The 72,089-nt window shown below is 35.7% G+C and overlaps 2 protein-coding genes and 1 long non-coding RNA gene across 10 annotated transcripts; 2 read left to right on the forward strand and 1 right to left on the reverse strand.

Moving 5' to 3' along the window:
• Window positions 1-20,292: 20,292 nt before the first annotated feature.
• LOC133791250 (uncharacterized) lies at window positions 20,293-22,844 on the forward strand. The gene is made up of 3 exons (XM_062229182.1): window positions 20,293-20,530; window positions 21,150-21,578; window positions 21,795-22,844. Exons 2-3 carry the CDS (start codon window positions 21,174-21,176, stop codon window positions 22,521-22,523), a joined length of 1,134 nt encoding a protein of 377 aa, XP_062085166.1. The 5' UTR covers window positions 20,293-20,530; window positions 21,150-21,173; the 3' UTR covers window positions 22,524-22,844.
• Window positions 22,845-49,798: 26,954 nt separating this feature from the next.
• Window positions 49,799-58,723, forward strand: LOC133791260 (uncharacterized). 8 transcript variants are annotated; one of them, XR_009874162.1, is made up of 14 exons: window positions 49,801-50,520; window positions 50,669-50,718; window positions 50,882-50,997; window positions 51,425-51,601; window positions 51,835-51,920; window positions 52,425-52,568; window positions 52,746-52,829; window positions 53,376-54,113; window positions 54,436-54,527; window positions 54,880-54,956; window positions 55,581-55,667; window positions 58,070-58,146; window positions 58,246-58,337; window positions 58,462-58,723. It is a non-coding gene; the product is annotated as an uncharacterized LOC133791260 (long non-coding RNA). The 8 variants fall into 8 exon arrangements; XR_009874158.1 differs by having other exon boundaries at window positions 49,802-50,520; window positions 54,436-54,537; XR_009874161.1 differs by having other exon boundaries at window positions 49,799-50,520; window positions 53,376-54,527.
• Window positions 58,724-68,072: 9,349 nt separating this feature from the next.
• LOC133791282 (guanine nucleotide-binding protein subunit gamma 1) lies at window positions 68,073-70,330 on the reverse strand. Its single transcript, XM_062229212.1, has 4 exons — window positions 69,828-70,330; window positions 68,732-68,784; window positions 68,500-68,544; window positions 68,073-68,410 (listed from the first exon to the last, which is right to left on the reverse strand). The coding sequence occupies exons 1-4, from the start codon at window positions 69,963-69,965 to the stop codon at window positions 68,326-68,328; spliced, it is 321 nt and encodes a 106-aa protein (XP_062085196.1). The 5' UTR covers window positions 69,966-70,330; the 3' UTR covers window positions 68,073-68,325.
• Window positions 70,331-72,089: the final 1,759 nt, after the last annotated feature.

The raw sequence follows: 72,089 nt of genomic DNA on the forward strand, positions 1-72,089 counted from the left end.
CTTTTTATCAAAGAACATACTGTAAGTGCCTCATCTTTTGGTTTTGAAGAAAATTTTCTTTTACTGTTCTTCTTTTTGTTATTCACCATGCTCACTCGTACTTCACCGTAGTCAGTATTAGGTTATTCCCCAACTGTTTTTAGCAAATAGGCTTCAATTTAGCTTTAATGAGTAGGTCCTAAAATATCCTTGGAACTACAACATTCATAAAACTGGGTCACTTCTGGGTAAAGTTGGGTAATCCATGGAGAATTTAGAGAATACCCATTTGGGATATAGAAGATGAAAAAATTTTAAGGTCCAAACCAGGTTGCTTAGGGGTCACGCTTCTTGGGTGGTTTTGCACTAAACCACCTCCCAAGGAAAATAGTGGCCTGATATTCTGACACACGGATCTCTAAATATCAGGGGTCTATTAGGAAACCAAGGTGTGTAACTTGTTATATTATTTCATATAATATAATATTAGATTAAATAATGTGACAAAATGTGATTTGTCACACAAATGTGATTTGTCACACATTGTAACATATTATTGAGAGTCACAAAATTGGACACATGTGTGTGCCCAAATGTGACATATTTTGGAGTTACAAAAACTATTACAAATTTGTAACTCCCAAATATTACCCAATAATGTGTATATTATATGTTACACATTTGAGATTGGATTTCACAAAGTCATGATGATATATGACTGCTGGAGACATGTTTTTAACTCCCAATACGTGTTTGGAGGTTACAAAATCATGTGGGAAAGGATTTGGGACGTTTTGGAACGTTTTGGAAAAATCACATTTTTGGCTGAAAAAAGGCTGTGGCCGCGGCCACTGTCTTTCCTTGGTCGCGGCCGACAGTGGCCGCGGCCACTGATGATTCTGGCCGCGGCCAGTGAGGCTGACAGTCTATGTGGTTTTTCAGTTTTTTCCAAATTGAACGGTTCTAACATCCCAAATAACTCCCAAATCTCCATTTTAATTCCATAAACATCCAATTAAACATTGGTAACGGCCATGGGGGTTGGTGGAATTTGAAATTCAAAGGGGTATCTCAAACTCTATAAATAGGAGCCTAATGCTCACTTGTAAGATACACCATTTTCCATCCACAAAGCACTTGGCTGGAAAATACACCATAGAGGCTTGATAATTCCAGAGAGTTATTTCCTAGAGAGATCCCTTAGTGCTTAGAGAATAGGGGGAAATAAGCTTTTGGACAAAGGTTTTGAACCTTGTTCAAGTTGGTGATCCCCACTGCTCTACACTTTGGTTGTGTGAGAGTTTGTTTTTTCCATTGGTCTTTTCCTTCTGTTGTTCTTCTTGTATTATTAGTGTATTGAGTTTGAAATCCTCTTCTCTATTTCTATTTACATATTCATTGGTATCTTTTGTTTTAGGGTTTTAGATCTTATAATTCTCTTCCTTCTCTTATTTCTATTTACTTGTTTTTTGAGCAATTGAGTTGTAATATTTATTTAATCAATTACCTTGTCTATTGTATTTTTTGCATAGAGTTGTATATTGGTTTTTCCATATTTCCATTGAGCAATAATATATATTATTTAACATAACATAGGGTAGCGTGTGACATCACGCGATGGGGCTGAGGCTAACTCATCTCGTACATCAAAAGTAAAACATCCCCCTCCGTACTTCCCCGTTATAACCTTTGAAAGCTCTTAGGTCGCCCACTAATTAGGTCGTTATGTTCGTTAGGCGATCTGATGGCTCCCGAGAAGAACGCACCCAAAAAGAACGCTCCCAGCTCGTCTGCTCAGCAGAAGAACAAAGGGAAGAAGGTCACCCCTAAGTCTCCTATTCCCCACTTCGGTCCAGTGGTGGAGAAAGAGGTGGTGGTAGACCCCAACACCTTCTTTGAGGCAAAAATAATCGTATCCAAGATCACCACTCAAGGGAGGGTGAACAAGATTATGTTGAGCCACAATATCGAGGTTGGGGCCAGAGTTTTCATCGCTCGATCTGCTTTCGAAGGGGAAAGGAGCTACTCCCCACTCCAGGACAATTTTGTGGCTTGGAGTAATGAACACTTGAAGGCAGGTGCCTTTCTTCCCTTTGACCAATACTTCGTGGATTTTCTTAATTTCGTGAAGTTGGCTCCATTTTAGCTCCCCCTAAATTCTTATAGGCTTTTGGCAGGGATGAAGTACCTATTTTTGAAGCATGAGTGGGAGGTCCCCACTCTGGCAGATATTTTATATTTCTTCAGCCTCAAAGCCAGCCCGGAACAAAAAGGTCGAGGTGACGGGTTCTACTACCTCCCCATGTTCCCCAATTTTGCTACGTTCATCGAGCTCCCAAGCCACTCCGACGACTATAAAGACTTGTTCTTTATGTCGAACAGGTTCCAAAACTGTGAACACAGATACTTCAATTGTCCTCGTAAGTTCTTTATTCTCCGACCTCAGCTCGTGAAATTTTATTATTTCCATTATACATGTATTAACTGAGTTTATTATTCGTGCAGCCATATTTGCGAGGACGGTGAACTCCATGACCCTTAGGGGTCAGTACAAGAAATTATCTGGGCTGCCCCCCAGTGAGAAGGACTACCGCCAGATCGTGAATGACGTCACGATGTTGGCATGCAAGTTGATTGGCGAAGGCCAGACGTTGGCCTTAAGGACCCAAGTCACTCTCCCGGTAATCCACAAGCTCCCACCCTCTCAATAAGAGGCCTTGCCGGCCATCAAAGGAGAGGAAGAGGAAGAGGACAAAGTGCCTCTTCTGCAAAAGAGGCGGGTTCCCGAGACTGTTCAGGAATCTGATTTAGAGCGAGCTACATCAGGGGCAACAGTCGGCCCCTCCGGCCAAGGCAACCCATATCCTTATAGGGAACTAGATAACGTTGTTGCCAATTTTAAGTTAGTTATATTTAACCCAAATCAGCTCGTCTATCGTCATCCTAACAACCCAAACCGTAGTATCGCCCTGCTCCAGTGTGTAGACCACTTGGTGGTGCGTCATGATAGTAGTTATCCTAAGGGTACCATTGTTGTTGATAATACCTTAAATTTTAGGCCCGCCATCTTTGAGGAGTATGGAACCAACCGTTGGAACTAGCCTTCTCTGCTCTAGGGCGCCTTTGCCCCTGGATTTAGGCAGTATGTAGATGAGTCCAGCCCCGAGGTAGAACCGGAGCCTGAACCTCCTAGGATCCAAGAAATATTAGTCGTAGAATCTCCTTCTCCTCCAGTAGCCCCAAGGCCAGAGGTCGTGATAATAGACTCGTCCCCCAGCCCGGAGGGTAGGATCTTTATTTATTTTCTTTCTGTATGTTTGACTTTATTTGAGAACTAATCCTCTTTTGTTTTTTTTCATGCGAAGAGATGGAACAAACCGGAGCTCCTGACCTCTGTACCACTTTCTAGGCTGGGAAAACCGGCACAGGCCCTATCGTGAAGAGGCCCAGACTTACGAAGAAAGCCCCTGGCAGCGGGAAACGTCTCAAAATCCCCTGCTAAGGGGAAAGGCACGAGCTCGACAGCTCTGGTGTCTTCCATTACTCAAAGGAGGATTCCTCCTCCTCTTCCTCCACCTCGGTTCATGCATCGGGATCAAGTAATACAAGCTGATCCTCCAGCTCCTCCTGCCCTAACTGCGACCGACCGAATACCAGTGGATCCCCAGGATCTAGAGAAGATCCCTGAAGCCTTTCGTGGGATCCTTTACGAGACGGCGAGCCACATGGTGGGGCACGCCTATAAGGCCACCTCGAGGGACTTGAGGACTATCGAAGATTGGAGCCAGGAGAACGTCATGGAGTCAGCCTTGGGGATGAACCTCACAGTAAGTTATCCTTCCTTGGTGACATCTTTCTTTTTATCACGTCAAAGGATGTATCTTATTTGCCTTGTTATTTTTCAGTCTGCCCTAGCTTAATATTGCAGAATAGCCCGGGCTAGGGATAGAAATAATGAGCTCCATGCCAAAATCAATGCCGCCAAGACTTCCCTGACCGTTGCTCAAGAAGACAAGCAGCCCGCCAAAGCTGCCATTGTGGCTGCTCAAAAGAGCGAGTATGATGCCAAGTTTGCTCTCGCTTCGTCCCAGGAAAATGAGCAAGCTGCAAAGATTGCCTTGGCTGCTCTCCAGGCTCAAACTGCACAACTCCAGGCCGAGGTTGATGAAGCCAAAGCAAAATAGCTCGAGGCCGAGGGTGCAGTCAAAGAAGAAAAGGCGGCCTCATTTTCGTCCATGGAAGATATGTTGTACCATTGCTAGGCCTTTAACCAGGATGGCAACTTTTCTTTCATGGCTCCCGCACTGTGGGATCCGTACCTTGAAAAATTCAAGGCTCGGATCTTGCAAGAACCGTCGAAAATTGGGGATGCTTCTACGGCGGGCGAGCAGGAAGGCGAGGAGGTTACATCCTTAGAGCGACCTGGAGGAGCCCAGTGACAATTTTTTTTTCTTTTTGTTTGTTTTATTATTTGTTTGTAAACAATTTCCCTTGGGTTCTATTCGAGATTTTTCTCCTCGAGACAATTTTATTTTCAATTTATATATCTAATCTCTTTTATCTATTAACCTTTCCTTTATTATCTCTCATGTTTATGACTCCTTAGACTTGTACACGAGATTTTAGGAATCGATTTTCAGATTGAGATAGATATTTTAAGCTCAATTATATCAAAATTTTATGTGTTGATTTATATCATACCTGTTAAGAATTAGACCTTGGACCCGGTTATATCCGAGATTTTAAATATTTTAAACTTAGTTCGTGTTAGGTTTATTGATTACTCGAGCTTTAAAAATCCCTTGATTTTAAACAATTTTCCCAACTTCCCAAGTTTTGTACCTGGTTGTATCCAGGGTTTTAAATGATTAAAACTGAGTTTATGCTAGGTTTATTGACATCTCAATCTCTTAAAAGGCTGTCGAATATTCAATTTTCCAAGCTTCTAAGTTTTGGACCTGGTTGTATCTAGGGTAGTTTTATACCTAGTTGTATCCAAGGTTTTAAATAATTTAAACTTATCCAGCGATCTTACTCTAATCCACCTTGGGTTAAATGCCCCCCAAGTAACCAGAATGTAGAGACTTTCTTGGTTGCTTTTACAAACATCAATACACGAGGCTAAGATAACCTTAACAAGAATTTTTTTTAATAATCCATTTGTTATTTAATTAAATGGCTTTTATAATTAAGTCTTACATGGATGACTGTACTATTAATAATACTTTTTTAAATGCATGGAGTTCCAGGTCCGTGGGACCATCTCCCCATTTAGCTTAATTATCTTGAAGGTTCCTTCATGCAAAACTTCCACGATCTGATATGGTCATTCCCAGTTTGGGCCTAAAACACCGTCCTTAGGATCCTTATTCGCCAAAAAGACCCTTCGGAGAACCAGGTCACCTAATCCAAAACTACGTCTCTTGACGTTAGAATTAAATTAACAAGTGATTTTTTGTTGATAATGGGCAAGTTGTAGCTGCGAATCCTCTCGTTTCTCATCAATCAGGTCGAGAGATGTGTTAAGTAATTCATCATTCTGTTCCTGGCTAAATGTCTTTTGTCTATGAGTGGTTACCACAGCATCGACTGGAAGGACGACCTCGCTTCCAAAAGCTAAGGAGAAAGGAGTGTGTCCCGTGGAGGTTCTGTGAGTAGTTCAGTATGCCCAAAGTACTTGTGGGAGCTATTTGGGCCATACTCCTTTGGCCTCGTCTAACCTTTTCTTAAGGCTCGCCTTTAGGGTTTTGTTCACAGCCTTGACCTGCCCATTGGCCTGTGGATATGCTATTGAGGAGAAACTCTTAATAACGCTGTATTTTCACAGAAGTTAGTGAAGAGATCACTATCGAACTGGGTCCCATTGTCTGACACGATCTTTTTAGGAAGCCCAAACCGACATACAATATTCTTCACCACAATGTCCAGGACTCTCTTTGAAGTGATGGTTTCCAAAGGCTCGGCCTCTACCCACTTCGTGAAATAGTCGATTGCCACCACTGCATACCGAACTCCTCCCTTTCCCATTGGTAGGGACCCTATTAGGTCGATTCCCCACACCGCAAATGGCCACGGGGATGAGATCATTGTTAGCTCGACTAGAGCAACTCAGGCAACTATGGTGAAATGCTGGCATTTGTCGCATTTCTGAACATACGAGATCGAGTCTTTTGTTAAAGTGGGCCGAAAATAGCCCTGCCTCAGTACTTTTAGTGCTAGGTTTTTCCCGCCAACATGATCTCCACAAAAGCCTTCATGCACTTCTTACAGTATGTTTTTAGCTTCCTCGGGCAAAACACACCATAGGAGAGGCGATGAATGACCACATCGGTATAATGTACCATCCACTATCACATACCTCAGATCTTGATAGAGTATTTTTCTTGGATCCTTTCTTTCCTCAGGTAGCCTTCCCGTTGTGAGGTATTCCATTATGGGGGTCATCCAGGTCGATCTTGTGTCTATCATCTCAACCTATATCACGCTCGGATTCTCCAAGAACTCCACTAGCACGACATTCAAAGTCTCAGCTTCCTTGGTGGTGGCAAGCCTTTCCAAAGCGTCAGCATTAGAGTTTTTCTCGCGAGGTATCTATTCAACAGTACCGTACTCAAATTCGGATAGCTCCCCATTCACCTTAGCTAGGTAAGCCACCATCTTGGTGCCTCGAGCTTGATACTCCCCAACACTTGGTTAACCACGAGCTGAGAATCGCTATAACACTAGACGACCTTTGCTTTGAGCTCCTTCGCCACTCTCAGTCCAGCCAGTAAGGCCTCATATTCGACTTTGTTGTTAGATGCTTCGAATCCAAATCTCAGAACTCTATGGAATCGATGCCCTTCTGTGGAGATTAATATGATCCCAGCTCCTGATCCATTCTTGTTTGATGATCCATCTACGAATATTTTTTACAACTCTTACACCGATTCCTTCAAAAACTCCTCTTGAAATCTGATGCATTCAGCCACAAAATCAGCAAGGGTCTGACTTTTGATTGAGGTCCGTGACACGTACAATATCTCGAACTAGCTGAGTTCAACTGCCCATTTTAAAAGACGTCCTGACGTTTCAGGTTTTTGCAATACCTGCCCTAAAGGTTGGTCGGTCATGACGTTGATTGAATGGGACTAGAAATATGGTTCGAGTTTCCTGGAAGCCATCAGACAGAATGCCAGCTTTTCTATGAATGGATTTCATGATTCAGCTCCGAGAAGTCTCTTGCTTATATAATACACCGATTTTTTAGCACGCCCTTCTTCTCAAACTAACACGACACTGACTGCATTTTCTGTTACGATCAAATAAAGGAATAGAGGCTCTCCAGACAGAGGCTTAGACAATACTGGGGGCTCGGCCAAGTGTGTTTTTAGGTCAAGGAATGTTTGCTCACACTCCTCAGTCCATTCAAACTTCTTGTTTCCCCTTAGCAAGTTGTAGAATGGCAAGCATTTGTCAGTGGATTTTGAAATAAAATGATTCAAAGCTGCTACCCTTCTAGTCGGGGTTTGAACTTCTTTGCACGACCTGGGCGAGGGCATTTCTAACAGTGATCTGATTTTATCAGGATTCGCCTTTATCCCCCTCGTATTGACTATGAACCCCATAAATTTTCCCGATGCTACTCTGAAAGTATACTTCTAGGGATTCAGCCTCATACCATACCTCCTTAAGATCTCAAAACATTCTTTTAGATCAGATACATGGCTACCGACAGTCTTGTATTTAACAAGCATATCGTCGACATATACTTCCATATTCCTCCCGATCTGATCAACAAACATTTTGTTGACTAATTTCTGATAGGTAGCTCCGGTATTCTTCAGCTTGAAGAGCATGACTTTGTAACAATATACATTAGTTGGGGTCATAAAGCTAGTATGTTCTTGGTCCACAGGATTCATCGCGATCTGGTTATATCCAGAATACACGTCCATAAAGGACATGAGCTCGTGACCTGCTGTGACATCTACCAACTGATCAATCCTTGGTAGTGGGAAGCAATCCTTGGGGCAAGCTTTGCTCAGGTAGGAGAAATCAAGCAGGTCCTCCATTTTCCGTTTGGCTTTTGGACCAGCACGGGATTGGCAACCCAGAACGGGTATTTTTCTTCACGAATAAACCCGTACTTTAACAGTCGAGCTACTTCTTCCTCTAGTGCTTCAGTTCGAATTGTTCCCAAACGTCTCTGTTTTTGGGATTTTGCAGGCACGTTCTTTTCCAAGTTTAGAGTGTGCATGATTACACTCAGGCTTATTCCCACCATGTCTTCATGTGACCAGGCGAAGACGTCCAGATTCTTTTGTAAGAAATTGACCAGTTCCTTCTTCCTTTCATCATCAAGATTTTTTCCAATCTTAACAACTCTTGAAGCCTCTTTGGGATCTATACTTACTTCCTTGAGCTCCTTAATGGCCTGGAGCTTTGACCTATCCTCGCCCATTCGTGGGTCAATGTCATCATGTGGGACGACGTCGCTATCCTTTTCTTCTTGAGGTTCTTTCGTCCCACAAATGTCTTCCACTTCCTGGGACTCCTGTAGAGTCCAAGAACTTTACTTAGCTAGTTAGATAGTAGTATTATAGTATTTATAGTATTATCTTTGTAACTGTGGATTTTTGGTTCAGACCGGGAATTATTTGGACACTCATAGTAGTACTTATAGATTTTCTAAGTTTAATCTATAGTTTAAGAATATTAATTTTAACTTAAGGTTTGATTAATATGACTAATATTAAGGATAATATTTATTATACTATAAGGTTTAGATAAGGACCAATAGGATTTTAAGCACATGTTATGAATGGGTGATTAAGGATTAAGTATTTTAAGGATTAAATTTAATAAGGGTAAAAGTTTGAATGCTATAAGGTCAGTCAGCAGCTTTGAATACGTTGAGGGCTTAGTCAAGGTTGTTTACCCCATTCAAACTTAGCTAAAAATGTGTAATTTCGTGTTTAATTAATTAGCGTGTGCCGATATATCGCAGCTATAGGGGGCGATATATCGCAGCACGTAGATACGGAAAACACGAGACGATGCACGACAGCCTCGGGCATACTGACCCAGGCAATATACCGCCTACAGGGGGCGATATATCGCCCCCTTCAGTATATTTCAAAAGTTTTTGAATTCTTTTTCCTTTCAGCCATTCAATGTCTTGATAAGTCCAGCACCTTTTTGAACGAGTCTTCAGCCTCTGCTGAACGATTATTCAAATTATTTTCACCTAAAAAGCTATTATTTGTATTCAAGTAAAATTTAGATCCTTTCATTCCTAAACTCTATAAATAGGACCTAGTACCCAACCATTATTCATCTTTTGCTCTAAGTTCAGAGGCTGCAAGTGCTAAGTGAGTGTGAGAGTGTAAACACCTGGGTTGGGGAATCATAAGCTTGATCATTATAAGCTTATCAAACACTTGGGGAAGTAAGGTTTCATAGTATTTTGGTTCGAGGTCTAGATTGGTCTACAAGTCTTCAAGGTATTTCTATACCCTAGTTCATTGGTATTATGTTATTTTCTTTCTCATAGTCTTCTACTCAGTCTTCTAACCTCATTCTTATTTTGGTTAGGAAATCTAAGAACTTGCTCATAAGTTTTTGGTAAGTATGTTTCTCAAAGGTTTAGTCATTCCATTCCTTCCATTCTTTTCATTGCTTTTTCTTCAATCTACTCACCCTGTTATATATGGTTTTAGGAGTGTTCCAAAAGTCCCAACGCTGTCCTCTTATCCCGGTAACTTTGGTAAGGAAAATATGATAGAATCTATATGTTTTATGCTTATGTTATCTTATGTTTTATGTTATGAATATGTATGTTTGTAGGCTTGGGCATATGACCCATATGACTAACAAGACCCCAAATAGATTATGGGCATATGACCTACTTAGCTAGTAGGACCCCACTAATCTCATGGGCATATGACTTGTTTAGTCTATGGGACCCCAAGTAATAATGGCCATTATAGTATGTGTATGTAATAAGTGTTATGTTATGTCTTTATGTTTTTTATGAAATTTATGTATATGAAGTATGTATTAGATTTTCCTTGCTGGGCATTAGGCTCATTCCTTTTTGTTTAAATGTGCAGGAAAATAGCTATTAGTGGCGGTAAGGTTCGTGGACGCTTGGAGATTGTGTATCGATGGTGAATGGATTCAAGGAGTTGAGAGTTCGATTTCGAGGATGTAGTCTTTTATTTATGGGTTTATGTGTAATTTTTCCGCACTTTCTATGTAACTCCTTTATTTTAAATTATGTTTTGTTTTTAAGACAATGGGATCCCATATCCTACTTATTTTGTGAAAGTAACTCTTATTTCTACAAGTTTCCAATAAAGTTATGGTATTTTCGCAAATGTAAGTTTTATTAAGGATTTGTATGTATATTTTGTTAATGGTCCAAAAGTCTAGAGTAGTGGGTCATTACAACTCCTCACCTCCATCACTTATTGCCATAGCTTGCAGCCTGGGTTGTAATTTTCCCTTCATAGAGATGTTATAGCATTCCCTGGTAGCGAGTTAATCGCCTCTGACAGTGCATATCCCCATAGCTGAGGGAAACTTGATGGCTAGGTGGCGGATAGAGGTTATGGCTTCAAATGCCATCAACGCAGGTCGGACCAAAATTGCATTGTATGCAGTTGGACAGTCGATCACAACGAACTCAAGTAACTTGGAAACAGTTCGTGAGCCTTCTCCCAATGTTACCACTAACTCGATCTTCCTGATGGCTGCTGATCCTTCACTAGAAAATCCGTACATAATCATTGAGGTCGCCTTCAATTCTGTTACAGACAACCCGATCTTTTCGAAGGTAGACCTGAAAAGTAGATTCACAGAATTCCCGTTATCTACTAGTGTTAGGAAAAAATTGTTTTGCCTCAATGGAAATGATTATAATATTACAACTCTATGCAATAATATTACAAATAAACAAGGATTGATTAAATAAAGTGTTACAACTCTATAACTGAAAGTTACAAATAAACAAAGGAAATGAAGAAGATGATGAAGAAGAAGAGAATAGTAAAATACAACTCTAAGCAAAAGGTTACAAATAAAGTAAAGTGTTTGAAACAAAAGAAAAGAAAAGATTACAACTCTTGAACAAGAAATACAAGTAATAGGAACAAGAGAATAAGAAGAAAACAATACAATAGAAAGAAGAACAGAAATACAAGAAACTCTCACTTACACAACCTAAGTGAAGAGGGTTGGGGATCACCAACTTGAACAAGGTTTAAAACCTTTGTCCAAAAGCTTATTTCCCCCTAACTCAAGCACTAAGGGATCTCTCTCAGATATTGGAAAATCTTTCTAGAATTATCAAGCCTCAAGGTGTTTCTAGCCAAGTGCTCTAATGGATAGAAATGTTGTGTCTTTCAAGTGAGCTATAGGCTCCTATTTATAGAGTTTAGAGACACCCTTTGAATTTCAAATTCCACCAACCCCCATGGATGTTACCAATGTTTAATTGGATTAATATGGAATTAAAAAGAGATTTGGGAGTTATTTGGGTTTTTTGAGCCGTTCAAACAAAGATTGAAAAATTGAAAATTGGTCAGTTTTTGGCCTGTGGCCGCGGCCAGAGACATTAGTGCCTGCGGCCACTTGTCTCTGACCCACAGGCCGCGGCCACTGAATGTTGGTGGCTGCGGCCACCGACCAATTTCAGCACAAAAATATGTTGTTTTTCCAAACGGTTCCAAACCCTCCCAAATGATTTTGTTACTCCCAAAACACATTATTGGGGAAAATCATATCTCTAACAGCCATATCACATATGGATTTATGAAATTCATCTCAATATTGTGTAACAACAATTTTACACAATAAAGGGTAATATTTGGAAGTTACAAATTTGTAACACCAAATATGTTACATTATTTGGATATATCTCATATATGTAACTCTCTATTATATGTTACAATATGTGACACACTTTGTCACATTTATTTAATCTAAAACATTATATTATAATATAATATAATATTACATTATATTATAAAATAATATAACAACTAGTGTCCTCCAAACTCTTCGATTGGCGAGCTGAACGGTTATGACCAATGGATCATTATGTGGGAACTGGACGTGACTAGCATCCTCTTCTGTAAATATGATTGGTTGTTTTTCCAAGCGTTGTTGCTTTGATAACCTCTGCTCTGGGACAAACTCCACTCCGTTATGGGATTTTAGTTCGTTAATGTACCTCTTCTGGGCACCTCTGCTCGTGCCTGCTAGATGGGGCCCTCCCGAAATGGTGGCTATATCTCCCCCTATTATCGGAGGAGGGTGGTCTTGATTCGCTTGAACTCCGACTTGATTCATTGGAGCTTTAGGAGCTGACGGAGGGTTTTGTCCAACGGGCTGACTAGGGACCACTCGATTTTGGGCGTATTGGGCCAAAGGTCCTGCCCTGATAATGGTCTTGATCTCATCCTTCAGTTGTCTAAAGTCGTCAGTATTGTGACCGATATCATTGTGAAATCGGCAGAACTTCGAAGGATCTCTTTTTGCTCTTTGGTTTTCCAGTGGTTTTGGCTTCTTCCATGGAAGGCGAGTAGAATTGGCTAGGAAGATGCGCTCCCTAGTATCCGTGAGGTCGGTATAGGTTGCATAAACAGGTTTGAATTTTTCCCAGACTTATTTTTCTTTGTTCCGCTCTGGTCGCCCTCACCATTTCCTTTCCTATTATTATTTCCCCATTAGGTTATTCTGGGTAACGGTATGAGCCGTAGCTGCAACATCTGTTACCACTCCAATGGGCTGGACAGGGTTCTGGCTAGTTCTTGCGACAGAAGCTCGCACCTCTTCCAAGTTAACCCATCTTTGAGCTCATGACAAGAACTCGTCCACACTATTAACTCATTTTCTATGTAATTCTTGCCACAAGTTACCTCCAACAAGGATTCCTGTCCTCATTGCAATGAGCTTGGAGCTATCGTTTGCATCTCTAGCTCATGCAGCGACATTGGCAAACCTACTTAGATATGCCTTCAATGGTTCGCGAGGTTGTTGCTTTACATTAGCCAATGAATCATCCTTGATCCGAGCTGTCTATGAAGCCCTGAATACTGTCTTGAAATCAGTAGAAAACTTCTTCCACGAGCTAATTGAAAGCCTCTTGTATTGTTTAAACCACTACCTGGCTGGCCCAATTAGAGTTGAGGGGAATAAAATGCACCTTAGATCGGGTCCAACGTTGTGGGCCATCATCATGGTGTTAAACATTCCAAGGTGATCAGATGGATCCCAATCTCCATCAAACTTTGGCAAGTGTGGCCTTCTGAAGCCCACCAGATATGTGGTCGCCGCAATATTTGGAGTGAAAAGCTCGAGCTCATCCTCTGAGTCACAATCGTCTTTGTCTTTTTTAGATAGAAGCTTCTTCATTTGCTCCTCCATCTGGGCGAACCTCTCGAGGGTTTGGTCCTTAGTCCCTAGGTTATTTTGGGGCTGTTCAACAGCTCCCATCCTATTATACGCGTTTGATGGGTTGTTGTCCCTCCAAGCTCGAGTGTGGTTTGGTGGGGCATTCCCATTATCACATACTATGGAAGGACCTCGTTCTTGACGAGTGTGACTAACACCCTCATCTAGAGCTGAATTTCTTCTTTGCGAATTCAAGCGATCACGCAGATCAGGCTGTGAATCGTATCGAGGGCTTTGTGCCGAACTTAGATGATTTCTTAGATCGCCCTCAGACCTACCACTTGGATGACTTTCAGTCCAATAACTTCCATTTGCGAAGCTTACAGCTCGCGGTTGAGGCTGAGGATCTGGATTTTCAACATGTGTTTGTGGGACATAAGTATGGGCAAACGGAGGAGGGTTTCTCCTACTATCTCCATAAGCAGGAATGTCCCGCATAGGCTGAGGTGGTGTTGGATGTCTAATAGGTGACAGGGGATGCTTTATTGGCGAAGCAATCCTTGTCTCATCAGGGTGAACTAAATTAGCCCGCCTCTGTTCTGCCCCATTATTTCTAGCTCTTTGCGCCTGGTGATTCAATTGTGACACGGGAGGGTTAGCTGGAACATTCTGTCTCTGTGAGCCTATCCTAACCCCTCCTCATGGGTTGCCATGGGTATTCCAAGGTGCGTGTGAAGGAGGCACCGAACTTGGGGTCGCGGTTCTAACTGATAGAATGATATGCTGATGACCCCTATGAGGGCCACTAGGTTGAGTATTTTGGCGATCTCGCACAGTTGGCACAGAACTTGGGGTGGCAGTTTTGATCGACTTGGTTTGGATAGGTTATTTCTGTGGGACTTATGAGACCCACTTTGCCTCTTTTCAACATTAACGTCGGTTGCAAGAGGGGGTAACCGAGCCAAAACCTCCTCGATTTGCTTGTTTTCCTTAGCAAGATGGCTTCTTAATTGCATATTTTCCAACTCAACTATAGTTAAGTAGTCTGGGTTTGGATTCGGTGGCAATGACACTGAACTCCCAGTATTGTCGTCACCTGCCGGTTGCTTTCCCGGACGTTGCTGAACTTCAGGTGCATGCTCGTTTGAAACAGCGGTATGATGGGCCTCCTGCCCACCAGGCTGTTCTATCTCATTGTGATTGAGCGAGTGACCACCGTGATGAGATTTGACTGGGATTTTGATGAAAGCACTAATTCTGTCCTCTCAATGAAAGCACCAAACTATTGACTCGGTTTTTCGCCAACAGTGTATTTAAGAAATAATAAGGTTGATTAGTGCTTAAGAATAAACCGAAATATGAAATGAATTCACAAGAATACAAATATTTTTACGTAGTTCAGTGGTTAAAATCCACCTAGTCCACGAGTCTATATTATTGTTGTTTCCCTCTCTATTTTGGCAGAGTTTCAGTATTACAGAATAATCGTCCATTTCCCTGTCCACTATTCTCAGTATTTATAGAGAAATTCCATGGGCAGGTTTGGGTAACCACGTGAGTCAATCACAAATTTACATATTTATTACATTTAATACAAACCATTCCCATTTATACTGGGATATGATTTGATCACCAAATAAATGGTCTCCTAATATCTAGGACATTAAATATGACAGGCTAATCATAAATAATCGTATAAAAGTACCCGAGTCTTTGGGGATCCGCGGGTACGCAATATATTTGAATTATCCCGAGCTGGATATCTCTACGAGCTCGTACTTCGGCAGCCATTTGAATATATTGAGCTCGTGCTTCACAACCTTCATGTCTGAAGCTCAGGTTAAACTCAGGACGCCTAACACCGGAGTTGATTACGTGGATAATAAACAGATATCATTTCCTTGGTTATCTCTCCGTATATTTATTTGCCAACTGTACCTAAGCTGAGTGAAAGACTCGTGCTGAAATTAGGGTACAACACTACTAAATCTCCAAGATGTAAGTATGGGCTAGACCATAGGGTAAGCTGGTAACGAACAAGTCAAAATATTTAAATAATATAATTAGCATAATATTATCACTCAGAATTAAGATCAACTTAATCTATGGTCAACGTTATGACATTGATTAAATTCGATAACAACGATACTTATTTATCAATCAATAATCAATATCGGTCCTAGTCTAATGTCACCAAATACATCTGATCATATCTACTTGGTCAATGCCTTGGACAAGACATCACACTCGAATATGTAAGTAGATCATATCGTAGATTTCCTAATTAGTGAAAATTCAATGCATTGATCTAATCTTAGGACTCATTCTTTTGAACATATAATTAAAACTATAATCCACTGTTACCTAGTCAATATAATTGTAACTATCCATATGTTCGGGATTTTATGAATATTTATATTAATTGAATAAACATGTAATAAAACAAGCAAACAATGTGATTGAATAAACAAAATGATTTCTACTTCTTTTATTGATAATAATAACGCGTTGCATAAGAAATATGGTTTTATTAAGGGCATAAAACCCAACAGTCACCCCCTCTGTTACCTCTGTTCTAAGCCATTCTTTCTAACCTTTTCTGTTTCTGATTTCTTCTGTAGGTTTTCTCAATTTCAAGATCAACAGGCACCCTAGATTCAGACCCCTGTCGTCGCATAAACTATGTGAACACCTGAAATCACAGATTGCGAGAAACCAAAATTAGAACGGTATAAAAGAAAAACCAACCAAATTAATTTCTTTGATATTAATAAAACAATCCCTAGCAACGACGCCAAAAACTTGTTGTGTAAAATCGATACGCAAGTGCACATAATTGTAACAAGTAATAAAGAATAAGTGAGATCGTTCCCACGAGGACTGTATATTAAGTACCTAGAATTAACTCCTATTTCTATTTGGCTAACGATAATCGAGTCACAAGAAATAACTAAAAATCTAAAACAAAAACTGAAATTAACTTCAAGAACTAAAAATAAACAACGTTAAGAAAATTCAATGGAATAAGAACTAGGGCAATCAATTTCATCAACCATCCCATTTAATTCTCATTAACACAAATCTTACTATTCAATTTTCTCCTGTGATGGCAGGTCAACAATGATAACTTATAATCGTACTAGGATATCTAAGTCTCAATCCTATGAAAATTTTCTACATCTCTGTGATAAATAAACATAAGACATGCATTAAGATTAACAACCCTAAAACTACATAGAACACACAGGTACTCTCGTCCTAATATGAAATCTATGTTCATTCAATTACAGCATACTCAATTCTCACTACTCAGATTTCGAATCAAAATCATACATTTCATGTCAATGGTGATCAATCATTCACAAACATTATATTCAAATTGAATTAATCACAAGATAAAATTGAAATCATAAAACTTGCATTAATTTAAAATAAAGGTTCGGGAGAATCCATTATCACCCTAGAAATATAACTTAGTTGTTCAACATTTTAATAATCAACATCTAAATAAAAAGGAAAAAACATAAAAAACCAGAAAATAGTGAGAAACAAAGAAGAAGAATGGAAGGCGATTGAAGCATTTATGCCAAACTTTGTAGAGGCTCTCCCAATTCCCAGGGTTTAGAAACTGATAAAAGACGTCCTTAATGTGTTTTTATAGAGCCATAATGATTACAAGTGAAAAGATCAAAAAAGCTAAAATGCTCAAAATATAAATTTCCTTCGAAGTGGTGCAGGGGCGCCATCAGCAGCATAGGGGCGCTACTTCAAACTTGGCTTTTGGGCTTCTCTGACTTTGTAGAGCGCAGTGGCGCTATTAATGGTATAGGGGCGCTAGGCTTGATTTTATGATAGCGCAGGGGCGCTAATGCCTTGAGTGAAAAATCCTTAAAAATCCAATACCACGGCTGACCTTCAACATTGCGCAGCTGGGTTAATCCAACTTCAAAAATACTTCAAAAACTCCCCGAAAATCACTGTTTCTTGCTTCAATTTCCTCAATTATCATCCAATTCACCTGTCAAGTCCAAAGTATCTAAAACAACACAAATCAAGCGTAATTTCGCACAAAACAACATAAACCTTAAAATAAACACCTAAACTAGACTTAACAACCCAACCACTGCAACATGTAGCAAGGACCTGGGACCTGACCAAAAGGAAAATTTAATAATGCTTTTTATCTTAGGTATTACCCCAAAGTAGATAACTAAGGGCATTGTTATAATTTACCAAATAACCGTCCTCCAATAAATAAAAATGAATAGTCCCAATAGAGGGGAATTGGCAGCTTGTTTCACAAAATACCGTAAGGAAATTAAAGACTTGCTTCTTCTTCCCATCGTCATCTTCTTCCTTGAAAATTTCCCTATCTTTCATATTATCATTGAATAAAATATATTTTATTGATTATGAAAATATTGGTTAACGAGATCTCCATGTTAACATTTTCTAAAATAATTATTTTAGTTTGTCAATATGTTTTATCACTTTTTCTCACATTATTCTCTTATCATATCACGTTTTCTCTTCACTAATTTTCCTTTTCTTATTCTTCATCAATTATTTTTATCCCATCACATTCTCTCACAATACTTTTTCTATAATTTTTTTATTGCTTTCTTTTTCATATTATTTTCTCTGAATATATACCTTTCATTAATTTTTTTACAGACTTTACCAATATTTTTTTCTTATATTTTATTAATTTTTCTATACAAAGCTTTTTTTTAAATAATTTTTTTTTTGTAAATCATTAACCAAACACCTTTTTATGTTTTTGAAAACAACAAAAATAATCTTCAACTTTTAAAAAATATATATAATTTAAAAACAAAAATTAATGTCAAACAAGGCTTAAGGTTTTTAGAGGATACCTTACCTTTTATTACAAATGAACTATCTAAAGGTGTATAGAATTGTTGGGTTGTTTTATTTTATCTTTTTAATTGAAAAACTAAAATTTAAAAATAGTAATGTATGTGTAAAATAATAGTAGTTGAGAAAGAAACAAGCTCTTTTTCTCCTTGAGTTTTGCTCTTGGAAGGTTTTAATGAGTCCAAATTTCTCTTAAAAAAATAAATAAAGAAACAAGCTCTTTTACTTTTGTTTAGTAACAAACATAGAGGAAAAGTGTTTTATTTAGGTTATGTTTAGTAGGAGTGAGATGCGGAGGGAAGGAGAGGGGACAAGAGGAGAGTAGGGAGAGGGACAGTAGGAGAGGTTAAATCCTATATTGTTTGGCAGGAAAGAATTATGGGAGGAAGATGAGAGGTGGAGGATTGGAAATGCAAATCCCACCGTTTAAATCATTTTTTGATAATGGAAATGTTCATACTCTCAAGTCTAAATTTTTTAAAATTATCTTTTTAAAAAAAATTAAAAATACAAAAATACCATCTTAAAACATTCTTAGAAAATCATTATAAAGTTAATATAATAATTTTAAAAATTAATAGTAATCTATCATTCCACTTCACAATCTTATTATCACTCTCCTCTCTTTTCCTCATATTTTCTAATTTTCTTAAATTCATCATTTATATTTTTCTTTCATTCTACCAAACATAATGTTATTTTGTTATCTCATTAGCAATTTGGTAATTAAATGTTGAGATTTAATTGATATAATCCTTTAGCAATTTTATAATTATGAAAAGTTACAAATTTAATTGACATTCATTATGAAATCAATTTTTTATATTTTGCCTTGCCATAATTTTTATATTTTGCTTTTTTTTTTCTTTGCATCACATACGTAAATATGTTAAAGTGTGTTATTTGAATAGATATATTGGGAAAGACTATGGTGTTGACAGTGTTTTATCAATACCGATGTTGACAAAAGTTAGTTTCAGCATGTGGTTAATTATAAATTCTAATATTTACTATTACAGTGTATATTGTAGTCATTTAATACATCTCGCAAATTTTTAAGAAATTTTCAATAATTTATAGTGCCGAAAATAAGTTTCAAACAACCGTAAATTATTTAGAATTTCTTGAAATTTTGTGGAATGTTTTAAATGACTACAATATACATTATCATAATAAAAATTATACTTTATAACTATCCACATGCTGAAATCAACTTTTGTCAACATTGTTATTGACAAATCTCTGTGAACACCGTAGTGATACTTTAAATATTTTACAAAAGCTTTATCCTAATTTCTCATAGAGGAACCATAATTTGTCATAGAGGAGAATAAATGAAGATAACAAAGTATATTATTTGAATAAATACTTTACAAAAGTTGTATCCTAATTTCTGAGTACCATTTGCATAATTATATCCTAATTACTCACTAAATAGTAACATAATTCAACATAAATAAATTAAATATTAGATAACAGTTAAAAAAATATATCATTTCTTTTAATATCTTCAAACTCTTATTTTTTACTCCAATTTTCCGATGTGGAAAATGCTCTCAAAAGTAATTATCACACGTTAGAGGAGATAAGAGGATGATTTGTCAGAAAGACACTATTCATCTGAAGGTGATACGAGAGGGAGTAACACAATAAAAATGTAACAACAAATCAACAATCATAGAAAATAACACCTCAAAAACTTCACTAATGTCCCAAACTCTTCTGGAGGATTGTCTTCCTCAGTTAGTATTAATTATTTCACTTTTTTTTTTTTGGACAAAATTAAATTAATTATTATACATTTATAACATGAACTTCACTCGAAACGTTTCTTCATGTTATATAATGGAACATGTTCATATATTTCATCAACTCTCCCACTTTTTTTAAAATAATAATAATAATAAGGGGACGTTGGTGATTGTCACCTGTCATTGAAACGCTGAGACGAGTAGTAGTGTTGTGATTAGAATCATTAAAAACGACACAGGAAGGATACGCAGGTAATTACAAAGGAAGGAACCGTATTAACGGTCCAATTAAGGCAAACAATTCCAAAATCGAAATAGCTTATTGTCGTCATTACGTATGCCAATGCTTTTGAAACGTTTTTTTTTCTTTTTTTCTTTTGGTTGGGTTTGGTTTTGTTCTCATCGCACTCAACCTTTCTAATCAATTAAATGAGAAAAAAATACTCAAGGGAGAGGGACGCCATTCATTTACACAAAGATGGGGTTTTGAGTTCAACATAAGCTCAAACACGTGTTGTTCGTTTTTCAATCCTCAGTCTCAGGTCAGTCTCATTCATTTCCCAACATTAAATCTTCTCTTTCGTTTTCTAAATCATACTAAGCCTGTTTTTTTTTTAATGAAAATCTTTTCTGGATGTTTTTCTTTTTTGGTTTTTCTTGATATCCCAGTTGTTAATTTTCTTTCTTTTACAATGGAAAATGGAAAAGGGAAAACTTTTCTTGAGTTGCATATATAATAATGGTACTTGATTTGACCACCTTAAATGAGGCTAAATCTAAGTATTTTTATTTTTGCCACAATTTTTTATTTTGGGACTAAAAGCTAAAGTTTTTGTTTGTTATTTTATTTTGTTTACTGGTCATGAATCATGATGAGATGGATTGTTTAGGCCAATTGATATTTCACACTGACTGGTTATGGGTTTCTGATTTATGTTTCTGTTGATTGCTTTAGCTTTCAAAGTATTGATTACTCAAAGATTAAATAAGTTTTATAGTCAATATCAAAGAATACCTCGAACTACCCAGATCAAGCTTTATTTTTTATTTTTGACTTAATTCTTTATTAATTTCAGATTCAGAATAGCAATGTAATCTTGGGTAGTTTTCAATTTCCCATAACTTTCTTCGCTCCCTGTTAATTTCTATTGGATTTTTCAGGTTGACCTTTAAAAGAGTCTGGAAATGGAGTTCAAAGAAGGGAGTTCAGTGGAGGTGGTGAGAGAACAGATGGGTCCGTATGGTCCATGGTATCCTGGCTGTGTAATTGGTCTAGATGGAAATGATTACATGATTAGGTACAAGTTTCTTATGGACAACCGAGGAAAATTGGCTGTGGAGAGGGTGCAGGAGAAGAACATGAGGCCTCAACCTCCACATCATGATCAGGAGAAGAAAAGATGGGTTGCTGGTGATATAGCTGAGGTGTTTGATACACAGTGTTGGAGGGTTGGGAAGGTGGCCAAAGTATTGAGAAAAGGTCGTTTGGTTGTTAAGTTCTATGGTTTCATTCAACTTAAGGAGTTCAATGTGTCTTGTTTAAGAACTCATAAACTTTGGCATGAGAAGAAGTGGTCAGTGCTTGTCAAAGTAAGGGCATTTACCTTCTGTTTTTTTTTTTGTTTTTTGTCTTCTGTATTGTTTTTGACAATTTGACCTTGGACCTTTTCTTTTATAACTTTTTTTCCACTATTGGCTTAGTTATCTTCAGCTATTCTGTCCTTCTTTGAAGCTAGTAGTAATCTGTCTCGTATGATTGTTTTTGTCAATGGAGTTTTCTTATGCCTTAGAAAATGTGTTTTACAGGTTCAAAACAATGGAAAGGAAGCTAGCCATTCTCCACAAACTACTTCAAACCAGTGTTGGAGCTTGGTTTGCAGTGATCCATTTCAGGCAGTTTGTGAATCAGAAATTTGCTCAAAAAACGGACATGTACCAAGAAGCCTTAAGAAGAGAACTCATGACTTTGATCCTCTTCATGAACCAGTCTCCAAGAACCAAATTTTGGGAAAAAACTTTAGGAAAAGAACATTAAAACCGGTTGCAGGAGTATGCAGTAGGCCTTTGGTAAAAAACAATTCTTTTCGTACTTTTCACCAAATAGGATTAGCCAACATCACCAAACCGGAACAAGAAACAAACAACTGGTTACATTGTTCTGCTCAGCCTACTAAAGATAGTAATGAGTGCTCGGTTGCTAGTTGTAGTTTGAACGAGTCTGCTAACTCCACAAGAGGAAGCTCGCTTAAGCTTAATGAAAAGAATTTTCCTGATTCGGACGCTGAGTCATCTTCACTGCCATCTTTTTCCAGTAAAAGGAACACAGTTCTTCCATGTTTTGGAAGCAAACTAGGAGTTGACATCCATAATTTGGAGCTTCAAGCCTACAAGTCAACAGTGCTGGCACTTTATGCCTCAGGCCCCTTAAGTTGGGAACAAGAGTCTATGCTAACTAATCTGCGCCTCTCTCTACATATTTCAAATGATGAACATTTGCTTCAGCTGAGACACCTTTTGGCTGCTCAAGTTCTTTGATCATCATCTTCATCTCGGTCAACACCGACATGTTTGGTATCTGCTGAAAGATTCAGGTGATTCTCCACTAATCTCTTGAATGTTTTAGATGCTGTACTTGTAGCTCTTTAAGTGTAGATACATGTGTAAGTAAATTGGTCCAGAACGAAGGACTTCATTTTTTTGTTTTTGTTTTTGTTTTCATTTGTAGTTATAATAAGTGACTGTGTCTATCAAAAAATATGCACATGTGTAAAGTTAATAATAAGTCATCTAAATAGTTTTTGGATGCCAACTTGTTTGTTGAAGATGGAATGAGATCTTTTAGTTTTTGACTGTGTTTTTGATGTTTGTATATATGTGTGAATGTTTTGGTTAGCTGTTATGGAAACGTATGTTTAGTTTCTGTATTTTAAGCTATAAGATTTTGTTTTCCTTTTCTAACTAAACAAATGGAATTGTTAATCCTTTCCACGAGACAACTCAACTAAACTTTTTGTGCTATAATTGTCTCTTTATTTGGTTAAACTTTATTGCTAACACTATTATTCCTTTTGATGAAATTTTGAAATTGTTTACACGTTTATACTTTATACCATTCACCATAAAAAAGCTATTTACGAATATTTTTGTTTTTGTTATATTATTTTATTTTTTTAAAATGTTATCCTTTTTAATATTTGTCTGTTTACAAATCTTAGTATATTATCCTATAACATTATATCTCTAAATCTATATATCTAGCGTGGCACTCTAAAATTATTCCAAATTATTTTTTTTTATTTTTTTTTAATCTAATTTTTTTATTCATTTTTATTAATAATTATTTAAACTTTATTTTTTAGATATTTAAATAAGATTTTTTTTTAATTAAATACCTAATAAACTAACAAAAAATAAAATAAAATAAAAACTACATTAAACGTCATTTTTTTAGATATTTAAATAAGATTTTTTTAATTAAATACCTAATATACTAACAAAAAATAAAATAATAAAAAAAACTACAAATATATACTACATAATATACTAATAAAATAAAATCTTTGAAGCTGGATATAAAATATTTTAGCCATAGATATTCTTAAGTGGGGACTGTATCACTTTTGATTATGTGGTGATATAGAGTTTGTTTGGAAAAAAAAATAAACATTCTATTATGTTAATCTATATCTATATATTATGAGTAATGATTGGAACAGACTTAAATTACACACAATTTTTACACACAATGATATGTATTTATCTCAATCACATAATCAAAAGTGATATGGTCCCCACTTAAGAATATTTATGGCTAAAATTGAATATACATCTATTTACGTAACATTACTCATATATTATATAAGGGACAGCTTCAATGAGATATAATGTGACACTCTAAAATTGTTCTAAAACATTCTATCTATTTTATCATTTAATCTAATTTTATATTCATTTTATAAATTATAATAATATATATTATATAAAGGAGAGTTTCAAGTAGATAATGTGATACTCTAAAATTGCCCTAAAATACTCTATCTATTTTCTCATTTAATCTAATTTATATTCATTTTATAGACTATAACAATATAGTAATTTAAAAAATTATAAGTAGTTACATATTTTTTAAATTTAAATAAGATATTTACAATATATTATTATTAACTCTATCTATTTTACACATTTAAAAAACTAAAATTGCTCAAAAACATTTTATCTATTTTCTCATTTGATTTAATTTTTTATTCATTTTATAGATTATAATAATATAGTAATTTAAAAAAATGTAAGTAGTTACATCTTTTTTTAAATTTAAATAAGATATTTACAATATATTATTATTTACTCTATCTATTTTAATCGTTTAAAAAACTAAAATTGCTCTAAAGCACTTTATTTATTTTCTCCTTTAATCTAATTTTTTATTCATTTTATAGATTATAATAATGTAGTAATTTAAAAAAAAATGTACCATACACGTTTTAAAAATTATGTACTTACATATTTTTTAAATTTAAATAAGATATTTACAATATATATTATTTACTCTGTCTATTTTATATATTTAAAAAATATAGTAATAATAAAAAACAAAAAAAAATGTAACTACTAACTACGTTTATATATAAATCAATACATTCAAAAAAATATATTTTATAAATGAATGTAGTAATGTATTTTACGTAAATATTGTTTTATTTTAGATATATGTGTTTTAAAAAATGTAGTTTAAAAATAGCATATATGTATAGATAAAAAAAAAACATAAAGAGCTATTAATTAATACTTAAATATTGAACTTTTTAAAAAATATATAAACAAAAAGGTAAAATAATTCAAATTCCAAGCCAAAATATATTAACAATTAAAAATATCAATAAATGTACACATCAATATTTATACACATGATATTAATTTGATTAAAAATTTATTTAAAGAGCTATTAAAACGTAAAAAAATTCAAATTCAAAACCAAAATATCTTAACAATTAAAAATATCAATACATATAAACATAATATTAATTTGATTAAGAATTTATTTAGCTCTATGACTTTGCTCTCAATTAGTCAAGTGAGTAATAATCAATAATTTAAGTTTCAAGGTATTCAATCTCTCTATATATATATGAATATATGTGTATATATACAAATTGTATATCTAAAATTGTTAGTTTATGTATATATATCATATTAGTATATATAAACAAATATAGAATTACGTTAAATATATATAATTGAATTACAAAATATATAAATTCAAATTATAATATTTATCAAACAAATATAAATTACCTTAAATATATATTTAAAATTATTATAAAAAAATTTACGTGAAGGCGGGAATATTTTTTAATATATTTATATGATGTGGCACTCTAAATAAGTTGCACTAAAGCACATTTTCTATTTTCTTTTTTTTTCACATTTTTTAATTTGAATTCAAATTTTATTAGATATTTAGTTATCACAACTGTTTAATTAAATTATAAATATAAATAACCGTGAACTTTTCTCATTTTTTATTTTAATGTCCTAATTTATGGCTATTAATTAATTAATGAAAAAACTCTATCTTTTTTCTCATTTTTATTTTAATAATCATAATAAAAATAGATGTCAATTAAAAAAATCTATATATAATAATAAATAAATAAATAATCTATCTATTTTTATTTACAACCTGTTGACAAAATACGAGATCCAAATGTCAATTTTTAACAATAAATTATCCAAATGAGTAATCAACCTTTTGATAAAACACAAGGTCCACGAGTTAATTTTAAAAAATAAAGGGTCAAAACTAGTAATTGGCAAAAATACAAAGTTCAAAATGGTGTGAACCCTTAAGTAAAACATAAATTATATATATTTATATAATTTACTTTCTATAAAGAATTTTTAACACTTTGAATAAATACATAGTCGAAAGGTTAATTTTTAAAAATAAAGAGTCAAAACGAGTAATCAACCAAAGTATAGTTTTCAGATAACTGATCTATCTATTCCTATTTTTAACATTTTGACAAAACTTGAGGTCCACAAGTTAATTTTTAAAAATAAAGGTCTCAACGGGTAATCGGCTAAAATACAAGATTCAAAATGATGTGAACTCTTACAAAAAAACCTAAATTATATATAATTTAATTTTTATAAAGAATTTTTAACCTTTTGAATAAATATATGGTCCAAATATAAATTTATAAAAATAAATGGTCAAAACGGGTAATCTGCCAAAATACAATATTCAAATAATCGATCTATCCAATCCTATATTTAACCTTTTGACAAAACACAAGGTCTAAAAGTTCATTTTAAAAAATAAAGGGTTCAAACGGGTAATCGTCCAAAATAAGTCTTACACAAAACATAAATTTTCATATACATAATTTAGATTTTTTATAAAAAAAAATCACGCAAAGCGTATAATAATGATAATAATAATAAAAAATAAAAGCACACGTACAACAAATTTTTTAACTTTGTTTTCGGTACTTTAATTATTCAAAATTCTTCAAAACTTGCAAGAGGTTTGATATACAATGGATACCATTATGAAAAAAAATTGTGGCCAATATACCCTCACGTGTCCATATAAAGAACAAGTTGTACGAGTAGGGTGAAAATAATCCATGTCGTAGCAATCTCCTAAAAGTATTTTAAAATATGTATATTTTTTTAATAATTATAAAAGACTGCGCGAAGCGCGGTTATGTTTTCTAGTTTGATAATATTTTAGAACTATATTTAACTACTAATTTGTTAATATGAATTGCAAATTTTTATTGATATTATAATAACTTTTAAATGAACTAAATTTCAATAGCATATCTCTTCTATATAAAAAGTGTGTATATAACATAAATTCAAACGGTTTGTTTTGTTAATTTTAATGAAAGTATCTAAATATTTAACGGAATATTCCTTTAAAACTAACTAAAATAGATATTTATTAATTATATTAATATAAATTCAAAAATTATAAAATATCATTATTATAATAATATACAATACAAAATTAGATATTTAATAATTATATTTGTTGACACCGTTTTTTATCAACTTAAATTGTAGAGCAATTAAACAATAAAGCGAATGAATAATGAAGAAAAACAAGAGGATTTTTACGTGGTTCAACAGTTAATCTGCCTAGTCCACGAGTCTATATTATTAAGACTTAGGAGTTTTCTGGAAATTCTTCAGACATGAATTACCCAGACTTTTCTCTCCAGAAATCAGAAAATCAATCCTCTACAAGTGGTGATTCCTTCTCTATTTATAGAGAAGATTGTAGAATTCATTCCCACATATTTCGAGAAGATATTCTGTAAATCAATTGAAATAATGATATTAAATGCATTATCTCATATATACACGGAAACGTCCCATGAAGATCATGAACGGATAACAAATTAAATGATATCCCTTAAATATTGGGATTACATAACAGTAGCATGTTCACACGTAATGCGCTATCCCAGGTGATTCATCAGGTATTCGAGATCAGCAATTGGCATTGAGTCCGTCAAGTCTATGGGTCAGTCACGAGCTCGCCACTCAACTTCACTCTATGCTCGGGATAGGTAGGTGTTGACGAGGCTGTCACATCCGAGCTTGCACTTCCCGAGCTCGAGCTATCTCGCCTGACGACAATTGATGAAAAATATATTTAAGTGTCATGCCATTGCCCATCGCGAGCTCAGAGAATATTCGAGGTTATGCATCCTCGAGGTCGTTGTTTTACTTCAGAGGTTTTATGGCTGGGCCATATGATGTTTTCATACATTTCGAGCTCACCTGAAGAGCCCAGTTTTCGGGGTCATAACCTCTTATCTCGAAATCTGGGTGTAACATTTTGCCCCCTCAAAAGTATCAGTTCGAATCCTATGAGAAGGAAACTTTTTAACTGCCCCTCTTGGAAACTATACCATCAATTGCACTCGAATGTGGACACGCGTCAACCAGGTATTGATTAATCATAGTACTTGAGTGCCTTGGTACCATGCCCACGTTCGTATGCCTACCAACTTTATGGTACCATCATCTCATTTGTCCCTGACCGTCGGATCGGATACGAAATGTAACGCCCTGGTTACCCCAGAACAGTTACGGTGAACCGGAAATTTGACCCGCTACCCGAGTCCTTTGGTTAAAAACGTGATCTAAGTGTCATTAACAGGTTAAGGTATAAAACCAGTAAAAGGAAAAGGGCACTTTTCATTAAGTAAATACACTGCTCATGAGCCTTTTTAAAACGTTTACAAGTAGTTCATGTTACAAAAGAGTTGCTACAGTTCATATATACAATCCCCGCCGGCCTAAGCGGCAAAAATAGGGTAAACCCCTAGTCCCTCTGAGAACTCCTTGACCGTGGCGGTCAAGCGGCCCTGTATGTACATTACATCGGCCAAACTCTCCACTCAAGGCTGGCCAAGCTTTTCCTTCCCTTTACCTGCACCACATAGCACCCATGAGCCAAGGCCCAGCAAGAAAACATAGCAAGACATGATATAATATCAACAACGTTCATAATAACCATTCAGGACTATCAGTCCAACAAGTAGGTGACAAAAGCCAGAAGTCACAATAATGAGCATCGCTCCCTCTAGCCATGTGACGATAGGGTCACCAGGGCTTAACTGATAGGAGATTTCTTTCATAAGCTTGATCAGGACAGGTGCATGGCGATTGGTCACCAACATAACCTTCCTCACGACTCTAGAGTCGAAACTATGGACAACGTCCCTTAGCCTTGTGACAAACAGTCACCGGGGTCATATACCTTGGCTATAATCATCTGGTCGTAGACCAGGCAAGCGCTTATAAGTTTCTCGACCCTAGGGTCGGTCTGGCATTAATGCTATAGAGCCATTCAATGCATGATTCTCGACTTTAGAGTCGGTCCCTGACTAGTCAGTGTCTCAAGCAGGTAATCAGCATTCACTAGCACTTAATATGCAATCCATGTCCACATATATCAACCAGCATGCCTCAAATATCAAATCATACATGCCATATACCTGTACAGGGTGCAACTATATTCATACACTGTTTTCTTACCTCTGGTTCGAGTGAGTATTATAATATGAACGACCCCTGAGAACGATCAACCTTTAAATTCCTCGACGGTCACCTGGTCATAACCAAAATATAGGATTCATCAATAAAAATGATAACCAAGGGTTCCCAAACCAAATCCCAGCCCCCGAGACCTCAAACACTACCCAACCGGGTGCTAGGTCCAACCCCGAGGCCTATGGTTTGAATCCCCGAGCCAAAAACCTCATTTTAGCAAAATGGGCTCTAAGGGCCGCGGCCCCCTCTGCTGCGCCGCGGCGCGCCCCCCTGACAGAGAAGCTCCCCATCTGCCAGGCGCCAAGGGCCGCGGCGCTCCCCTGCTGCGCCGCGGCGCCCAGCCCAGAATGGCTAAGTCGGCCACACGAACCAGTTTTCTCCCTGTGCGTTTTTCCTCTCAAACCAGTCCCTCAAACCATCTTAAAACCTCTTCCAAACATATAATTGAACCCCCAAGAAACACCCTTAGCTTACTCACATCAAACCCCAATCAAACTAACACTAAAAACCCCCTTTGATTCACACTTTCCACATCAAAACTCATGATTCAAAAGCTAGAACAAAAACAGAGCTTAATTTGAATTCAATGGTCAAAGCTTACCTTAGAACCTGTTTTGAACTTCCCACACAAGTAGAACCAAGTCTCCAACCCAGCCCGAAGTTCCTTTAGCTTGAATCCACACCTAAAGCTCAAAACCTCAAAGAAGCAATGAAGAGGGTGATGTACGGGAATGGAGGAGGCAAAACTCTGTTTTTACTCTGTTTTATTCTACAGTCTTCAGCCACTTAAGTTAATATATATCCACCCCTAAAAAGACCAAAATGCCCCCATGTCATCTTAAGCCCCCAAAGCCACCCCAAGGGCAAAATTGGTACATTCCGCTAAACCCGTTAATTATAATTAACGCTTCTCAATTCCCGCTAATCTCAATATCCTCAAACTCCAATATTTCATAACCCGTTACCCTAAAATCCCTGGTAACGCTATAACCTTTAATAACACCCCGAGACTCACCCCGAGCCCCGAGCTCAAACCTGTTATGACCAAACCGATAAATCATGTTTAAGGATCGTCTCATGTCAAAATTCTCGAACCAATCCACATTATAATGTGGTCCCACAATATATCATTAACATACAACAAATATTCAATTATACCCTCAACGGGCCAAATTACCATAATACCCCTGTAAACAAATGTGGACTCACAAGCATGCATTTAACATCATATGATAATATAATTCTCATAAACATGCATAAACACATTTAATGGCATAATTAAACAGTTATGGCCCTCCCGGCCTACTAATCCAGCCATTAACCATAATAGGGAATCCGGGGCATTACAACTATCCCCTCCTTACAGAAATTTCGTCCTCGAAATTTACCTGAACAGCTCGGGAAACTGACTCCGCATATCAGACTCCAGCTCCCAGGTCGCCTCCTCGACCTTACTGTTCCTCCACAACACCTTAACCAAAGGTATTGTCTTATTCCTGAGGACTTTATCCTTCTGATCAAGTATCTGAACAGGCTGCTCCTCAAAGGAGAGATCTGGCTCAAGCTCCAGATCCTCATAACTCAAAACATGACTCTCATCAGATACATACCTCCGAAGAGCAGAAACATGAAATACATTATGCACGGCCGACAATGCCGGAGGCAAGGCTAGCCTGTAAGCCACTTGACCAATCCTTTCCAGGATCTCAAATGGGCCTACAAACCTGGGACTCAGCTTGCCTTTCTTCCCAAACCTTCTCACCCCTTTCCATGGCGAGACTCTAAGGAAGACATAGTCTCCTACCTGGAACTCCACGTTCCTGCGTTTGGGATCTGCATAGCTCTTCTGTCTACTCTGAGAAGTAAGCATCCGAGCTCTAATCTTATCAATAGCCTCACTGGTCCTCTGAACCGCCTCAGGACCTAAGTATCTCCTTTCACCTGTCTCATCCCAATGAATGGGAGATCTACACTTCCTACCATACATCATCTCATAAGGTGCAACACCAATGGTAGACTGGTAACTGTTATTATAGGAGAACTCTATCAAAGGCAGATACTTACTCCATGATCCACCAAAGTCCAGCACACATGCCCGCAGCATGTCCTCCAATATCTGGATCGTCCTCTCAGATTGTCCATCTGTCTGAGGATGATAAGCTGTACTGAACTTCAGTCGTGTACCCATGGCTGTCTGTAAACTCTTCCAGAACTTGGAAGTGAATGTAGGGTCCCGATCTGACACGATCGACCTAGGAGCACCATGGAGGCGCACGATCTCTCTCACATAGAGATCTGCATACTGGTCAACAGTATAAGTAGTCCTCACTGGTAGAAAGTGAGCTGACTTGGTATAGCGATCCACTATCACCCAAATAAAATCATGCTGACCAACAGTCCTGGGCAAGCCCACCACAAAGTCCATTGTGATGTCTTCCCACTTCCACTCTGGGATATCCAGAGGCTGCAATAACCCTGCCGGCCTCTGATGCTCAGCCTTGACCTGCTGACATGTCAAGCACTTAGCCACATATTCCACTACATCTCTCTTCATCCCTGGCCACCAGTACAATGATCTTACATCCTGGTACATCTTCGTGGTGCCTGGATGCAAAGAGTAAGGTGTAGTATGAGATTCGTCCAGAATCTCCCGCCTCAACGCAGTGTCTAACGGAACACATATCCGTCCCTTGTATCTCAATAACCCCAAATTAGACACTGTATAATCCCTGGATGCTCCAGCCAAGACATCCTCTCTAATCTTGATCAGCTGTGGATCACTCAACTGACCTTCTTTAATCCTCTCTAGCAGCGTAGACTGTAGCGTAACATTGGCCAACTGGCCCACCAGCAACTCTATACCAGCTCTGGTCATATCATCAGCTAATTCTCTGGCTATCAGTCTAATACCATGAATCTGTCCCGGACCCTTCCGGCTTAAAGCATCAGCTACCACGTTGGCTTTCCCTGGGTGATACAGAATCTCACAATCGTAATCTTTTACTAATTCTAGCCAACGCCTTTGCCTCATGTTCAAGTCCTTCTGGGTGAAGAAGTACTTCAGGCTCTTGTGGTCTGTATAAATCTCACACTTCTCTCCATAGAGATAGTGCCTCCATATCTTTAAAGCAAAAACCACCGCTGCCAACTCTAAGTCATGAGTAGGATACATTTTCTCATACTCCTTCAGCTGACGAGAAGCATAGGCTATAACTCTCTCTGATTGCATCAAAACACAGCCCAAGCCCTGATGAGAAGCATCACAGTATATCACCAACTTCTCCTGGTCTGTAGGAAGACTCAGAACCGGAGCTGTAATCAACCTCTGTTTCAACTCTTGGAAGCTGTTCTCACACTTGTCTGACCACACAAACTTCTGACCTTTGCGTGTCAGCTCAGTCAACGAAGTAGTAATCTTTGAGAACCCCTCCACAAAACGTCTGTAATACCCTGCCAATCCAAGGAAACTTCTAACCTCAGAAGCATTCTTTGGCCTTGGCCAATCTCTGACCGCTTCAATCTTTGATGGATCCACTTACAACTCTCTGCCCTCTACTATCACCGGCAAAGATCTGACCCACCTCCTGGATACAACCAGCTCCCCAGTGGGTAACAAAGTACCAAACCCCACAGCATGGAAATCACAAGGTCTACACAATCTATCAATAACACTACTAGCAACAAAAGAATGTGTAGCACCAGAGTCAATCAATACATTATAAGCAGTTCCTGCACTAAGAAGCTGACCTGTAACAACTGAGGGGGAAGCCTCAGCTTCTGCCTGAGTCAATGCAAACACTCGCGCTGGGGCCGAGCTGTCTGCCTTCCTGGGCTCTTCTTTCCTTGCCTTAGGGCAATCCTTCTTGAGATGACCCACTGCTCCACAAGAGAAGCAGGCCCTTGCCTTACACTCTCCCAAGTGATGCCTCTTGCATCTAGGACACTCGGGATAGGACTTCCAGGCTTCATTGCCCCCAGGACGACCTGTTATAACACCACGAGGTCTCCTGTCAGGACCTGGAACTGGGAAGGTATCAGGAACCTTCCTCTTCTGATCACTGGGGCCAACACCCCTACCAGAACCCATAAATGGAGGCCCTGGCCTCCTGAAATCTCTTCTGGCTGCATTCTCACACCAGATCTTAATCTCTGCAGTTTCAGCTGTAAGTGCCTTCTCCACCACCTGTGCATAAGTAGTCACTCCTGCCACAGTGGTGATGCGCACATCTCTAGCTAACCTAGGCTATAGCCCCTGTAGGAAACGCTCTCTCCTGGTCCCATCAGTGGGCACCAGCTCCTTGGCAAACTTAGCCAAACGGTCAAACCTTAAGGCATACTCGGTCACTGATAAGTTTCCCTGAAGTAGCCTCATAAACTCATCAGCCTTCGCCGCTCTAATAGCATCATTATAGTACTTTTCATTGAACAAGGTCTGAAATTCCTCCCAGCTCAGGAGATTAACATCCTTGGTCTGACCAACCACTTCCCACCAAATCCGGGCATCTTCCCGAAACATATAGGCCGCACAGGCCACTCTCTCAGTACCAACTACCCTCATAAAGTCAAGCATAGTGGTAAGCATGCTCATCCATTGCTCAGCTTTGGTGGGATCAGCATTGCCTTCAAACACAGGAGGTTGTTGTTTCCTGAACCGCTCATAAAGAGGTTCCAATCTGTTTTCAACCCCAGGCAGTGGTCCAATAACTGGCACCGACACAGAAGGTGCCTCTGCAACATTGGCTACCACTGACACTTGTTGCTGTCTTAGGAGACGAAGCTCCTCTCCCTGTTTTACCACTATAGCCTGCAAATCATTAAACATCTGCTGCCAGTTTGCAGGTGCTGGCTGTGGAACCTGAGATTGGTCATTCTCTAGACCATGACTATTGTCATTACTCTGACCCTGACCACTCTGGCCAGCTGCAGTGTCTGTCTGTTCTGGGTTCATTCTGTCACTGATACCTTACTGAAACAATAATCAATAGGGCCAGTCAGGTAGTAATAACTAAACCTCTTGCCGCCTTACGGTCCAAGAACAAACAGATAATAGTCACATTCCACAGTCATTCAATATTCACAATCAGATACATGTTCATGGCATTCAGCACTCAGCATGTATCACATAATAACTCATAAACAACCATACTAATAAGCAGGCGCCAGCAATCTCAGCACTAATCGGTACACATTTGCTGAAGATATGATATTTCAGGGCACAGGCTCAGCATAATATCTCATGCACGCAGGTAATACATATATATCACGTTTAAACAATTATTCATGTAACCACGTAAATAGTTACCAAACCGTGAGTCGAGCTTGTCTTCGACGATGTGTGTACATACCCAGCCAGTCTACAGGAACCCTAACCTTGGCATTGCTCTGATACCAAGTTGTAACGCCCTGGTTACCCCAGAACAGTTACGGTGAACGGTGAACCGGAAATTTGACCCGCTACCCGAGTCCTTTGGTTAAAAACGTGATCTAAGTGTCATTAACAGGTTAAGGTATAAAACCAGTAAAAGGAAAAGGGCACTTTTCATTAAGTAAATACACTGCTCATGAGCCTTTTTAAAACGTTTACAAGTAGTTCATGTTACAAAAGAGTTGCTACAGTTCATATATACAATCCCCGCCGGCCTAAGCGGCAAAAATAGGGTAAACCCCTAGTCCCTCTGAGAACTCCTTGACTGTGGCGGTCAAGCGGCCCTGTATGTACATTACATCGGCCAAACTCTCCACTCAAGGCTGGCCAAGCTTTTCCTTCCCTTTACCTGCACCACATAGCACCCATGAGCCAAGGCCCAGCAAGAAAACATAGCAAGACATGATATAATATCAACAACGTTCATAATAACCATTCAGGACTATCAGTCCAACAAGTAGGTGACAAAAGCCAGAAGTCACAATAATGAGCATCGCTCCCTCTAGCCATGTGACGATAGGGTCACCAGGGCTTAACTGATAGGAGATTTCTTTCATAAGCTTGATCAGGACAGGTGCATGGCGATTGGTCACCAACATAACCTTCCTCACGACTCTAGAGTCGAAACTATGGACAACGTCCCTTAGCCTTGTGACAAACAGTCACCGGGGTCATATACCTTGGCTATAATCATCTGGTCGTAGACCAGGCAAGCGCTTATAAGTTTCTCGACCCTAGGGTCGGTCTGGCATTAATGCTATAGAGCCATTCAATGCATGATTCTCGACTTTAGAGTCGGTCCCTGACTAGTCAGTGTCTCAAGCAGGTAATCAGCATTCACTAGCACTTAATATGCAATCCATGTCCACATATATCAACCAGCATGCCTCAAATATCAAATCATACATGCCATATACCTGTACAGGGTGCAACTATATTCATACACTGTTTTCTTACCTCTGGTTCGAGTGAGTATTATAATATGAACGACCCCTGAGAACGATCAACCTTTAAATTCCTCGACGGTCACCTGGTCATAACCAAAATATAGGATTCATCAATAAAAATGATAACCAAGGGTTCCCAAACCAAATCCCAGCCCCCGAGACCTCAAACACTACCCAACCGGGTGCTAGGTCCAACCCCGAGGCCTATGGTTTGAATCCCCGAGCCAAAAACCTCATTTTAGCAAAATGGGCTCTAAGGGCCGCGGCCCCCTCTGCTGCGCCGCGGCGCTCCCCCCTGACAGAGAAGCTCCCCATCTGCCAGGCGCCAAGGGCCGCGGCGCTCCCCTGCTGCGCCGCGGCGCCCAGCCCAGAATGGCTAAGTCGGCCACACGAACCAATTTTCTCCCTGTGCGTTTTTCCTCTCAAACCAGTCCCTCAAACCATCTTAAAACCTCTTCCAAACATATAATTGAACCCCCAAGAAACACCCTTAGCTTACTCACATCAAACCCCAATCAAACTAACACTAAAAATCCCCTTTGATTCACACTTTCCACATCAAAACTCATGATTCAAAAGCTAGAACAAAAACAGAGCTTAATTTGAATTCAATGGTCAAAGCTTACCTTAGAACCTGTTTTGAACTTCCCACACAAGCAGAACCAAGTCTCCAACCCAGCCCTAAGTTCCTTTAGCTTGAATCCACACCTAAAGCTCAAAACCTCAAAGAAGCAATGAAGAGGGTGATGTACGGGAATGGAGGAGGCAAAACTCTGTTTTTACTCTGTTTTATTCTACAGTCTTCAGCCACTTAAGTTCATATATATCCACCCCTAAAAAGACCAAAATGCCCCTATGTCATCTTAAGCCCCCAATGCCACCCCAAGGGCAAAATTGGTACATTCCGCTAAACCCGTTAATTATAATTAACGCTTCTCAATTCCCGCTAATCTCAATATCCTCAAACTCCAATATTTCATAACCCGTTACCCTAAAATCCCCGGTAACGCTATAACCTTTAATAACACCCCGAGACTCACCCCGAGCCCCGAGCTCAAACCTGTTATGACCAAACCGATAAATCATGTTTAAGGATCGTCTCATGTCGAAATTCTCGAACCAATCCACATTATAATGTGGTCCCACAATATATCATTAACATACAACAAATATTCAATTATACCCTCAACGGGCCAAATTACCATAATACCCCTGTAAACAAATGTGGACTCACAAGCATGCATTTAACATCATATGATAATATAATTCTCATAAACATGCATAAACACATTTAATGGCATAATTAAACAGTTATGGCCCTCCCGGCCTACTAATCCAGCCATTAACCATAATAGGGAATCCGGGGCATTACAACTATCCCCTCCTTACAGAAATTTCGTCCTCGAAATTTACCTGAACAGCTCAGGAAACTGAATGCCAGACTTATCTTCCCTACGGTAGGCGCTCCCTGCCTTATCTTCTTCATGAAGATAAGCTTCGAGCCTGTGGTCTCTTGGGGAAGGATCAATCCACAAATGACTGGTCCAACAAGAAGTACACCAATTGGGAGTTTGTGCCTCTTCCAACCGGCAGCCTTCCTCCGAGGCGAATCTCTAAGGCACGATCCCCAGCTCGCCGTCCAAGGAGTCTGTGCTCGGGGAACGAGGCCAATGACGAGGCTTCGAGCTCGAGTGATAGAGGTACGGCCATCCTTAGTTCGGCTTTATGGTCTCCCTCGCTACTTAAGCATAAGCCCGATACCTTAATCTTGTGTGAAGATGATAGGAACCACTTTTATGTATGGTCTTGGGAAGATGATAGGGTTCATAGGTTTGATAGTTGGTTAGGAAAGTATGTTGCTATGTATAGTCTGAATGAGGTCTGGGGTGGAATAGTTGTCCAATACGGGACGAATGATTATAGGAACCTGTCGAGGTTGACCTCCTCATATAGGGAAGGGACTCCCCCTGCCTCTTCCGAAGATGGGGGAATTTCATGGTCGCCAAGCACGAGCTCAGGGGAGAGTTCCAGTTAGGCTCCTCATTACTTTTCCTTTTACTCCTTGACTATTTGTATTACGCCTATTGAGATCGTCTTCTAATGTGATTTGGTGGTGCAGGTACCATGGATTCCGATCTCGATACTGTGCTTGCCAGTGGCGAGGGGGCCAAGAGGAGTAGGCGCCCGAGAGCCTAGCAAAAGTCAGATTAGCCTGCCAAGGTCCTTAAGAGGACCGAGAAGACTCCTCCTCCCCCAGCTCCCACAGTTACGAGCCTAGCCGTGGATCTGACTCCTCAGGTCGAAGCGTCCACCATAGGTGTTCCCTCTTTGCCTCCTCCGATCATGGTCCACTCAACGCTTGGCCCACCTCCAAAGAAGCCCTCGGCCTCCAAAACACGCTTGTTCTCGATTTCTACTATGTTGATGAGTATGTTGTCGACAATGCTGCCAGGACTCATGGGGCCACGCTTGGCTCGGACATCTTGTCTCGGGTAGGCCAGAGCATCAGCAGCTTCGAGGCTCCCCAGTGGCAGTTTTCGAATAATGCTCGGGACTGCAACACTCTTTACGACAAGAGTGTCGAGCTCGCTGCTGCGGTACCCTCGCTCACCTTATTACTTGTTGTAATTGTGCTTAGTGTATGCTCTAACTTGATTTGTTTGTTTTCCAGTCTCTTACTGCCTTTGCTCAGCTTAATTATAAGTTGAACAACGAGGTCCACTTGAGCATGTCCTATGCCCAAGAGTCGAAGGATCTTCAAATTAAGCTCGCTAACGAGTTCAAGGCCGCAAAGGCAGAGATGGAGGCTGAAGCCAGGCAGATGAAGGCCAGGATAGCCGAGCTCGAGAAGCTGAATGCCAGACTTGAGGAGCTTGAGAAGATCAATGCCAAGCTTGAGGAGGATAAAAAGGCCACCTTCGAGATAATGGAGGGCGAAAAGGCTCATCTTCTCGAAGAGTTCAAGGAGAAGAAGGAGCGGTCGACCTGGCCATGTACAGGATCTGGGCTAGTAATGTCGATCTTGATACCAGCTTCCTAGGCTCTTTTGAGGAAGAGATTGTGGCCAAATGGCAAGCTCGGCTCGATGCAGAGTGATGGACCCAAAACGGGTATGTTTTAAAATTTAAACTCGCAAGCGCACGAATCGTATTTATAGAATAGTTTTCGTGTAAGCACGAGGTCGAACCCAAAGGAGTTGACTTAAATCAAAAGAGAAAACTATTTTTACCAAAGTGAAATAAATTTCTAACCTAGTTCCAAAGATTAATGTGTTTTGTTTTAAAATAAAGAAAGAAAATACTAAAAATAAATAAACTAAAAAGATTTGTTTTTAATAGTTATTTATAAAATTATTAAGATTTTAGAATCCACAAAATATAAATAATAATATTTATTAATATGTTGACTTCCCAATTTTTAGTGATAATTGAAATTAATCTAATTACCTTTTCCAAAACATTATTTTTACATTTTCCTTCATTTCAATAGTATAACTTCAAATCATTAGTTGTGAATCAATTTAATGAAACTACAAAAAAATCAAATAATGTTATTTCTAAAGCAAAATATAGTATTTTTGTTATAAGCATTGGATGTGAACAATTTAATGACACATCTTAATCAAAGAATACTATGTTTTTGCACAATTAAGAACCAAGTAAAATATGTTCTAACAATCTAAAATACATGATATTATAGATGAAAGAAATATTTAGAAGAAGAAAAATCATAAACTTTATTGCTCATTTTGGGAGGTCAACATAAAATAAACACTATATAGTTATATCTTGGTTCATCCTCCACCTTAATAATTTTAAGTGGATTAGAAACCCATAACTATCAAAAACAAAATAAAAATTACAACATAAATAGGAAAATTTGGAGGAGGAACCTCCAAATTATTCCTCTAAAAATACATAAAAACTAATCTAAGAAAAGAAAAAGATGGAGAGAATAGAGAGATGGAAGAAGTGGTGTAAGAGAAGGTGTGCTTGAAATGGTGAAATGAGACTCCTATTTATAGATAAATTTTTTGGTAAAGGATAACACTCCTATTGGTCTAAAAAAAAGCACATGGATTCATGCTCAAAATTGTCATCTTTTCCTATAGTTACAAATCCAATGGTGGAGAAAGAAGCACATGGATTGATGACATGGCATTGTCAAGAATTGGATTGGGCCTTTCATTTTGGGCTTGATTTCTTCATTTCTTTATACCAACATTTTATCAACATTTCATTTGCTCCCAACAAATACACCTACATAAATAAATTAAACACACATAAATTAGTAACAACATAATTAAACAAAATAAATACAAAAAACAAATAAAAATACATAAAATCAAAATAAAACTAATAAATTCAAAATTACTTAAAAAATTGATAAATTAATTAAAAACTCAAGAACTAAGCAACAATTGGCTTATAAAATGTGGTAAAATAACTCTATTTTGTAGAGTTATCACACCCCCAAACTTAATGTTTTGCTAGTCCTCAAGCAAAAGAAAAATTAAAAACACACTTTTTTTTTTTTTTTTTAATTGGAGATATCAAATGTTTTCCTCAAAAATTGCATAATGAAAGTAGCTCAAAGAATATTATGAAGAGACATTAAGCTCATGTAATTAATCCAATAGTCAATCTTGCTTTCAACAACTAATTTTCAATATGGAAACACAAAACTATTTACCAAGTAATCATGTGGAATTTTGGAAAAATTTATGCAAAGATAAAATAATTAAATCTCAAGGAATGATGAATTAATTTTTTTTTTCGTACCAAAGTCCCATAGGTTCGTTTTTCTTATGTCTCTCCACTAATGTAGAACAACACAAAATCAAGGATCAATAGGACTTTATAGGCTTGTAATGTGCGGGTAAAGAAAAAGGTGAGAAAAATGATATTGAATTTAAGCTTAGATCACTTTTTCCTAACACATGAGTATTTCCGAACTTTTCACTAGACATCACAATATTTCAAGTATACGCCATAACATTTCCATAGTAATTCTTTCCACCCATTTGGAATCTTCAATTTTTTTTTTTTTTTTTTTAGCTTGCCACAATATTTTTGTTTTGTTTTTTTTTTTTTTTAAGATGTGGCTTTCCGAATTTCTTTCCTATTTTCACTTTGGTAACAAATCAAGATGCATAGCTCTATGATATTTTCTCATGTGTAAAGAATGAAATTTATGAAGAAGTTTTACATTTCACATATGGGTAAAACAATAACAAGGCTCGTGTTTGGCTCAAATGGGGTAAACTAGGGAATAATGTGCGTAACGGTGATTAAGTAAAAAGGCTCAAACGTTCCAAAGATAGCCTAAATCATTTCCCTAATGATGTGCTTTTCTAGGATTTCGCCTCAAGAGATAATTAATCGAATTCTAGGACTTGTGAGATTTACAAAATTTTATGCTTATATAAATTAATCTAAATTACACAAAAATTCTTAGAAAGATAGAAAGTGTTCTTTTATGAAAAATCTATATTTAAGCAAGACTAACCCAAAGATTAAAAATAGAGCTTAAGAAATATTCACATTTTTCTAAGAACTAAATTCAAATTCAATTTATCATCTAAAAATGAAAAATCACCAAAAAATTTTTTTGAACATTTTATATAAAAAAAATAAAAAAAAACACACAACACTACCCCCAAACTTAAACAAAACATTGTCCTCAATGAGCAATAAATTTGAAAAAGTTAAGAAAACTCCCTTGAATGTATGCTTCCATGATTTGGCTCCTTCGTTTTTGGGCTAGAAGTTTCCTTCAAACTTATTTGAACTTGAAAAACATGAAACAAACACACAACAAACGTGAAATACAAAAGGAAATACAAAATGGAACTTGAAACTTATGGGTTGCCTCCCACAAAGCGCTTTAGTTTATAGTCTTTAGCTCGACTATTTTTTTTTATTTTTTTTTATCCTACACCCAATCGATGGTGTAGAATTTCATTTGTAGGGTGAACTATAATGTTGATGCAAATGCCATAAATGAGAATTGAAAGCATCACACCTACGAAGTATTTAGAGACATGCAATTTTGGTGGTATTTCAATGAAGTAAGAAAATTGCACATCTTTTTTATTCTCCTTTGGACTTTGAGTGAATATGTAAATTGGTTCAACTATTGGCTCATGAAATACAACAATATCTTTTTCTTTTTCATCATGAGCCACAACAATCATTTCATCCAACTTCTTAGTTTCAAGAATTGGTTGGATGCTTATCAACGGTTCTCCTACAACTTCATTCATTTTTTCACTCTCATTTTGACTTAATGGGTCGTGAATGGGTTGACTAGGAAGAACTTGTTTTTCTGACTCGATCATAATAGTTGCAAGTTGACTCATTTGTGTCTCAATTTTCAAAAGGGATTGAGATTGATGATGCAAAATTTGTTGGGTCGACTGCATGAACTGTTGTAGGGTATCCTCTAGAGATGGATTAATTTTTGGTTGAGGAGGATATGACAGATCGGGTTGGGCATAACCCAGATTAGGCGTGTTGAATTGATGCACATGGTTGATTGGAGACATGTTTTGACTCCATGTAGAATTTGGATTATAGGTGGGATCAAATGGGATTTCTGAGGAATTCTCATAAGCATGCACATCATTGGTTTCATTATAATCAAAGTGCGATGATGCATAATAGTTGTACTCAGGCTTCCAACTAAAATCAATGGGATTTTCCAATGGATGACTACAATTCTCATGGTGATGAGAGTGAAATGCACTATTTATCTCCCTATGGTCATCTTGAGTTTGCCTAGCTTGTAAGACATCTAGTGTTCTAGACAAACTTTCTATTTGAGCGTTGATGTCTTCTCTTTCCCTAGGATGATATGCATTGTCAAAATTCCTAGTACTATTCCAAGGGCATCCATTTTGGCTCATGTAACCTATGCTACCAATAGGAAACATGGCAATAACTCAATGACAATTTTTTTGTGAAAATCTCAAGAAACCTTTTCTGATATGGAAGGTCAATTGAAATTGCAACCATAGAGCATAATTAGAATTTCAAGAGATTTAAATTTTTTTTTTTTTGCAAATTAAAATTACAAGAAATAAACACAATTAAATAACAAAACAAAATTAGCAAACATAAATGAAAAATAAAATTAAATGACAAAGACAAGAAACATTTTCTGATGTGGAAGATCAGTCGAAACCGCAACCACAGAGCATACTTAGATTTTTTTTTTTTTTGACAATAAAAAATAAAATAACTAGTAGAAGAATTTTACTCACCTTGACACAAATTGTTTCTCTTCTTTGCAACTCCCCGGCAATGGCGCCAAAAACTTGATGGACCCAAAACGGGTATGTTTTAAAATTTAAACTCGCAAGCGCACGAATCGTATTTATAGAATAGTTTTCGTGTAAGCACGAGGTCGAACCCAAAGGAGTTGACTTAAATCAAAAGAGAAAACTATTTTTACCAAAGTGAAATAAATTTCTAACCTAGTTCCAAAGATTAATGTGTTTTGTTTTAAAATAAAGAAAGAAAATACTAAAAATAAATAAACTAAAAAGATTTGTTTTTAATAGTTATTTATAAAATTATTAAGATTTTAGAATCCACAAAATATAAATAATAATATTTATTAATATGTTGACTTCCCAATTTTTAGTGATAATTGAAATTAATCTAATTACCTTTTCCAAAACATTATTTTTACATTTTCCTTCATTTCAATAGTATAACTTCAAATCATTAGTTGTGAATCAATTTAATGAAACTACAAAAAAATCAAATAATGTTATTTCTAAAGCAAAATATAGTATTTTTGTTATAAGCATTGGATGTGAACAATTTAATGACACATCTTAATCAAAGAATACTATGTTTTTGCACAATTAAGAACCAAGTAAAATATGTTCTAACAATCTAAAATACATGATATTATAGATGAAAGAAATATTTAGAAGAAGAAAAATCATAAACTTTATTGCTCATTTTGGGAGGTCAACATAAAATAAACACTATATAGTTATATCTTGGTTCATCCTCCACCTTAATAATTTTAAGTGGATTAGAAACCCATAACTATCAAAAACAAAATAAAAATTACAACATAAATAGGAAAATTTGGAGGAGGAACCTCCAAATTATTCCTCTAAAAATACATAAAAACTAATCTAAGAAAAGAAAAAGATGGAGAGAATAGAGAGATGGAAGAAGTGGTGTAAGAGAAGGTGTGCTTGAAATGGTGAAATGAGACTCCTATTTATAGATAAATTTTTTGGTAAAGGATAACACTCCTATTGGTCTAAAAAAAAGCACATGGATTCATGCTCAAAATTGTCATCTTTTCCTATAGTTACAAATCCAATGGTGGAGAAAGAAGCACATGGATTGATGACATGGCATTGTCAAGAATTGGATTGGGCCTTTCATTTTGGGCTTGATTTCTTCATTTCTTTATACCAACATTTTATCAACATTTCATTTGCTCCCAACAAATACACCTACATAAATAAATTAAACACACATAAATTAGTAACAACATAATTAAACAAAATAAATACAAAAAACAAATAAAAATACATAAAATCAAAATAAAACTAATAAATTCAAAATTACTTAAAAAATTGATAAATTAATTAAAAACTCAAGAACTAAGCAACAATTGGCTTATAAAATGTGGTAAAATAACTCTATTTTGTAGAGTTATCACAGAGGAGGCTGCTCGGGAGGAGGCAGAGAAGGCCAAGGAGGATGCTCAGAAGGCTAAGGGGGGTGCTCCTCCCTCCTAAATCTCGACTCGGGGCTGCGTCCCTTTGAACCCCTTGTAATAGTTTTTATCTTCTGTTTTCTATTCCCTTGGGGCTAAGATAATTTATATCTCGTAAAAGAGTTATTTTCTTATGATATTTATAATACCGTGTTTGACTTTACTTTAATATTTTTGCTTTACATTTCTTAAGTCAAAATATTACAAGCAATTTATATTAAAAGTGTCCTTATGTTTGTTTATTCATACAAACACGTGGTGGATTTTAAGCTCGAGCTTCAATGCATTCATGCATAATTTACTCGATGTATCCGTGTTCGATCTCGTTACACGTAAAGGTCGGAACTTACTTTTACCATGCACTCGAAAGTACTTATATGTCGTGTAATGTAGGTGGTTTAGTTATATCCTTCTTTTCTAGTTACTTTCCTCGTCCTCGGGTAGCTCCCCAAAGTTATGAGGTCGAAACTATCTCTTTGCAAGATATTCCAGCCTCGATCTCAACTTAACTTGAAGTAGGTTTATTTATATTCCAACTTTCCGTCGATTAGTTTTATCTGGTTTATTCCAAACCTATTTAGGTTGTGTTTTTGGTTCGTACTCCATACACAAATATTTTTTATCTAGTTATGTCTAGATCGCGCATTTGGTTTTATCCAAATTACCTTGCCTCGTTCATTTGGTTATATCCAAACACTTTTATTCTTTAATAATTTGGTTCCAAACTATCTTAGCTCGCGTATTTGGTTATATCCAAACACTTTTATTCTTTTAATAATTTGGTTATGTCCAAACTATCTTAGCTCACGTATTTGGTTATATCCAAACACTTTTATTCTTTTAATAATTTGGTTATGTCCAAACTATCTTAGCTCGCGTATTTGGTTATATCCAAACACTTTTATTCTTTTCGTGTACGCTATTTTTTATTTTTTCAAGCTTACGGTATGTATACCACTAATGCCCCCTTAATATCCTATGAGTTTGACCATAGGTTATTAAATTAAGAGAGTTTGCAAAAAATACAACATATTGAGACAAAAATGGACCTTTATTCAGAATTGAACAATTTATTAACAGAAGCATAGTAGAGAAAGACAAGCACGGTTACAGGTGACATCATTCCTACACTACTGATAGTAAGGTCGTAGATGTTCGCCATTCCATGCTCGTGGTACCAAATCCCCGTTCAATCTTGCCAATTTGTAAATGTCAGGTCGGATAACTTATTCGATCTGATAAGTTCCTTCCCAATTAGACTCGAGCACTCCAGCAGGCGGGTGCTGCGTAGCTAAGAACACACGCCTTAGCACCAAGTCTCCCAAACCAAATTTTATGTCTCTAACCTTTTTATTGAAATACCGGGTAGCTCATTGCTGATATGCTGCATTTTTTAGTTGAGCCTCGTCCCGTCTTTCTTCGATCAGGTCTGGACTTACTTCGAGCTGGGATTGGTTCGAGGCTTAATCATAGGCATGGCTATGAATGGTGGGTATTTCGACCTCAATTGGTAGCATAGCATCGCATCCATATGCCAGAGAAAAAGGGCATGTTCTGTTGAAGTATGAGCTGTGGTCCGATATGCCCACAAGACTTGGGGCAATTCTTCGGGCCATTTTCCCTTAGCTTCTTCCAATTTCTTCTTCATTGAGCACTTCAGGGTTTTATTCACAGCTTCGACTTGGCTATTCGCTTGGGGATGGGCCATAGAGGATAAGCTCTTTATTATCCCATTTTTTTCACAAAAGTTAGTAAACAGTTCAATATCGAACTGAGTACCGTTGTCCGATACTATCTTCCTCGGCATTCCATATTGGCAGATTATATTTTTTACCACAAAGTCCAAGACTTTCTTTGAGGTAATTGTTGCCAGGGGTTCGGCCTCGGTCCACTTCGTGAAGTAATCTACCGCGACTACTGCACATTTAATTCTGCCCTTGCCCATTGGCAATGAGCCTATGAGGTCAATTCCCCAGACCGCAAAGGGCCATGGGGAGGTCATCATAGTTAGCTCAGAAGGTGGAGCTCGTGGGATTGTAGCGAATCGCTAACACTTATCGTATCTCTTGACGTAATCAAATGAGTCTGCTTTGATAGTGGGCCAGAAGTACCCTTGGCGTATAATTTTCTTAGATAGGATATGCCCCCCAGTGTGGTCCCCATAGAATCCTTCATGTATCTCTTATAGGATCTTCTTAGCCTCGAGTGGAGTCACACATCGGAGTAGTGGCATAGAGTATCCTCTTCGATATAGCCTTCCTTCCGCAATAGTGTATCTGGGAATCTGATACATCAATTTTCGAGCCTTGTTCCGTTCAGCTGGGAGAATGCTGGTCTCAAGGTACTCAACTATTGGGGTCATCCAGGTTGGCTCAGAGTTAATCATGCATACATCTTCCTGTTCAGGCTCGCTTATACTGGGTGTCGATAGATTCTCGATTGACACAACATTCAGCTCGTCGACCTCGGTGGATGCGTCGAGCCTGGCTAGGGCATCTGCATTCGAATTTTGTTCTCGGGGAACCTGCTCTATTGTGTAGAATTCGAAATGTTTGAGAGCTACTTTTGCTTTTTCCAAATATGTAGCCACTCTTATCCCACGAGCCTGGTATTCCCCTAAAATTTGGTTGACCACCAACTGGGAGTCACTGTAGCAATGTATCACCTTAGCCTTGAGTTCCTTGGCTATTCGAAGTCTTGCCAGTAGAGCCTCGTATTCAGCCTCATTGTTTGACGCTCCGAAGTCAAATCTCAAAGCGGAGTGAAATCGACTCCCACTTGGGGTGATCAGTATTATTCCTGCCCTCGATCTATTTTTGTTGGAAGACCCATCGACATAAATTTTCCACAGCTCGCGGGCTAGGGTTATAACTTCGTCATCAGTCATTCCAGTGCATTCCACTATGAAGTCTGCCAAGGCCTATCCTCTTATGGTTGTCCTTGGATGATAAGTGATCTCGAATTGTCCGAGCTCAACAGCCCATTTTAGTAATCGACCCGAGGCTTCTGGCTTGGATAAGACTTGTCGTTGTGGTTGGTCCGTCAGCACATGGATGGGGTACGCTTGGAAGTAAGGTCGGAGCTTTTGAGATGAGTGGATTAGGCTGAGAGCCAACTTCTCCATTAAGGGGTATCTTGTTTCTGCCCCCAGTAACCTTTTGCTGACATAGTATACTGGCTTTTGCACCTTCTGTTCTTCTCGGACGAGCATGGCGCTGATGGCGTGCTCGGTTATTGAGCTCCTGAAATGTTAGCTTGCATTCCTATGTCCATTCAAATTTTTTGCCCCCTCTCAAAAGGTTGAAAAATGGAAGACAGCGGTCTGTAGATTTTGAGATAAACCTACTTAATGCTGCCATCCGTCCAGTTAAACTCTGGACATCCTTATGATTTTGAGGTGAGGACATGTCAATTAACGCTTGGATCTTGTCAGGATTAGCCTCTATTCCCCGGGCATTCACAATGAAGCCTAGGAACTTCCCCGACGATACTCCAAAAGAGCATTTCTAGGGGTTGAGCTTCATGTTGTACTTCCGTAGCACGGCAAAGCACTCTTCAAGGTCGTCCACATGGTTATTGTTATGTTTTGATTTAACTAACATATCATCAACATAAACCTCCATGTTATTACCTATCTGTTTGGAGAACATCATGTTTACGAGTCATTGGTATATGGCTCCAGCATTCTTGAGCCCGAACATCATGACATTGTAGCAATATAGCCATTTATCTGTCACAAAACTCGTTTGCTCTTGGTCCGGGGCATGCATGGCAATCTAGTTATATCCAGAATAAGCATCCATGAACGACATGAGTCCATGCCTAGTTGTGGCATCTACGAGCTGGTCGATCCGAGGTAGGGGAAGCATTCCTTAGGACATGCTTTATTAAGGCCTGAGTAATCAATACAGGTTCGCCATGTTCCGTTAGGTTTCGGAACTAGCACCGGGTTAGCGGCCCAATCTGGGTAGAAGACATCTCATATGAATCGATTTGCCTTTAACCTGTCGACCTCTTCCTTCAGGGCCTTCTTCCTGTCGTCGTCTAGGAGTCTTCGTTTTTGCTGCTTCGGAGGGAAGCTCTTGTCAATATTAAGAGCGTGGCTTATCACATTCGGACTTATCCCTACCATGTTCGAATGTGACCAAGCGAATAATCCTGGTTCATTTTCAAGAAGCAAATTAATTGCTATTTTGTTTCTTCCGAAAGGTTTTTCCCCACCTTCACATTTTTCGGGGGGCCAACTTCTTCGAGCATGACCTCTTCGAGCTCTTCTAGTGGCTCGAGATCAGCTCTTTCCTCTATTCTCGGATCAATTTCTTCGTCTATCTCGAAGACAGTCCCATCCTTATTTTGAATTATGACAAGTGTTTGTGCACTTGTTTGTTTCTTTCCTCTAATGAAAATGCTATAGCATTCTCTCCCTGCGAGCTGGTCTCCTTTCAGAGTCCCGATGCCACTAGAAGTCAGGAACTTGATGGCTAGATGCCTTACAGACAAAACTGCCCCTAGCCCTACTAGGACGGGTCTCCCGAGCAGTATGTTGTAGGCCGATGGCAGATCCACTACTACGAATTCCATCATCTTGGTTGTCGAGACCGGGAAGTCTCCCAAGGTTACAGGGAGTTCGATGGATCCCATACAGGCAATCCCTTCTCTTGAAAAGCCATACAATGTCGTTGCACAGGCCTTTAGGTCGCGAAGTGCGAGTCCCATCTTTTCTAAGATAGCCTTGTAGAGGATATTTACTGAGTTCCCATTATCAACCAGGACTCGGTGTACCCTCTTGTTCGCGAGCTGAAGGGTGATGAACATCGGGTCATTGTGAGGGAATTGTACATGAGATGCGTCATCCTCAGTAAAATTTATGGGTTGAGATTCAACCCTTTGTTGTTTTGGAGCTTTGGGTTCGGGTTTGTAGGGAGACCTGTCACCAGTTTTCAACTCATTCACATATCGTTTCTAGGCGTTCCTGCCCGATCCTACAATATGTGGTCCCCCATAGATGGTTATGACATCTTCTCCATCAATCAGAGGGAGTCGTTCATCCTCCCTTGCTCGAGAGTTGTTCTTCTAGGTAGGCAGTGCTGCAGCTGCCCTCTGGTTGGTGGAAGCATGATTGGGATTTTCGTTCTTGACATATTGTCTAAAATATCCTCTCGAGATCAATCCTTCGATCTCGTCTTTTAATTGCCGGCACTCATCGGTTGTATGTCTAATATCTTTATGAAATCTGCAGTACTTGTTGGAGTCTCTTTTAGCCTTTTGGTTCTTCATGGGGTTAGGTCGTCTGAAAGGGACTTGGTTTTCATTAGCCAAGTAGATATTATCCCGAGACTCGTTGAGCTCGGTATACACTTTGTATACAGAGAAATATTTTTCCCCTTTCTTTTTCTTTCCCCCTTCCGCCTTGGGGTTATTCCCTTCATTCTTCTTCCTTTTAGAAGGGTTGTCCCTGGGGGGTTTTGAGGTCGTAGGATCCGCCGAAGTCGAGGCAGACACTACACCAAATACCCATTTCCATAACACATCAATATGATATTAATAGAAAAGTATTATGGTAGAGTATTGTATTGGGCAACTTTTTATGTAAAAAGGGCGGTAATATATTGCACATCCCGCCACTTAGAATTTTTTTTTCATTTCTGAGACCTGAGAATCCTTAGACACCCATCTCCTTTCTCTTCCCCATTTTTGAGACCCAAGACACTTATTTCTGATCTTTCCTTCAACATTTCTGCCCATGTAAATGGCTGGGTAATTTTGGGTAGCCCGCTTAAATGTAAAACCCTTATTTTTTTTAGCAAATGTAAAAGGCAAAGTCATTATTTCCTTTTGATTCCTCTATGCTCTGCCGCAAGAGCTGGTCCGAAATGGAGGTTGGAGAAAACACATTGTACCAGCAACTTCATAAGCTATAAGGGGTGAAGTCCGAAGAAGCTCTTGACCAATTGATTTCTGCTCTATGGCAAACCAAGAAGACTGGTCTCCGTGGTCACCATGACAAGTCCCATTTCCAGACCCTCCTCAATCTCCCTTCTCGCTCCGACCTCGACCCAATATGGAACGCTTCTCTTTTCTTCTTAAATAGAGTTTTTTTCTTGGTGGGTTTTTGTTGCTTAGTGTTCTTGTGAAGAAAGTTTTGATTTTTGTGGTGCTTGAACAGGTTTTAGCATGCCTTCGTTCGATGATTAGAAAATGCGCCTATGGAAACTTCAGTGGCGATGATCTTCTTAAGCTTGTTCCACCTGATTGGCCTGTTGATCTTCAGCAAATGCTTTTGCTTTTGTTCCAGAAGTATCAGAGTCAGTGGAAAGAGGATGTTTCAAAGGAACAGGTTCATCTCTCTCTCGAATTTCTTGCCTTAAATCAATATCCTTGATAATGGATTTCAGATTTAATGTACAAAAATTATAGCCATCTTCAATTCCAGTTGTGGTATTTCTTATGAAGAGTCTAAAATGTGCTCTAACTATCTTTGATAGACAATGCTCTGTTGATTCTCCATGATAAGCGTCTTATTCCTCTCCTCAGGGTATGATTCTGCTGCCAATTTTATTTTATTTTTGAAGTAATTGATTAGTTATCTCTTCATTTATTTTGGATTCAATCTTAAATGTATCGTTTTCTTGTTAATTTAGCTTTTGTTTTTTTGCTTTGTCTAACAATATGCTTGTTTTAAATTTTATGAGTATCAGACAGCAAAGGAAATTTTTGAGTTGGCTCTAGAGGCAGACAACTCAAACACCCATGCCAGATATTGGTTGTCCAGATTGCATATGAAATATCATGTTCTTGGAGCATGTAAAGCAGTGTAAGGAGAATTTAATAATTGGCCTTTTTGTTTATCGGCTTACCTTTTCTGATTTTGGTGATTATCTGTACTCAATTTAAGAGATATCATCACTGTTTTAATGTTTCAAAATTCAACTTTGGAGAAGAAAAATATATGGATTCTCTATCAATAAGAGGGGTAAAAAGATGATAGTCTAGTTTTGGGTATGTAAGGATCTGGCCATGTTAATTTCTTGACTAGAGATGTTAAAGTTGTTTAAGATAAAAATCAATATTTTGGTGAAGTAGCCCTCTTTATGTTATTAAAAAAAGGAAAATTTTGGAAATAGTTACATAAATGGTTTCTTTTTCTCTAGAATGTAAAATGATCAAGAAAGAAATTTTCAAAATTTCAAGTTGATATGGCCCCCAATTTATTACTCTCTCTCTCTTAATTGACGAGTCAGGTACACCTGATGGAGAAGGAAGATGCGAAGAGGTCCGAGAGGGAGAGGAAGGAGTTCGAGGAGAGGGAGAAGGCCTGGCTTGAGGCCATGGAGATGAAAAGGAAGAAGATGGAAGAAGAAGAAGAATATGAGGAACAACGAAAGAAGGCACTGGACGAAGAGTCTCGAAAATAGCAGGTACTTTCTTCTTTTCTTTACTTTCTCGGAGTATTTTGGTTTTAACGGCTGTTTGGTTGCTGGAAAAGAATGAAAAACTTACCAAATTAATATAATATACCTAAAGGTTTGAGATATTGATATGGAAAGAAGATAAGAAAGCCGAAATAGTTAACTGTGTGCGGGTGTAGCCAGCTAGCCATGGTTAAATTAAACAATAGCAATGTTTAACCATGATTATTGATGCTCTCTAGTTGCAGCCTATAAATACCACTTGACTCTCCCTACTGGAGCCTGAGTAGTGATTTGAAGAATCTGGGATCTCCTCTCTCTCTTTCAGGTTCGCTTGATTCATTGTCCCAGTACTTTTTTTTCAGTGTTAATTTTCGATCACTAGAACGTTCAATGCATATTCAGATATTCATTCATAGTTTTTGTTTTATTTTATTTAAATTTTATTAATTCTTGTTTGGATGATGAGAAAATGGATGGGTTTATGGGGAAAAAAGAAAACTTGAACTGTGTTTGGGAAGAAAAGAAAATCAATGGACAAGGTGTCTTGGTTTTCTTCCGTGCGGAAAAATAACATTCAATATTTTTTTTCTGGAGTTTAAGAACGAATTATGTTGTTATTGTTGGGATCAATGTTGAATTAACCAACGGATTTTAATTATGGTCACCAGAATGAATTTAACTAGATTTAATGAATTTGAGTTTTAATCATATTAAGAAGATTTGTTAACCATCTGATTTTGGCAATAATTAAATGAATTTCTTGAATCTTTTCTCTGTGATGCTCAATTCTTGTTGTAAGGAAGCTTACTTTTCTTGTACATTTTTCTAGAGATTTCTCAACACCATGAGAGCAGTCCAAGGTGCTTTGATAGTAGCATCAAGCATACATATTATCCTTGGATACAGTCAAATTTGGGTCATCTGTTCCTGGTTAGATTTATCTATCTTGGAATTAGAGGTAGTTGATATCGAGGTAATTATGTCTGTTCTTTCACCTTCTCTCCTATTTTGTGGTGTTTTTCTCAGTTCCCACTCAGCTACCTCTCTCTCTCATGCTTATATATATATGCAACTAATTTTATTTTTATTCTACATTCTGTAAAAAAAAACTCTCTTTCTCCCTCACCGATTCTCTCTCTCTCACTCTCAGATCGACCCACTACTCCGCCTCTAGTCCTCCGTCGTTACTAGCTTCGTTGCTCTGCCGAAATCCTAAACAAAGCGTACGATTAAGGTTATATATATATATATTAGTTTTTTTAAAGTTTATATATAAATATATACATGTTTTCATTTAAGTTTTATTATGTTGTTTAATTTCATTTAAGCAATTATTTTCATATACGTATCCATTTTTTTTTAGTTTATATATATGTATTTGTTTTAAGTAACTAAATTTCTTTGATATATATCTCTCTCTCTCCCTCTCAAACTTCAACCCTCTATATTTATAGCAAAAAACCCCACTATTTTGCTTAAATTAAGAAATCTGAATACACATATGTATAATATACTTGTTTATAGTTTATATTATATACATGAAACATGGACAATTTAAAGATGTGTATATATGTAGAGAGAAATAGAGATAGAGAGAGAGTGCATGTGTTTGGGTGATATAGTAGGCAGAACTAGCTAGATAGGACCCATGACAAAGATTCTCTGTTAGTGTGTGAATGGATATAAGGTTGTGGACAAGTACATACCTATATATATATATATATATGTTGAAAATAAATTAAAAAGGGTCGCATGTATGTGTTGATTATAAATCTAACAGATGTCAAAGTTCTGTCTCAATGGGGAATTCTTTTCTTGGTAAGCCTTTTAACCTGCATTATTTTACTATGAAATTTTGTTTCATGTAAAAGAATTGTTACTAGAATTTTCTCTTCCTCTTCCTATCCTTTAAGAATCATCTTGTCAATGCCCTTAATATTCTCACAAATCCTTAACTCATTCAAAAGGTGTGTACTATGAAATTACTCCTTCAATTTCAGAGTTGGTCTCATTTTGATTTTGAACAATGCCGGAATTCAATATTATAAATATGAAGATAGATTATTTAAATGAATTGTGGTGTTAGAAGATAATGCTAAGGAATACTGTTTCTAGAAACAACTCTTGCATATTTTATTTTCTTTCCTTCATTATATATTTGATGCAACCCACATTGTAAAATGATTATTTTGTTTGTACTTTCTCAGTTCAATTATATCAAAATTTTCAAAGGTCATATGGAGACTAGTTAAGAGAAATGGGATGAAGTATAAAAGTTAAGGGTCGATGCTTGTAATTAACAAAGAATTATATCCTAGGATCATTTGTTTAGCATAGTTTGACTAGAGACCATGTTAACTATTTATTGCAATATATTCTGTAAATCACACCTTATTTACTTTGAACTCAATCTATTTATTTATTTTTTTCGTTTAAGCTATTTGAAATGGGTTTGGAGCTTTCATTTTCACGTCTAAAATCTCTTGCAAATTTTGCCTTTGGTTTGGGATTGACTCAGGTATAATGCTGAAACCTGAAAACAACAGTATAATAGCTTGTGATTCTTGCTATTCAAATGGTTCTTTAGAGGGAATACAAATTGGATGGTTCCTATTCCAAGGGGGAAAACAATGATTCATTTGTTTTTAAGTGTTAAGTGCAGTACCAATCTTTCAAAATCCTGATATTTCTATGCAATTTATGGTATTGAACTTGGTTTGGTCACATTTTTAGTCTTACTGGACCATTTTCTCTAGTTAAGACATGATATGGACTAGTCCTTTATGAATGCTGAATGGACATTTGACCATATGGTCCCCATTCTTGTTTCATTCTTGAAGGTCATCTTCTCTACACTTGCTTTCATGGCGTTTGAACTTCCTCCTAACAATGCTATTGGAACAAGAATTATGGAGTTCCTTTTCCACTCAAGGTCTGATTTGGTGAGAATTTTATTCTGTATGCAACTTTAATCTTTGTCGCAAGTGATCAACATTGCTTTCAATTTTGAATTGCTTTTCTATAGTCCTTTTAATTCTTTAGTTTATTGCATGAATTTCTAATGTCTGATTTGTTCATTGGATTATTTTACTCAATCACCTAAGTAGAATGCATTAAACATTCATTAATCTTGTTTAATTTTTCTCATCTTCTTCAATAGACAGGGAATAGTGTTTTTTTTTTTCACTTAATTGAAAATTTTCATTCTCCCTAAGGTAACATGTAAACTACCCTTTTTTTTCCAAATTTTCTATGGAACTCTGACTAGAATGTACCCATGGTAGGTCAATATAAGAAGTGTTGATGAGGTTATTGTGATTGGTACTGGTCTTTCTCTTCTTCATCAGCTTTTGTTCTGCAGGTAATTTTATTTTAGAAGTGTAGAAAATGTATTTTGATAAAATAACAGGTTTTTTTTCTTTTCAAGTATTGACATGTTTGACATAATAATGCAAGTAGAAGTTACTAGCATGTCCACTTTATAGGCTTTGTCTTTCTATCGATTGTGGCATATTAGGCTATTAATGTATATTTATAGGATTGCACCTTTCCTATGTATGCATCCAGTGTGCATGGGATTACATTCTTTTAGTTAAATTTTCTTCTTATTTCTTAGTTTTTTTATACAATTTTGGTTGTATTACTAAAAGGGGATTTATTGAGAAAACAATATTCCCATGTCAGAGAGTTGAGGGCAGAGGTGGGGCAAGTAGAACAAGTCAATATTTACAGTAAGTTAAAGTCACTAATTCTTATTGCAGAGCTAAAACAATGACATTATTTTGGATCTTTATAGTCTGTTTAATAAAGTATGTAATTGTCTGTTCAGTGATCCTCCCCCCTCAAAAAAAAAAAAAATAGAACTCTGAATGAATAAAGTCTGTCTAGTTAACTTATTTGGTTTAAGTGTGAAAGTGTATCTGTTAGTATTATTTTTTTTTATTTTTATCAAAGCTTTATTTGTGCTATTTATTTTCTCTTACAGCTTGGTGGAGGTTATCTATTTGGGTTGCCTTTGGGGTTCGTTGCTGATTCTATTGGTGCTACAACTGCATTTATTCTTGGTAGAACAGTGAGTATTGTAGACCATAGTTTTCTTTAAGGACAATTAATTTTTTACTTTTCTTTAACTAAATATTCGGTGGCCAATTGGAACTCTTGTTCCTTTTATATTAAGCCATATAATATTGTTTTTGTATTGACTTCTGTAATTTATATTTGCTTTCTCACTTCACCATTCTATATCTTTTGCTGATTTACTTCAATTATTTATCTTTTTTTGTTTTTTCTACTCCACATTTGGCCTAATGTTTCTATTATATTTTTATTCTTATATATTGCCAAGGGAGCCTAGATTTAAGATGCTTGCAAGTTGAAAGTTCTTGTCATATATTAGACCATATTTTTCCTCATTTATTGTGTTTAGTTTTAATATTTGATTATAGATTCTTGCCTTATATTGAGCTCTAATTTCAGAAAATAAGAGAACTTCACTGGCTCTATAGCAGGATTTTACATGACCTTTCTACATCTTCTTTGCCATGCCACTTAGTCTCAAATTTGGGTTTGTTGAATTGGTTGTATTGTCTTTTATAGGGTTATGTATATTCTTCCCCATGCCATATATGATATCATGGTTTGTTTGGATTGAGTCATGTTTCTTTCTTGTTCATTTTATTTGGTTGTTAGTTGTATTATTGTTTTGCATTAGTGACCTAGATTCACATTTCTTTCAAAAATAGCTTTGAAAATATATGTTATATCAACTCCAAAAATTAATGGGTTATATTTATATATATTTTCTTGTTTATCTATTTATCTTTGACATATATTAAATAACATATAACAATTGCTCATGGTTGCCACAACTACTATGTTGCATTGTACTTTAACTTTCTGTTATGTAGCTAACCCTTGATTTCTCCTTTTATGTTTGAGTCAATTTATCTGTAAGTTTTGTTTTGTTTGACTGCTTAAACTGGTTTTATTATATAAAACTAAGCTTTGCTTAACCTATGCATAATAACTGTTTGATGGAATGCTTTAGTGAGACATATGAGTAAATTGAGTTATTATTATAGCTTTTTTTTAATCAACTTTTTTTATGGGGTGTGTATAGATGATCAAGATGATGTATGATCCCTTCTGGCCACTCTAATCATGTACCTCTGCCTCTATGCATTACTGTTAGTTTGTTGTTCACTTTACTTGGTTGTTTATGTGATACTCATGGTATTTGACAGCAAAAGCAAAAGTAATATTATCACCCCAAGATAAGAAAATACTAGCAAAAGCAAAACTCAGTAGTGTTACATAGAAAGTTTAGAAATATTATCACCCCAAGATAAGAAAATACCAGGGAAAGAGATTTTAAAAAGAGAAAAGCCCCTCCATTAAACTTCCCATAACCTAACTCTAAGCACATTTCCCACTTCCAACTTAGAAAGAAAGAGAAACTTTGGGAGAATAAGAGGAATAGCATGGGCTTCATAAAGGACCTCTAACAGCCATATTCACATTCTACTTGTTAATTTGGATGCCATACTTGATGCCCTGTTGGTTACCTGTCACAGAGAGAATTTTGCCAAAGCTATTTACACATCAATGCTATGTTTGTATTGAACTTTACAGAAAGGAATTAACCTTGCTAGGTCTTTAGAGAATAAATAAATGGGGATAGAAGTTATACAGACTGTATGCATTGTTTCTTCATATTGGTTCTTCTTATGGAATATAGGGTGATAAGATCAATTTGTTTGTGATTATTTGTCTGATATTTTTTTATTCAAGTTATAAGTTAACTAATACTGTAGCATCTTAGTTTATGCTTCATGAGTTTTTCTCTGTTGATGGTGGAAGTTTGTTATGGTTTCTGTTATGGGCTCGGAAAGTTCTCCATAAATTCCACTTACTGATTACAGTAAATTAGTTCTCTGTAGGTTTTTGTTCTGGTTTTGTGTTGTTATACTAATAAAATTAAGTTGCTGTTAGTGGGTTAATGATTTTTTTTTTCAGTGTTTCCTTATCCCATTTCATCATCTTTAATCTATAGTGGGTCCATTCAGGTGGAAATTATATTAAATGGTTAATTGGCCATGTTAAAGCTCTGTTACATTATTGTGATGAAGCTTTTGATGAATTATATTATTTTTATGTCTGGCCACCTGACTTCAGAAAGTTTCTCTCACATTTCACTGAATTTTACTTCTACAAGAGCTGTTGCTGTTCTTTTACTTTTAGCTGTTGCTCTTCTTTGTGTATACGAACTTTGTGCTGTGTATGTTACAGTTGGTTCAGCAATTGCCTTAGCAATTAACCTGCTCTTTATATGTAGAATGGTGTTTAATGGTACATGCAGTTCTCTTGTCTGGAGTTTTGTTTCTATGTTTTCTGCTTTTGCAGTAGCAATTGAATCTTGTTGTGCTACACTTTTTATGTGTTGATAATTGAGTAACACTTTTATTTTTTGAACAGGTCAGTACGTCAGAGCTGTCTTTCTACATTTATCCTTCATACTTCCTAGAAATTTCATGATCTTCCTATGCATGCAGGTTCTGAGTTTTTCTCTGTTTGTGGCTTCCTAGGATTGGATCTTTAAATTAATGCATGCAGGTTCTGAGTTTTTCTCTGTATTTCTTGTTTAATTTTAGAGGGAAGAAGCAGTATGAACCACCTAGGTACATGACAATAAATACTGCCATTGAGTAGCTCCTGGAAGTTGTGCAAGCAAAAGTAGAATCTGGTAATGATAACTACTACTATTACTCTATAACTCACTCATGTCTTAACTTTGAATTTCAAAGAACTAAATCAGACTTAGTTTATCAATTAAACATTGAATGTTGTTGTATTATGTTGCATTGCAGTTTGCAATGAAGACACAGAGTGTGTTGGTTTTGCTAGAATTGGAAGTGAAGATCAGATCATTGTGGCTGGTACAATGAAGCAACTTCAATTGCATGTTTTTTTCCTATCAAATAGTACTGTAGGAGTGTGCAACTACTCAAATTTTGACGTGTTATTATGTAAAAAATTAAACTCTTCAATATTTTGTGCTGAAAGTAGTAACTTTTCAATATGTTGAATATTTAAGACTACTTGAATACTTAAAGAACAATTTGTTGTTGATGATAGTGTTGAATGTTTTAAACTAATTTGTGGATTGTTAATACAATGTTGAAGGCTTTTTACTTTTTGTTATTTGAAAATCAAATTCATTTGATGATGCTAGTATATATTAGAAAGCTAATTTTAATTATATAAATAAAAAATAAAAATATAATAGAATAAATTAGTATTATATAAATGAATATATAATGAGAATTTAAACTTATCTAAATCATAAAATAATACAAAAAATGTGTTATAATATCTATTACAATAACACTTTTTATAAGTAAAGAATTATGTTATGCAAACTTCATTATACAACACAAAAAAATGTGTTAGACTAAAGTGTAGTATAACACAAATTTATAAGTGTTGAAATGTGTTATATAATCGACTATAAATAATATAATTAAACACTTATCTATTTATTAAAATAACAAAGAAAGTGTGTTATCGTTGACAGTATAATAACACATCTGTATAACAATGATAAAGTGTTATGTAAAGTACCCTGACCTACGATAACATAGTCGGTCTTAACACATCAAAAAGTGTTATGGTATGTTTTGATAACACATTTTTGGTGTTATTAAAAGCATTTTTTCTTGTAGTGAGAGTTTGTGTTCGTTTTTGTAGTTATGGGCTGAGAGGTCATATTTAATGCTGACCTCGCCTCTTCTACATTAACAAACCTCTGAGCTCGTCGATTGAACTCGGTTAAGGACCTTACGGGCTTCCTCTGCATATCCTCCCAGAGAAGACTTCCAGGCATTACTCCGGCACGAACAACCATTAAATGGCCACTGTCGTCCACGCCACGAGCTCGGGCGACTTCCAAATTAAACCTTGTGAGGTAGCTTTTCAATGTTTCATTCGGCTGTTGTCGGACATTGGTCAAGGCAGACGCCTTGGGCCTAATTCCGACCATGGCTTTGAATTGCTTCTTGAAATCTCTAGATAATTGATCCCAAGAAGCAATCGAATGCCTTTTATACTTTTCAAACCAGTTTTTTGCTGGCCCCGTGAGCGAGGCTGGAAACAACATGCATCTGAGCTTGTAGCCCACATTACTGGCTTGCATGATTGTGTTGAACGTACTTAAATGACTGTATGGATCTGAATTCCCATAAAATGGTGGGACATGAGGAATTCAGAATCCCTGAGAAAACGGGGTGCTGGAAATATGAGGGGCAAAGGGTTAGAGTTCTTCGTCGAATTCTTCGTTCCGATCTCATTCATTTTGTAAGAGCCTGAATGCTCTTTCCAGTTGTTCAATCCTTTCTTGGACTGAATCCACGGGGAGTCTAACTTGAAGCAGTGGGAACTGGTTATCGTTGATCACAACCCCAGTTTCGCGCCTTGGTACGGGGTTCTTGCGTCCATTAAGATGATCCCTCAGAACTGGATTTGACGGATTATCATTCTCCGATTATGGTTCAGGTGTTCTCGTAAATCTGGGTGATCCCTTCGATTCCCAGTATTTCTATGTCCCTGGTCATACATACTGACCGATTTAGTGTCTCCCGAGCCTTCACTGACATGGCTCATTGTGCGGTTGTTTCGAGATGGGTTCCTTGTTGGTTGCCTCGTCTTAATAGTATGAGACCGAGACATTTGGCTTCTTGTGGGTTGGGTACCTCTAGCAGTCTCCCCATTTCCACGCCTTTGCCCAGCTCGCCTTTCCCTATCACCCTGAGTCGGTTGTGTGTTTCTCCGAGTTGGTGAGGGATACATTATTGGCGATGGTGGGTGCCTTATGGGTGATGGTGGATGCCATCCATTACGGGGCCTAGAAGGCCCCGAGTTTGCTCGAACTGGTTCTGGAATGTTCTGCGTGTTACCAGGATTTTGGGTCCGAGCCTCCGTGGGGGCTTGGTTATTCCCCACCCCGGCCGGTACCTCTGCAGTTGGGTTGGCAGGAGCTCCAGCCCGGTTACTTCTCCGGGGCCTTGACGGAGCAGGCTGTTTTGCTGGCGGCGGAGGTTGCTCCGTTCTTTGAGTGGCAGCGTTTTTGCGCAGTCGCCCTCGAGGCCTACATGGTGGAACATGAACATCCCGTGGAGGCAGAGCTTGGGCCTTGATGGACCCAAAACGGGTATGTTTTAAAAATTTATACTCGCAAGCGCATGAATCATATATGGAATATAGTGTTCGTGTAAGCACAAGATCGAACCCAAAGGAGTTGTCTAAAATAAAAAAAGAAAACTATTTTAAATCAAGAGTAATAAATTCTAACCTAGCTCCAAAGATTGATGAGTTTTAATATTATGAACATAAAATAAAAGATTGAAAAATAAAGCTATTTAAGAGAATAAAAATAAAGCAATAATGATTTGAAAATATGTGTTAAAAGAAAAGATTATTAAGATACTAGAATCCACAAAATGTAAGTTTAATCATATTTATTAGTATATTGATTCCCAAGTTTTAGTGATAGTTAAAATAATTCAAACTATCATTTTCCAAATGGATTTATAATTTTAAGCACAAATTACTTCTAAAAAGATAGGATTTTTCTTCACTTTTCAAAATTATAATTTCAAAGCATTCAGTGTAAATCAATCTAATGAAATAACAAATAAATCAATGAACATTATTTATAAGGCAAAACATAATATTTTTGTTCTAAGCATGGATGTGTACAATTTAATGACACATCTTACACAAAGAATATTATGTTTTTGCAAAATGAAGAACAAAGTGCATATTATCTAACAATCCAAAATATGAGATATTCAAGATGAAAGACATATATGGAGAAGAAAAATCCATAAACTTGTTGCATTACAAGGGAAATCAACATACAACATAAATATTACCTAGTTAGAAGTTGCTTCATCATGATCTTAATAATCTTATGAAAAATATTAGAAGCACATAACTAGAGTAGAAATTACAAAATAAATGACATACATACTTGCAAAATGCTCTTGAAAAACCCAAAATGGAAGAGAGAATGGTATAGAGAAAATGGGAGAAAAGAAGATGGTAATAAAAAATTAAGCACCCTAAAATGGTCTTGAAACTCCATATTTATAGCCAAAGTGAGGTTAGTAAAATAATCAATTTAAATTAATTAAATTGATTAGATTAATTAAATTAAATAAATATGGTATGTAGAGGTAAATTATAGGGTGTAATGATGATGTTGTGGTGAAAAATGTGTAGAAAAATGGGTAAAAAGTTGGCATTTTAGACAAGGGGACAATATGCAAATTTATGGGCTCAAGAGGTGGCTGATGGCAGCACTTTGGCTGCTGGCTGCTTCAGGGCCGAATTGGGCTGGGCCGAATTGGCTTGGGCCTGCAAGGGAGGAGATGGTGCTGGGAGAGCTCGGTTGTGGCATTTGGGGAAAGCTTGGGTGAAGGAAATGGTGGAGTGCTGGGTGGACAACTGGCGACCTAGGGAGAGGCGTGGGGAGCTGCTGACAGCTGGAGGTTGATGCTGGGAAAGAGAAGTAGGTGTGGGCAGCTGTTGGGCTGAAGGCAGGAGGGGGCTGGATCCGACCGTGGGCCTGGGCTGGGCGGATTGGGCCATGGACCTTGCTGCTAAAATGTTGATTTCAGCTTTGCCATTTTTTTCCTTTCTTTCCATGAAAATGCCATCTCTTTTCCTTCATTTTTCTTGCTTTTCAAGAGCTCAAAAACAACATTCTTCCCTAAAAAATAATCATAAACTAAATTAAAATTGAATATTTTCACTAATAAAATATACCATATAACTTCCATGAAAATATTAATTAAAATTTAATTTACTTAAACATTTAAACTCAAAATTGCATCTTTTTAGTCCTAACTTAACAATATTAATTTTAAATAATTAAACTATAACATTTTACAATAATATAACTATAAAAATACACAAAAATATATAAAATCAAAATAAACCCAATAAATTCAAAATTACTTTAAAACTTAATAAATCAATTAAAAACTCAAGAATTAAGCAATAATTAGCACATAAAAAGTGGTAAAATGACTCTATTTTGTAGAGTTATCAGGCCTCTGGTGGAGGTGGGGCTTGAGCTGCCTGTGCCTCAGCAGCCAATCTGGCTAGCTCCTCGTTACGTTTCTTGGCCTCTGCCAACTGCTTTCGCAGTTGACAATATTTGAGCTCCACTATCAGGACATATCATTCAGGATTGTAATACATGTCCTCGTCGTCCCTGGGGGTTAGTGGTCCTTGAGAGTCGAATGAACCACTCCTCTCATCAGGGTCCGAATTCACCATAGGCTGCTTTCCAAGGCGTCGGGGGTAGTCAACTTCATCTACAATTTCCTCTTTAGGAACATTGGGATCATTCGTGCCCATTGTTGATTCAGGGAGGCTTTTTTGACTGAATGGACTCACGCACGTACTGCTTTATGCTCTCAATGAAAGCACCAAACTGTTGACACCGTTTTTTGTCAACTTAAATTGTAGAACAATTAAACAATTAAACAATGAATCGAATGAATAATGAAGAAAAACAAGAAGATTTTTACGTGGTTCAACAGTTAATCTGCCTAGTCCACGAGTCTATATTATTAAGACTTAGGAGTTTTCTGAAAATTCTTCAAATATGAATTATCTAGAGTTTTCTCTCTAGAAATAAAAAAATCGATCCTCTACAAGTGGTGATTCCTTCTCTATTTATAGAGAAGGTTGTAGAATTCATTCCCACATATTTCAGGAAGATATTCTGTAAATCAATTGAAATAATGATATTAAATGCATTATCTCCTATATACACAGAAACGTCCCATGAAGATCGGGAACAGATAACAGATTAAATGATATCCCTTAAATATTGGGATTACATAACAGTAGCATGTTCACACGTAATGGGCTATCCCAGGTGATTCATCAGGTCTTCGAGATCAGCGATTGGCATTGAGTCCGTCAAGTCTATGGGTCAGCCACGAACCGCCACTCAACTTCACTCTATGCTCGGGATAGGTAGGTGCTGACGAGGCTGTCACATCCGAGCTTGCACTTCCCGAGCTCGAGCTATCTCGCCTGACGGCAATTGATGAAAAATATATTGAAGTGTTATGCCATTGCCCATCGCGAGCTTAGAGAATATTCGAGGTTATGCATCCTCGAGGTCTTTGTTTTACTTCAGAGGTTTTACGGCTGGACCATATGATGTTTTCATACATTTCGAGCTCTCCTGACTCGCCCAGTTTTCGGGGTCATAACTTCTTATCTCAAAATCTGGGTGTAACAATATTAATATAAATTTAAATGTTATCAAAATTATATTAATATAAATTTAAATGTTATAGAATATTATTATGATAATAATTTATAATCTTAATTTTTTACTAATTAAATTAATATAAATTTAAATATTATAAAATATCATTATTATAATAATATTTAATATAAGACTACATATATAATAATTATATTAATATAAATTCAAATGTTATAAAATATCATTATTATAATAATATATAATACAAGACTAAATATTTAATAATTATATTAATATAAATTTAAATGTTATAAACTATTATTATGATAATAATATATAATCATATTTTTTTACTAATTATATTAATATAAATTTAAATATTATAAATTATTATTATAATAATATTTAATACAAGAATAGATATTTAATACTTATATTAATATAAATTTAAATATTATAAAATATCATTATAATAATATATAATATATAATCATAATTTTTATTAAAAAATTATCCTATATGTTTAAAAAAGTTATCATATTATATATATTTAAAAAAATCATAAACAATATTTTGTGTTAATTTTTCATTTAATATGTTTATGTTATTTTTTTCTATATAATATTATTTATTTATTTGAAATTTATATGATAATGATACAAATTTAATAAATATAAATGAAAAATTATATAAATAAAACCAAGCAAACAAATGTGTAGATAACGGAAATTTTTTGTTTTAATAGTTTTTATTTTTTTCCGTTGATTTTAACAGAATATTTTTATATTTAACAGAATATTCTTATATTTAAGGGTAAATTGTAAACATGACTTAAACTTAAATAAAATTAAATAAATAAATAATTAAACAAATTAAAATAAAATATTTTTGAGATATTTTACAATGATAATTATTTAAAAAATAATAAAATCATACATTTTATAACTTAAATAAAATTTAATTAAACTTAAACAAATTAAAATAAGATATTTTTGAGATTTTTTACGATGATAATTATTTAAAAAAATAATAAAACCATATATTTTATAACTTAAATAAAATTTAATTGAACTTAAACTTAATATTATATTAAACATATAATATATATTCTTTTGTTGTCATTGCCAAATTAAAAAACTAGAACTAACATAAACTTACACAAAAAAAACTTAATAAAAATATGATATTTTAAAGATATTTTATGATAATTTAAACAATTAAATCATATTTATTTAAAAATAATAAAGTCATACATATTATTTGTTTATCTTATATATTTGTGTGATAGTTTGTTTTTTATCAAGTGATTGAAGCTCTTTTTCTTTATCAAATTTACCAAAAGATATTGCGAGATACATTAGAAACTAAAAATAGTTGATGTATGTATACTACTTTCTACACTATGATTTTTTCTATTCTTATTTTATTTTTATTATTAATTTTTTTTTAAATATTATTGTATTTTATATATATGTCATGAAGTTTTGTAAATATATATATCTATGTCAACGTCGTGCTTAGATGTCATATATGTAGAGATTATTAATATGAATATTTTTATATATTCTAGAACTATAATTCATTCTATTATATATATATTTAAAAAAAAACAGTGAACTGATTTTTATTAAAATTATAGATAATGTTTACAACTTTAAAACTAAGCAAACGTGGCACGTTGCTTCTACCTAGTATAAATAAATATATTAATTATTTTTCATTGTTGATTCAGAATTTCATAACAATAGAATATGATTCACTGTTATATTCCAGTTATATTCTCCCATTAGTTTTGCAATTAAAGCCCTTACTTTCTACAACTCTTTACAAAATAAATTATGTTTGTTTAGTTGTGTGCAAATGAGCGTGATGAAGAAAACAAACTTTACAAAGAGTTTAATATATATATATATATATCTTTTACTGAGGTACACTTTTTATGCTTTCTTTGTTGTAAGAGTATATAAAAGAATCATTTGGCTTGTATTGTTAATTGATATTTTTTAGTTTAATGTAATGGGTGTTTAGGACTTGTAAGCATAATTAATTAGACAGCAAATCCATTAAGTTTGTCACACCAAAAAATCCAAAATGATTATGCTCAATCATGTGCTTCAACTAATTTATTTAGTTACTTTTTATTCCAATATCTCTTTTTAAAAAATGTGATTTTTTTATTGAAAATGTCTTATTTATTAGTTAAATAAAAAAAACTTAAAGTTACGGGAAGAGTATGGACAAAGGGAAAAAGTGTACAGAAGGAAAAAAAAGTATTTTTACTTTTACACTACTTTGAACTTCTGCTTCAGCTTTAGCTTTATTTCCTACAGTATAAAAATTACAAAAAAAAAAAGTTTTAACTGAAGAAGTAAAATAAAAAGAAAATAACTTGGGAAAGTAATAAGTAAGAATGTTGCTATAAGACAATAAACAAATAAAAAGGTGCTCGGTGCTCAACTTAACAACAAATATGTACACACATAAATCAAATTTACTAATTATATTTATTTAAGATGGAACATAATAAAAATGATTTGCCACGTAAGTGCTTAATTTGTTTGAGCTCATATCATTACTCAAACAACATTTATAATAAGTTTAGGAAACATATACTGGCACTACGAATGCATAAATACATACTTTATAGAAAAAAATAAAAATAGACTTTTTAAGAGTAATATTAAGGACACTTGTAAATAAAACTTAAAATATACAATGATTTTCCTTTTAAAAAATATAAATATACAATGATTTGTCATTAGTTTTATTCTGTTAATATTTTTAAGTGTATTCTCATTGTTGAATTTGTGAGTGTTACTATTATTACTAGTATTAATCTAACTATACTTTTTTTATATATATAATATAAGGTATATTTATAATAAAATAAAAAGAATAATATTAGAGAAAATGACAAATCACAAATAACACACAAAAGGTATACGCAATAATATATTAATTTCAATTAAACATTTTAAAATAATAAAATCTCACATGAAAATTAAAAAAAAATTAAAGTTCACGATTAATCATTATACGTAGGCATTTATACCATTATTTTAATTTAAATTATGAAATTATTAACTGTTTTTTTCGCTAATTCATCTAATACCCAAAGAATAATATTAAGAAGATTTTTTTAAGATAAATAAAATATAAAATATGTCTAGTGCCTAGAAATAATAGATAGAGATAGTTTTATAGTAGTTCAACCCAAAAAAATGACTTACATCCACTTAGTCACTGTCATTGATTTTGCAAGCTATAAATTACATTTGTATTTAGCTTTTAGCTATTTGACTTTATTGAAAATGAAGAAAACTCTCTCTGTGAAAAAGCTTCCGTCCCTTTTCCCTCTCATCTCTCCTGTTATTTATATTGAAGAGTTAGGGTTATATTTGAGTGTGGGTTTAAGTTATTGTGCTTGACCAAAATATTATACAAAGTTACAATTGACTAGGCTCTAGATATACTATGGCTAATGAATAATGATACTTCAAAAATAGATATAATAAAATAAAATAAACTTTACGAGATCTATGAAAGAAAAAAAAAGGGATAATATAAGTAATTATAATGTCTTAGTGACTAAATAGAGTTAATTTACTTTAATTTATATTACTTAATTTTAAAATTAATTTATATATTGACATTAGAATTTTGTCATGTTTACGTACTTAATAGTTGTTAGACTTAATTAACCTACCTATTATGATTTTCAATGTGGTCGTGAGTTTTAGTTTTCTTTTCAATGAATACTGACAAAAGCACCCAAAATGTAAATCATCATTAGTTAGGGTAATATAATACTATTATTTTTAAATACTTTAAATTCTAAAATATAAAAAGGCAAAATGGAATATAAGTTCCTTAAGCTTTCATCGGCGTTTATATGGACCCCAAATATTCAAATTTTTATAATTACACTCAAACTCTGTCTCATCCAACCTGCCAAGAGCCAAGCCAACCTAATAATATTGCAAAGAAAAAAAAACTATTGTTATTGAATTGTTAATAGTAGTTTATTTTTTCCGTACACTTCCAATGGCTTTGGATCTAAACGAATTAAAATATCAAAATCAAAGCTTAACGAACAAAGCAGCCATAACTGACTATTTTGTTTGGAGGTGTAAACTGGAATTTTTTATCTTACACCACAAACTTAATGACAGATAATCAAGAATGAAATAATATTAAAAATAAATTATGTAAGTTGAGAAAACTGCTTTCATTAGTAACTCGTTCTCAGCTCATTGAAGATTCTGATATACAAACTTTTCTGTTTAAATGGTAAAAATTAAATGATTACAATCTAGCATCAATATTATCACCGACCCGAAATTTGCATAACCAAATGCAGTGTAAAATGTAATGAAGCATATCAAATAATGGAATGAAAAATCAATCCTGGTGACAAAGTGTTCACTCAAAAAGTCACAAATCAGAGTATCAAGCACCTACAACCTTGTGTATCTTGGGGTCCTTCAAACCATCGATCCCACAAAACGTTTATAGGCCCATTTGTTCTGTGAAATCAAAACAGGTTTATTCATGAATGAGAGCACTATTTAGTAACACAAACTTGGAAAGTGAGAAGATGAGTTGTGAAACTTACGTTGGAGTTAAAGGATCTGCTATGGTTTCTATATGAGACAGCAACCTGAGGAACAATAACAAAGTCTGTTAAATCAAAACACAAAAGGCGAAAAAAGATTCGAAAAGGGATGATCTTGGTCAACAAGAACTGATCAATCCTGGCTCTGCAGATCTAAATGCAGAGAACAAAATAATGGCTTGACTATTTATCTTTAAGCTTAGTAGCATGAGAAGCCATAGCTCACACTTACTCTGCGCAGATCGTTGAGGCATTTTCGGTTCTCTCCAGCTCTTCCAACTCTTCCTGGACATCGAAAGAATCAAGATAAAATGATTGAATGAATTAGGAACAGACTAACTTGTAATGTAGTATGCATATCTAGCCTTCATGCACCATGTAAACAATAAACCTTGGAAAACAATACATGAAGGAGGCTATTGTTCATTTGCGGATCCAACTCGCTTACACATAAACCAAACATGGTTGGCATTTCTCTAAAGTTAGCTTTTCATAAAGGCAAGAACATCTCAAAAAAATCAAACTTTTTGAGGTAAGAATGTAAATTGCAGATAAATAAGGGCTGCAACCTCATGAGACTTGAATTCTACACTCCAAAGCAGTTGTTTTTTACACCTTAAAATTTGGGGTAAGATAGTTGGGAGCTAAATAAAATCTGTCTTCTTATACAAAATTCAATAGAAACTTGTATGCACATAATGCACTGACTTGTTTCAAACCTCAATTTAGCCACCATTCAGACTGGTACTAGCTTTTCTCCCAAGCTATCCAACAGCAATTAGAAATTCAACTCTAGCTCTCATACAAACTGTCCTTGTAAGTTAAAACTCTCTAGCTGAGCCATTTAAAAGGACCAATTACCTAATTCTTAACAACACATAGTAGTGAAATTACAAAAATGCAGCTCTAAACGCATCTAATAAACTCTTAGCAAGATAAATTAAGTAGCATTCTGTGTTTGGACTGTTAATCTATAGAGTCTAAAGGTTAATTTAGAAAGAAAAAAATACCACGACCCAATCTAAAAAAGAGCTCTTAAGAAGCAAATACCAGGCAATACCCCATTTTCTCTCACTCTTTAAATACACAAACAAGTAGCTTTCTTGTGCAGAAAAAAAAAATATTAACAATAATTGGAAAAAAGTTCTTTGGGAGCATTATAAGCAACTCTACTATCAATTTTTTATTTATTTTTTAACTAAAAAAACAAATAAAAAGTCTCCAAAGAAGGAAGAGAAAATGGGAAATCTTTTTCAAGGACCCAACTTTCCTGGGAAACAAACAAGAGAAAGAAGAGAAAATGGACTTAAAAGAAAGAAAAAAAATACCTCTAAGCATTTGAGCTCTTGTTCAAGACACTTAAGCTCAGCAAGAATCCTGTGCTTTCCTCTGTTATCATTGGGTCCTCCACCTCCTCCACCTCCAAGTCGCTGTTCATCCGAGGACGACGCCGTTTCGGACTCCATCAAACTCCGGGAACTGCAAATGGAGCTCCACCACCAAAACCAATAACTCTCATTTCATTTCAACTCCACCCATGTTTCTGGGTTTCATCAAAATTTCACCTTTTTCAATCTTTAAGCTTACAGATCTGGCACACTACACACTCTTTCTCTCCCTCTGAGTTTTTCGAGATATTATAGAAAAATTCTCAAAAAAAAACTTTGATTTTGTTTTTTTATTATTGTTTGGGGAAAATGAGAAGAAAATACTAAGAAGAAAAGGCCATACTTTTCTTTCCTTAACTTTCCATGCTTGGTTGGTTTCTTAGTTTAGCTTATTCATAGAATAAAAATCGCTTTTTCTTCTTTTCTTCTTCCCGTGATAACGAATCAACGACAGCAATAGGTGTTAGTTGTTACTAATAAAGCATATAATTACACCAAACTACTTTTTATTTATTTATCTATTATCAAGTGCAACATTATTTGTTAGACATATTAAATCAATTACTTATAAATATTATCCAACAAGATAATATTAATATTATTTCAAAAAAAAAAAGAAGAAGAGGATAATATCAATATTATTCAGTAAAATTTATATATTGATCACAATAATTTACTTTTAAATGCTTACATTTGGGAATTCTATGTTTCACACCAAATAATATTTTTTTTCTAAGAGAAATAAACTTTAATTCACTAGTAACATGGACCAAAATTTTATAAGTTAGGTAATACTGAGAGTAATAATAAATATGACACTAAGAAGCTAACCAACATGATTACAATAAAATTTCATCACAAAAACATAATACTAAATGAAAATAAATCTAAATTCTCCAATTGATACACATAAGACCATCTTCAATGAATAATGTATATTATGTGCTCAATTTGATCTAAAATATATATTAATGCTAATTTGGCTCACTTTTTGTATTTACACTCTAATACACAAGGTGCAAACTAGTTAAAAAAAAGTCAATACAACTATTAACGCTTATTGAAAATATACAAAACAATCAATTTTTTTATTAAAAAATAAATTAAAAATTAAAAATATTTTCAATTAATTGAATCGTATTAATAAGTCACAAATGAGTAATTAAAAAATATAATATTTATTATGGGTTAAATTTGACTCAAGTTATATTTTGCGCCAAATTTGAAACAATTTTTTTTTAGTAGACTATTGTTGGAATTCCATTTTATGAAAATTGGCTAAAAAAAAATTATTATACATGGATAATCTTTTACCGACAACACCAACAAACAAATCATTAAATATATTCTTTTAGTCACACTTTTGTTTGCATTTTGATAAAAATAATATATATTAGTGTTGTTAGTGACTATTCAAACATATTAAGTTATTTAATAGCGAAAAAAACAGTTCACAAAATAGATATAATGTAAGTTTAGTTTAGAATTATAGAAATGTGGGGTAAGTTGTGAGTTGTTGCGACATTGGAGTCTGTGGAACTGATGTTATGGTGGTAGAATCCAAAAACTAGTGGAGTAGGAGTAGAGTAGAGTAGGCGTAGGACATAAATGAAGTATATGGATTATATATAGATTAATTATTTCCATTAAATGATAATGTTGCCTAAACTATACTATACAATAGTATAAATTTTCGATTTTGTCTAAAAGTCATACATAATCCAAAAGTTCAAAACATGTGGTGCTTAAAATATTTGAAAGCATCGCTTTCATGGCTTCCCAAAAAAGACCTCTCATTTACCTACTTGGATTCTATTAGTAACAGTGAGTAAATTCATAAAGAAGCATTAATATGCCAAGAAAATAAAAAGCATCATTTTGTTGTTCTTTTTCAATCAAAATGAGGCGGTAACATCAAGCTAATAAGATGTCTGGTGGAAAACAAATTTGAATGAAAAAAAAAAAAAAAACTAAGTGATAGACATTAAAAATGAATAGAAGAATAGAAGAAGAAGAAGTATTCCTAAAATTTGATTTAAAAAACTAAAATCTCTGCATTTTAGATCTCTTATAGTACATTTAACATAGTTCATTTGTCATTGAACACATTGAAGATTTGTTTTGCAGTTAAATCATTTTCTAGGATTAATAAGCTACACATGATTAAATGCTACATAGGAGTACATTTCTACTTATTGGTGG

The sequence above is a fragment of the Humulus lupulus genome, chromosome 1, assembly GCF_963169125.1.
Source record: "Humulus lupulus chromosome 1, drHumLupu1.1, whole genome shotgun sequence".
NCBI classification, from domain to species: domain Eukaryota; kingdom Viridiplantae; phylum Streptophyta; class Magnoliopsida; order Rosales; family Cannabaceae; genus Humulus; species Humulus lupulus.

What these genes read in the sequence shown, in the direction of transcription:
- LOC133791250 (XM_062229182.1), top strand. Translation starts at nt 21,174, where the DNA reads ATGGAGTTCAAAGAAGGGAGTTCAGTGGAGGTGGTGAGAGAACAGATG. An exon ending in AGTGGTCAGTGCTTGTCAAA is followed by an intron (nt 21,579 to 21,794) that starts GTAAGGGCATTT and finishes TGTGTTTTACAG; the next exon opens with GTTCAAAACAATGGAAAGGA.
- LOC133791282 (XM_062229212.1), bottom strand. Translation starts at nt 69,965, where the DNA reads ATGGAGTCCGAAACGGCGTCGTCCTCGGATGAACAGCGACTTGGAGGT. An exon ending in GCCTCAACGATCTGCGCAGA is followed by an intron (nt 68,545 to 68,731) that starts GTAAGTGTGAGC and finishes ATTGTTCCTCAG; the next exon opens with GTTGCTGTCTCATATAGAAA. An exon ending in GCAGATCCTTTAACTCCAAC is followed by an intron (nt 68,411 to 68,499) that starts GTAAGTTTCACA and finishes TTGATTTCACAG; the next exon opens with AACAAATGGGCCTATAAACG.